A 71,859-nucleotide genomic window follows, 5' to 3' on the forward strand; every position below is an offset into this window, starting at 1 on the left:
CCCCCCTTCCCCTCAGAGCTCTCCCGCGCTGAGGGGCCGCTGCCGCTTCCCGCCCTTCGCGCCCGCCCTCAGCGGCCGCCGGGAGCCGGGGCCGCCCCGGCCGCCCATTTATCGGAGCCATGGAGAAGGAAAACCGCTTTAAATTGTTCATGCCGCCGCGCCTGAGCGCTGGGCAGGTGTCTGCGGGTAGATCCCAGGTGAGCGCTCGGCCGCGGGGCCGCTGAGGGCGGCCCATACCACCCCCCCGCCCCCCTGCCGCCCCCTCGGGCTGCGCTGCTCTGGAGGCCGCGGCTGAGGAGGGGACGGGGGGAAAGCGCAGGGGCCCTTCCCCGGGGACAGTGCTGGGCCCGGGGAGTGCCCCGGTAGAGCCCCGAGCTGGAGCACACACACACCTGCCCCTTGCCCCGGGCTGGAGCATACACACACCTGCCCCTTGCCCTGGCACAGCCCCGGGCTGGAGCACACACACACCTGCCCCTGCATGGGCCGTGACAGCTCCTGCACTGGACTAATTTCTGTGCATATGCCTAGAGTGGCGTATGTACAGACATATTCGGTTTGAATTTCAAAGACTTTTGTTGTTGTTTTCTGTCAGAACTGAAGGGAATCATCTTCTCGAGCATCCGCTCTGTGCTGTAAGTCCGTGTTTGATGTGGGTAATTCAGCCCAGAGAGCGAGCAGGGCTCTATCGCCAGCCGGGGTCTGTGTACAAATCACCAATGGGATGGAACTGCTGAGGAACTGCCTTGAGCTGTTTTATTTTCCAGCATCAGTCTCACTACATGGTTATAACAATGGGAAGATGCCAGCAGCTCACATCCCAGGCAGCAGACAAAGAACTTAATGTTACAACTTACTTTAAAAGTTTTTTGACCAATCACACAAAGCAAAAGCAGATTGATGGTAATTCTATCCAACCACTATAAGCACACGTACCTTTGGTTAAAACAATGCTTTCTTATTTTGAAAACAATACCTGCTTGTAAGCCCTAAAACACAATGCACAGAGCTCCATTATAAAGCTTAGAACTTCCTAATATCTCGCTAGATAAACTTTTCTGTAACTTAGGGTGTTATTAGTTATTCTAGCCAAGCGTTAATACACAGACCATTGTTCTATTTGTCCTTACTTTTCTACTTTTTACATAATTTTTCTGCTGACCAATCTCATGGCTGCTGCTTGGCTCTAATCACAGTTCTGCTGTCTCTGAGGCTGCCTTTTGCAGCTTTCCCAAACCCCTCTGATTTTATGGATTCCCACAGCTCCACTCAGATGCTCACACTGGTGTTGGTGTCTTGGTCTCACCAGATCAGGTGTGCAGTGAAAATGTTCTGTCCCCACACTGAATTATGGGAATTCAACAAGTTATTTTTTCATGTCGAAGCTCCTTATGAAATATGTTGAGATTCAAATGGGATATTCTGACAGCAGATGAGTTAGCTGTTTACAGGATGAACTTCTGTGACTTCAAAACCTTGTAAAAGGTTATTTTCATGCTGAAACATAATCAGATATGGTTTAGAAGTGCCCTTGGAAGTAAAGCAAAAAAGAAATATCAACTACTGGTCTTCAAAAAAGTAATTTGTCTCCTTGAGTCCTTTGCCATGCAGCAGTGCCCAGACAGGCAGGAGCTGCTGAGTTCCCTGCATTGAAAGCTCCCCTTTGGCCACAGTCTATAAATCAAACTGCAGGACACCAACAGTTTGATAAACCACTGGGAAGTAAGAAGTGAGTTCCAAAGCCATTACCAATACCTTGGGCTTTGAAAATTGTAGGCAGCTGTTTTATTAATGACAAATTCTATTTTCACATCAACTGTAGGGATTTTTTTTCCTGGATTTTATAATTCTTTCTTTGCAAATCTACCCATAAGAAACTAATTTTTAAATTTGTGCAGGGTTTTAAGAGATGCTCAGATGATGACTTTAAGCTGCCATTGGATGTGTCGAGCCGTGGCGAAATCACTGATTCAGGTATGATTGGAATATTTGCCACGCACCTTCTTTAGATTTTTATAGATGGTCAAGTTTTAGTTTTCATGAGCTGTCTCACAGTTTCATACCTGTAACTGTTAAATACAGTTTCACTGTTACTTTTTTTAGAAATACATTGATCAAAATCTCTTCATGTTTCAGATACAATTTCACAGCAAGTGAAACTTTGCTCTGAAGTAGATGAAGAGGTCAGCTAAGTATCAACTCTGCACATCTCATTCCTTGGGGTCTTTTGAATTTGTTCCCAAACAGTGCCTAAAGCATTATTCAGTAGATATTTCAGGCCTAAAGGAAGTAGTCAAAAGGGAATAATGTTTTCTGTCTCCTGTTGAAAGCTGAATCACTTAGAGGAGATTTTTGTGATTTAGTGAACATGCTTGGAAACAAATCTTTAAAAATTAGGGTGATAGCAATATTGTTGTTGTTTTTTCTTTATTTGAAGTGCCTGTGTAGTCTAAGAGCTTTAATTAGAATAAGATTTAAACATTTAAGTATCCTTGTGGAACTGCTTCTGAATATTCTGTTGAGGGGCAGAAGGGTTGAAGTCAGAGTATTCTTTGGAAAACTGAAGTAGATTATCCTAATTGCCTTGTCTGGCTTTATTTTATCTGTAAAACAATGAATTCAGTGGTTTCCTCAAGCACTGGATTCTTTTCACAATGTCTTTACCAGCAGATCTCTGCTTTGGCACAACTCAGTACAGCTCATTTTTTTTGCAATAGCTTCTATATTTTGCAGCTACAAAACACTGTTTGCTACCACAAAATAAAACACATTTCTTGTGCTCTCCCTGCTGATTTTCATATCCCTGACAATTTTTAGACTTTTTTAATCCTAAGCTATTAAAGTACCATCAGGACTGTAACAAAACTGTGGTGCAGCCAGAACAAGGATGGTGTTTGGGGCTGTTGTAAGTGAACCAAAGGGCCCTTGGGGCTTGTGTGTTGCTCTCCCTGCCTCGACCACTGGGCCAGCCCTGCTTGTAGGGCACTTTCAAGGTGTCCTAAGGGCACAAGGGTGGTAGTTTTCCTTCCTGCTCTGTGTGTGAGCAGAGAACTGCTGGGACACTTGGATATTTATAAATCCCTGGGTCCAGATGGGATCCATGCCAGGGTGATAAGGGAGCTGGCAGATGAGCTTGCCAAGCCTCTCTCCATCATTTATGAGGAGTTGTGGCTCACTGTGAGGTTCCAGGTGATTGGACACTGGCCAGTGTGACACCCATATACAAAAAAGGTAGGAAGGAGGATCCTGGTAATTCCAGGCCACTCAGCCTGGCCTCAGTAGCAGGTGAGATAATGGAGCAGTTCACACTGAGTGCTATCACACAGCACTCACAGCATGGCCAGGCTATCAGACCCAGCCAGCAGGGCTTTACCAAGGGTGGGTCATGTCTGACCAACCTGGGCTCCTTCTGTGAGCAGGTGACCACCTGGTGCATGCAGGAAAGGCTGTGGGTGTTGTGTGTCTGGGCTCCAGCAAGGCCTTTGGCACTGTCTCCCACAGCACACTCCTGGAGAAGCTGCAGCCATGGCTGGGACAGAAGCACTCTGTGCTGGGCTCAGAACTGGCTGGATGGGCCCAGAGAGTGATGGTGAACGGTGCCGCATCCAGCTGGCAGCCAGGCACCAGTGCTGTCCCTCAGGGCTGTACTGGGACCAGTTCTGTTTCATATTTTTATAGACGACATGGATGAGGGCATCGAGTCCTTCATCAGTAAATTTGCAGAGGACACTAAGCTAGGAGCTTGTGTTGACCTCTTGGAAGGAAGGAGGGCTCTGCAGAGAGACTTAGATCAGTTGGATGGATGGGCAGAGTCCAGCAGCATGAAGTTTAATCAGTCCAAGTGCTGAGTTCCATATTTGGGCCACAAAAATCCCCTACAACGTTCCAAGCTGGGGACAGTGTGTCTGGACAGTGCTCAGGCAGAAAGGGCCCTGGGGGTGCTGGTGACAGCCGGTTGAACATGAGCCAGCAGTGTGCCCTGGTGACCAAGAAGGCCAATGGCATCCTGGCCTGGATCAGGAATGGTGTGGCCAGCAGGAGCAGAGAGCTCATTCTGCCCCTGTACTGGGCACTGCTGGGGCTGCACCTTGAGTGCTGTGTCCAGCTCTGGCCCCTCAGTTTAGGAAGGACGTTGAGATGCTGGAGCACATCCAGAGGAGGGCAGCAAGGCTGCTGAGGGATTTGGAACACAAGCCCTGTGAGGAACGTTTGAAGGAGCTGGGGCTGTTTAGCCGGGAGAAGAGGAGGCTCAGGAGTGACCTTATTGCTCTCTACAGCTTCCTGCAGGGAGGTTGGAGCCAGGTGGGGTCGGTCTCTTCCACAGGACAGCACTGACAGAACCAGAGGACACAGTCTCAAGCTACATCAGGGGAGGGATAGGTTGGATATTAGGAAAAAAATTTTCACCAAAAGAATAATAAAGCACTGGAATGCTCTTCCCAGGGAGTTGGTAGAATCACCATCTCTGGATGTGTTTAAAAAAAGACTGGACATGGCACTTGGTGCTATAGCTGAGGTGTTAGGGCATAGGTTGGACTCGATGATCTGAGAGGTCTCTTCCAACCTCATTATTCTGTGATTCTGTGATTTGTGTGTGTTCATGGCAATATCACAGGTACTCCTGGGCAAAGTCTCTGAAGCTGCCTTTACTTAACTCAGCAGTGTCTGTCAGAAGGAGAGGACAGAAATGGGGTGAAGAACCTGCTAGAAGGAATTTTGTCTTCACTGATAATTCTGGCAAAACTTTTATTGATTTTGCTGGCCTGCAGTTATCCATGTCTTTAAGCCCATCTATTTGGTGATGTCTGAAGGGGGTTTGGGATATTTCATGTTATTTGTTTCTCCTATGTGCTCTGTAATGCCTTTTGCTACATACATAGAGGATGCAGAAAGATTTAAACTTGGGCTCCTGATCATATCTAAGATTATATCACCATCTGTGGAAAAAATATTACTCTTGTGATGTTTCTAAGAGATAAATATGTTAACTACAGCAGTCTTAATTAGATAGTATTTGAGATTAAATTGTGGAACCTGTTTTAATAGAATCCAGAAACAATGAATGAATTGTTCTCAAAACTCTACAAAGAGGCTGAGAAGATCAAGCAGTGGAAACTGACTGTGGAATCAGAACTAAACCAGAAAGAAAGAAAACTCCAAGAGAATAGAAAGATTATTGAAGCACAGAATAAAGCCATTCAAGAACTGCAGGCCAGTATTGTATAGTGTACATTGAATAGATGAAGTTCAGTGCTTCCTGATTCAGTCTGACACTATGTAAATATTAAAGACTGTTGCAGTTTGGTTTGTGCCTTGAGAAAATGATTATTTTGAGAAGTTGCAGGCACCTGTCCTGTGTGAGGGTGGATATGAAGAATATACCTGTAAGTGTCTCTTTTGCTGGTAAATTATTGTTCATTAATAATTACATCTTTCATGCAAAAGATGACTCAGCATGTAATACCAGATAAAACAGACTTCTGTCTACTGATGCCCCAAATTACTTTTTCATGAGGAATTTGAGAAGCCAAAGTGCATTTCTAATAGATTTTTCAATAACAGTGTCTCTTTGCATTTGTTCCCTATGAAATCAGTTTGAAAATGAAAAACTTCATTTGAAACTGGAAGATGAGATATGTGAAAATAAAGATCTCTTGAAAGAGTAAGTAATAGAACCAAGTATATATTTTTTGTGGTGGAAATAATCAGTTTCCATGTGGGCAGTTTTATGTAGCTGTTAAATTTTGAAGGTCATTTCCATTGTTGCTCCTTAGGTACACAAAACACTGTGCACTCCTGTGCAAACATGATATTTTACCCTCCCTTAGAGCTGCTGCTTTGAGGCATCTGTGTAATCTGCTCAAGGAAACTTGCACTCGCTTCACAGAGAAGACCAGCAAATGTAAATGCTTTTTTAGTTTTTATTTATCAGAGTAAAAGTGCTTCTGGCTTGCTCTAAATTCACAAACAGAAGAAAGAAGAAGAAATTTCTTGTGCTGTTCAGAGAAGTTCTCCAGTTGAGATCGACTGGATGTGGCTCTCAGAATGAGAAGTGAATTTTAAGTGGCTCACAAAATTGGAAGTGAAGCCCCAGGTCTAACAGACTTGTGGTTTGTAGTGCTAAATGGAGAGGGCTTTTGAAGGCAGTGAAATTGTTTGCTGCAAGGTTGCCAGCCTGGAGCTCTTTGGGTGCCCAAACAGTGCTCCAGGTTTGAGGCAGTGCCCACAGCCCCGACTGGCACTGGCAGCCACTGCAGAGCAGGGCAGGGCTCCTCAAGGCTGCTCAGCCCATTGAAGCTTTGCAGTCCCAGCCACACTCTGGGAATATATTCAGACATAAGAAGTGACACTTCATGCCTGGTTTTAGGCAGTAGAATCTACTCTAAATCCCCAGCACTCTGGAACAAATTTCCAGAGCTGACATTTCCTGTTTTCAGCCATCACACATTTGTGGGGGAAAAAAGTCTTAACCCCAAGGTATAATGAATAACTGGAATTCTTCTCATGAAACTGAACAAGCCAAGACAGCTGGATAACTTCATGAAGTTTAAAGCCTTGAGGTTTTAAAATATGTTCTTGATTGGAAATCCTACTTCATATGCAATTTAGAATCGTTATTATAATAATTAGAATTTTACTAACTTGATCCTGGATACTTAAGTGTCTGTTTCTTTTTAGCCTTAATTCTAGAAACACTTGTATATAGTTGTACTGTTCTTTTTTGATAGCTGTTTCTTTTACTGTTCTCTTTTTAATTGTTTTCTTAGGAAAAAATAGTATCAATTACAAAAGTGAAAGGAAAGAAGGAAAATATGGACATGGAGTGTTGCAATTTTATAATGACAGCTCTGTGGTTATAGGTATCTGCGGATAGGAAGAAATTCAGTGCTAAACCCTAGATTACAGTTTATAAATACTAACAGGTTTGATACATTATTATTCAACAGCATTGATACTATAATAAATAATATGGTCATATAAACTGATCCAGAATTACACTTGTCACAGAAAAAAAATATCTTAGGAAGGAAATTTAAAAGCTGAGCTTGCTTAATGTTTCAATGAAATACACATTTTCCCTAGATTCTGTAACTTTTGCACAATGTTTCATAATGACTTATTTAATAAGAATGGAGCTGATAATTCCTTTTTTAATTCATTATGCTGATTAAATACAATGACTTGGACAGCTGGCATTCTTGTTCAAAAGAAAAACTTTCTCATATGTTCTTGCTTTGATAGATGAACAGGAAAAGGAAGCAACAATACAATTGTATGAGGGACTTCACTGCAACATAGAAGTAAGTGACCAAGCTTGATGAAAGGAATGTGAGCTATGTGAGCTGAGCCGAGTTCCATGTTTTTGTTGGGATACTGTTTGTATCCATCATGTGTGGGTATCATGTCATGTGTGAGCAGGAAGTTGGGTTTTCAATCCCTTTTCAAGAATTATTTTTGTGTTCTATCAAACACATTCAATGGAGAAGGTGCAGCAGTGTGTGGGATGTAGATCCCTGTGATCTGTGTGATGTGTGCTTAGTGCTGGGTCACTGCCACAGCTTCTGGCTTCTCTTTGGGCTCTGTTTCACCTCCCTGCTGGTTCCTCAGAATGGCTGAGGCGGGCAGCAGCCCCTGGAGAAGTTCCAGGGTTTCCAGTATTGAACTTCAAATATTAAATTTTGTTTTTAGAGAATGACAGTGGCATTTGAAGAGCTTCGTGTGCAAGCAGAGAACGACAGATTGGAAATGAGTTTCAAATGTGAGAATTCTGTTTATTGAGTTTATGCAGCTGGCTCAGTTGCTCAGTTTAGTACTTCATAGCTTGTGTTACACAAGCAGTGTCAGGGCAGCAGGATGTGAAGTGCTGGAATGGTGAGCAGCTCACACTGAGACACTGGGACCCTTCTTTTACTCATGCTGCCTTTGGTCACTGCCTGGCCCCTTCTGTTGCTGTTCCACTGGGCCAAATCTGGAACTTTATTTTTCAAACAGTCACTCAAAATTGAAGTTTTGTCTGTGAAGTACATTCTAGAGATCAATACTTATTTCCCATAGTTTGTTGAATTAAATTATAATGCACTAGTGTATAGCTACAGAAACTTTAGCTAAATGCTCTCTCCCTGTGTGTATAGCCTGCTATGTTCCTGTTTCATTTTCACATGCTCTTTTCTGTTTGTATTTTGATTATAAAATCAAACATTGCCTCAACAATTACTCTTGGGAAACAAATGGTACAGCTGTACAATTCCAAGCAATCTTAAACTGGAAGTTGTATTGAACTTGGAGTATATTTCAGCTAGAATGTTAACTATGGATGTTACTGTATCTCCAAAGTAAAAGAAGAAGCAGAAAAACTGGACAAGTTTGAAAAAGAATGCAAACTGGAAGTCAGTCAAAAGGAAAAGCAGGTTTGCTCATTTTCCATCCAATATGTAGAGCTTTATTTGGAACTAAAGGGGCAATGCAAGAGCCAAGAAGTCTTTCTGGGTTTAGTGATGTTTCAGTACCTTTAGTCTACTGGAATTCATGGTTTGATTTTGAATTGAGAACTTTTTTGTTTAGAGTAATGTGACTTGATCAATATTTAGCTAAGATTATATCTAGCAAATATTTTCTATCTGTCTGTCTATCTATCTATATCTATCTATCTATCTATCTATCTATCTATCTAATTAACTTGAATGACAGCAAAATGTCTGCTTATCATACCTGGGTACAAATGAAAATTAATATCTGTCCCTTTTCCAGACTTCATGATGATATTTCTTGCATTTTTCTAGATTTCAGCTCTTACCATACAGAGAGATGAAAAAGATGATGTCATAAAAGACGTCAGGGCTCAGCTGCAGATGTCACAAAATAAGACTGCTGACTTAATGGAAGCAAAATGTAAGAGTTCTGCCTACTGTGTTTAAATGTAATTGTTTATTGAATTTATATGTAATTGTTTATGATTGTTTATTTATTATATGTAATTGTTTATAGAAGCATAGAAAACAGGGCCATGATAGTCTTATTCTGTTGCTGGCTGGCAGCAGAATTTTGGGGCCTTGAAGGCCTTATTTTTGTTTGGAACAGGAGCTGCTCATGTGGGAGCAGGACTGGCAGGGCAGTTTTTAGGGTGAGTCAAGCAGTGAGAGCTTTTGAAAATTGCAAGGGGAAAAAAGGGTTGCTTCAGTTTTGCAAATTTAGTCAGGCAGATGTCACTGAGGAAACTTACTTTTCAGAACTTGATTTTCAGCATTTTTAAGCCATCTGTATTCAAATTTTATGTATTATTTTATAGTATTTGATGTCAGTACTGTTGGTCTTTGTTAAATTCTTTAAATGTATGTAATTTTCCATTTTTGTCAGCATTTTTTAGTAAATATTCTATTTTTAAAATATAAACCTTTTTTTTTGTTTAGTACATAAGGAAGAAATGTTAAAGGAATCCCAGGGAAGTAAAGAACATTTGAGGGCAGAGCTGGAAGAGGCTCAAATTTCATTGCAAAAGGCAGAGGTACCTCTTGCTTATAGTTTTACAGTAGAAATAGACTAGATGAGTATTTGCATAAATAATTATGGATACTTTAGACATGAAACAGCTGTAGCTGTTTGTTGCAAAACATGTTTAGAAATGATATCATGTTTTGAAGGTTATTCAAAAGAACTTGGAAACTGAATTCCATACTACAGTGAAAACATTAATTCAGGTTACTGGAGAAAAGGAAGAGCAGGAGGAAGAATGTAAAAAAATGAAGGCTTTGCTTGCAGCCCTGACAGAGGAGTTTGAGACTTCTGTTGCCAATTTGAAAAGCTTGCTGCAAGAAGAGCAAAATAGGTAAATTAAAGAGTTTAAATTCCAAGAGTGATCTTACAGGTTGCAGTCTATGACAAAACCAAGAATAATTGGAAATGAAGCTGAAATTTGGAGGTTTTTTCCCCACAGTGGTCTAAATGCAGAGTATTTAATGTATTTTTTTTTGTTTGTGATAGTTGATGCTGTATAAAAAGTAAATGCCCCCTCCAACTTTCATAATTCTGTCTTAAAGAAATACAGATTTCTGTAGGTATATATTTGTTTACTTTTATGTCTGCTGTTCTGAGGTTTTAAAAGTGAAATTTGATATGTGTTGCAGGCAGATATCTCATCTGCCTGTTGAAAGGTAAATGTTCTTAAAGTGCTTGTGGTAAGACTTTGTCTTATTGTCCTGTAAGTTTCAAATGCAATGTTTTGTACTCCATATTTGGGATTTTTAATTTACCATTTTCTTAGATTAAAGAAATCTGAAGATGATTCAAAGCTGCTTACCTTGGAGCTCCAGAATAAATCTGCTGAACTGGGTAAGGCTTGTACAAAGGCAGAAAATGAGCTAGGCAGTAATAAAAATGTTTTCTGCTGTTGTCTGGAAATGGACTGTCTCTGGTAGTTGGGAAATGATTTTACAGTACCTGTACCTGTCAGGAATGCCTGGATTTATTTTTACTCAGCTGATCCCTTTTCTTTGGGGGTCATTGGTGCTGGCAGCAGCCAAAGGGCAGTGCTGTGCACAGCTCCAATAGTCAGACCATTCATGCATGAATTCCTCTGGAGCTAATTTTGGTTTGCAGCTCAGAGCAGCAGCACTGCAGGTGCCAGGAGTGACTTGTGCAGCAGAGATAAAACCCTCCCATGGAGGCTTCTGTGACCCTCCTCATGCTGGAAGTGGAATGATGCTGGCAGGGGTTGTCTTTAAATATCATCAATTTGATACCCTGTAGTTTCTAGGGATGTGCTCCTTAGTCCCCAGAGTAAGAGCTCTGCCTTGCTGTTGAGAACTTGCAAAAAATACCAGAATTGTGGATGTGCACATAGAAACCATCTGGAAGTTAGTAACAACTGGTTTCCTTTCTCAGCATATCCATCTGATACCTTCAGCAGTTCAGATTTTTTTTTCTGGAACAATGCAGGTGCATCAATACTTGGAGAATACTCCAGTCTTACAGTCCATGGTTTATTTGAAGTTATAATTGTGGACAACATAATAGGCTCTAAATTTTATTTAAGATAAATATTTAGTTTCTCTTCAGATATAGATTTGCTAATGTCTGAATCATTTTTTCAAGTCTACATTTAGATTAAGTCATAAATTAGCTTTTCAGTTTCTTAACTTAATCCAACAAGTTTTGAGAACTGGGTATTGCAAAAGGGGAAATGTTTTATACTGCCTGCTAAATATGAAAAATTATTCCTGTTCCATTAATTTTACATTCCATGTACTGTAGAAGAGATGACTAAAGTAAAATGTGATAAAGAGGTGCAACTTGAAGAGCTGTCAGAAACTCTGGTAAATATTCGTTTTGTTAATCTCATGGCATTTGCTCTTCATATGAAATTCCTCTTGCTTTGTATCTTAAATGCCATAAATAAACTCCATCTAGTCAACCTTAACATTTCTACTAAACTTTCTCACACACAATTTCAGTGTTTTCTTTGAAGAACTTCTTTATTGCCTCTGTTTTTTCTTGTCTCCTGTGCTTTTGGTTTTTCTTGTCTCCTGTGCTTTTGGTTTTCCTTCTCAAGGTTTTTGGTTATTTCCTTCTTTGTTCATGCCCATTCAAATGCCACTCCCTCTGGATATAAATGCCACTCCCTCTGTGAACCCTGCTGTGCTGTGACACAGGCCCATTTTCTGTCACAGAAATCTAAGCTATATGAAATACACTCTTAACAGAGGTTTATTTTCATTGTGATTTAAATTTACAAACCTAACAAGAATCCATATCAACTAAAGTTAAGAGAGTGTGAAATCAGGTGTGCATTTTACTGTGTCTGCTTGTTGTTATAATCTGTGCATTGAGTGTTCTGAACTGAGTTTCACTCATTTTCTAAAACGGGCAAATTGGAGGACTTTTACTGAAGAAGAATCTTGAGTCTGCTGTAGAAAATATGCAGAGAGAGAAAAATGTGGAGAGAGAAATGAAAATGCGCTCCAAATGAGAGAGGTCTGAAGCAAGGCAATAGTAACATGTTTTTAGAAATAGTGAAGTTACACATCATGACTTGGATACAAGTTTATACATAAGAAACAGCACCCAGAGCAGGGTCCCACCCTAATTTTGCAGCCCAGGTAATGAAACTCACAGCAGAGGACAGACATGAACAGCACTGGTGTCGCAGTTCACTATCTCACACCACTTCCAGATCCCAGCAGAGATTGGAAAGATCCAATCTGGATAATCCATGACATGGATGTTGTTTGGTTCTTCTGAAAGCCTTGTGCTCTTAGCTCACGTCTGATAACCTCCACCAGTTGGAGTTTGCACATGGATACTCAGAACTCTTCCTTTTCATTTTGCAGAAAGAATTCCAGGATTTGAAAGCACAGCTGACAAGTACAGCTGAGAAGGAACAAGATTATTTAAAGCAGCTTGTGACTCTGAAAACAGATCTTGAACAAGAGGGGTATGACCATTTTGAAAATATAATATTGAATTAGTTTTGGTGTAATATAGAAGTTGCTTTAATCCACAGTGAAATGAACTACGATTGTTTTCTAATGAAAGTTTTGAACCATATATGTGACATTAATTATATACTTACATTTCTAAATTCCACTTTCTCTATTTGTATGTATTCTATGGCATATGTAGTTGCTCCATGTCTCTCTGACTTATTTAACAGGAAGAGAAAGTTTTTGAATTCATTGTTAATCTTGCTTTGAACTACATCACCTTCACTAACCATTATATTTATATAAAAGTTGACTCTGATTCTCTTTCCTTCTTCTGTCACCTTTTTACATCTCTCTGACTCTGCTGCAAAGCTTATATTTGTAGATAAAGGCCTGGACTTCTTTCAGCATGGAATAACACTTGATAATGGGCATGTTTAATTTAAAAGGAAATTTCAAAATGCATCTTCTTATTCCTCTTGGCCATTTGTTTGAAATTAGGTTAAAGAATGAACAACTAACAGTGTATCTCAGTAAGCTTTCACTAGAGAAAGAACAAACAGCACAAGAGGAAAATGCGGTGGCTGCAGAACTCCAGAAGCTGCAAGAACAACAAGAGGCAAGTTGTAAACTTCCAGCTTCCTTCAAAGGACAATACTCAATTTGACAAATTACTCAGTTTTACAAATTAGACGATGAGCTGCAACATGATTTGGGTCTGTAGAGTACCTGAGCTATTTTTTGTGTGTGAGTTGGAAAGGAAGAGTATTTACACTTCGGAACAAGGCAGGTCAGTGTGCTTTGGATGTCTTTGAATTGTTTAAGAAGTCACTTTGAATTTTATTTCTTTGCTGACACATGGGTCTTTGTTTAGGATAGTAAGAAAAAAGAAGAAAACACAAAGCAGTTAGTTGAAATCCTAGAAGAGGCAAATAGCCAGCTAAGGCAAGCGAAAACAAATATTAATAACTTATATTGTTAAAGGAAGTAGACTGAAATAGTTGTGTTCAAATGCTGCTTTCTGGGATTTTTTGAATAATGTTTTTCTAGATTACATAGCTAAACAGAAACTATTCAGAATTTCTGTTGGACAAGTAGAAATTTTCTCAGATTAGAAATACCAATTGCTGCAGGAACAATGTTTGCCATCATTTTGTATTCCATAGTAGGAGCTGTCTTGTTTTGCATTAGACATCTCAGGTGTGAAGGAAATTCAAATGGAAGCTGAAGGTTATGGATTAAATGTGACAAGGCAAAACTGGATCAGAGTTACTCTCTGTATCCCCAGTTCAATAGACAGGCAGCTCCCATGTTTCACAGCTGCATTGCAATAGTCCAGGTCAGGATGTATCTTCCTTGGGTTCCTGGAACATCTTTTCCTACTTAAAAGAAGTATGGACAGTTCACATATTGACTTACTGGGCATGTGGCTGCATTTTAAGAACATTTTCATTGAGCAGCTTATGAAGTTCCCATCAACATTAGCAGCTCTTTTTAGAAAATAAAATATGGGTTTGTTAGAAGTACTGAAAATAAGTTAAAGACATTAAGTAAATATTTACTAATGCTTGTTAATTTGGCACTTAGAAATGAACTGGAGTCTTTGAAGGAGAAAATGGCAAAGAAAGGTGAAGAGATGAAAAGTACACTGGATGAAAGAGAAGAAAATGTATGTCATGTGTCATGAAAATATCTCACAGAACCTGTAGGACAGCATTCAATGTAAAATCTTTGTTGGGGTTTTTTCTGCAAGTCTCTGCCTGGGGGATGTGATCTCTGCCAGAGGTTTCTTCTTTCCCAGCTGCTGCCAGCTGTGCCATGGTGTGTCCACATGTGAGCCCTGGTATTTCAAAAGACAAGCACAGTCACTGGGATGTTCACTCTAAAAGAGTGAAACATCTTAAAGATTTGTTTGTTTTCAGACAAACAGAGAACCTGCTTTTCTGTTTTTTCATATACCCACTCAGTGATGGATGGGCTCTGGATTAGCTTATAATATGTAGTGTGAGTTTTAGCTTAAATATATTCAAGCATTTTTACTTTCTTTCTATTGGTTCAAAGCAACCTGGGATTTTTAGCTTTAGAATGGATTTCAGAATTTCATTGTAAAAGTCAAAGATCTACAATTGCAATTTCAGGTTAAGAGTATTGAAAATTAAATTTCAAGAAAGGAAAAGCCATTGAAGATTCTAGAAAATAACTGGGAAAATTCATTTTTTCATGGATGTAGGGAACTTCATACAAGTGCATTTTTTAAATTGTGAAGATCCTGGTTTTGTTTTTTTTTTCTTCTTCCTTCTTAACTCTATAACCACTAAGGAACTGGTTCACTGCTATAAATTAACGTCTTGTGGTACTTTATGGCTAAAACTCTGATTACTCTAACATGTCAGCTGGTGTTTCAGTCCCATTGGAACAAACCAGACTGGTGCAAGTGCAGGTTTGAGAACATTTTCAGGAATTGCTCACATAGGGAGTCATTTGTAGAACTTACTAATTCATGTCTGAAATATTTCTTTCAGATGAATAATTTAAAGAGACAGGTGGAAAATAAAACTAAATGCATTGAAGAGTTGCAGCAAGAGGTGTGTAGAGATTTTAATTTCACAAATACATAAACACATCATACTTTGGGTTGCCTTTTCAGCAGGTTTGTGTCTGCTGTGATGTCTTTAGATACACCTATGTAATTTAAAAATTCTCCTTTCTTATCCTAACCCTGAGCAAATTAGGGAGTCGTCTTAGGGATCACTTGATTTGTTAAATGAGCCTTAATTTGAAAAAAACAATTGCAAAAATAATATCTTTAATAAACTTCTACTCTTTTTCATTTAGTGCACAGAGTTATTTATGTACTTGTATGAGTATCTCAGTTCCACTAGGATAAAAAAATTCTGCACTGGCACAAACTGTAGTAACTTCACTGTAAAAATAAATAACTTGTATTTTTGGTCATGACATCTTCACACCTTCTGCCAGCAGCATCTTAGTTTTAATTCCCATTCTGCACCCCATTTGTTATTCCCTGCTGCTGCTCAGGAGGAGCCTTTCTTAAGGTCATGAAGAAACAGTAATTATCACAGAAATTAGCTGAACGTTCATTTGTTTTAAGAATTATTCTGGAACCTGAGCTGCACAACAGAGAGTTATTTGCCTGATGAAAGCTGGAATTTCTTGATGCAGTTAAACCATGACATAATTCTATGAACTTATTAAGGTACAGTGTTTGTTTTGTTTTATTTCAACAGAATAAGGTGCGGAAAAAGAAAATGACTGCAGAAAGCAAGAAAAGCAATACTTATGAAGGGAAGGTAGGTTTAAATAACATCATGTAGAAGATGAGGTGAGTGTTTTTAACTTCCAGTGTAAATAATGATAATACTTGTTAAATACATTCTGAACTGGTTTTTGGATCTGGAATACAGACTTTGCAGGAATGAGCTCATAGTTTTTAGAAGATGCTTCCATTTGTAATCATTGGGCACTGACTATTGGACATTTAAGAGATGGATTCACATTGCAATTAATGATGTTTCCAATCTGTTCCTTTTTTTTCTTTTGTTGATAGTGGACTGAACAGGGCTCAGCAACCTCATTGTAACAGAAAAGCATTTAAAAGAAATATATATATATATATATATATAAACATATTACTCTTTTTAGGCTGTTCTTTAAATGTGTTCTGCAGTGGCAATCCCTCTGATGGGAATATTGTGTCCAGCTTTGGGTAATGCACTTGAAGAAAAGTGGACTTTTTTGAGGATATTCATATGATAAACTTAAAAGGGAAAAACTGTAATCAAAATGCACAGCTGAGAGGAAAATGTACCATAAAACCTGTGAAAATCTGATACAGATTTACAAGAGAGGGAATAAAATCTCCATCTGTATTTGGTTTTTTTCCAAGGCATTCACAGCATTTAAGGTGACTGCTTAGGGTAGTCTTCCCCACTCTGCTGTTGCCATTGTTCCTTTGAGTATTTTCTAACTCACTTCAGGCAAAAGTTCAACTCTTTATTAAAAACAAAAGCTGAACTTTATATAGGAAACACTTGAATCATATACCTGAAAAGTAACAGTGTTTGTGCTCAAAAATAAGAGGTAAGAAAAAATCATTAACATAGTAATTCCTAAACAAATAACAGCAGCAATTCTGCTTTCTCCAAAGGTGAATAAATTGCAGTTAGAGATGGAAAATATGAACAAGCAACATAAGGAAGAAGTTGACATCTATCAAAAAGACATAGAAACAAGAAAAGTAAATGAAAATAAACTTTGTGAAGAGGTGAGAGGTGTTAATTTTTATGCAATTTATTTTTTTAAATTTAAAATGTTTTTATGAAGCTTTATTGGCAGGATCCTTGCTTATATTTCAGTCTTATCAACATAAATGGAACTTGTTGTGAATCCTTGTGAGCAAAGCTTTAGTACATTAGGTGCTGAAGTTGAAGTATTTGAATGTGTCTTTGAAAATAAGAACTCCATTAAAACTTCTTTCTTTCAAGATGTAGTTCAAAGAAATTCCACCTTTGGTATAAAGTCAGCACAGTTAAATTAGATTATAACTTCTCCCACATTAGAATTTTTCTGCCCACACTTTTTTTATGGCAATGCTAAGAAATGTTAGGACAGAGTGCTTGAAATGGCATTTTGGTTTGCAGTGAGCTTGCCTGCCATGGCTGTACCTTTGATCTTGCCCATTTTAACAATCTGCAGAAAAGATGAGGGATTTGAAAGGGATCTTAAAAGCAAATAAAGCCCAAGTGGGACTGCAAACTTTGCACCCACAGGGGGAAGAAGAAATTAAGATTTAAAAGAAATGTATTGTTATGTTGATGAATGAAATGCAATTCATTACTGACAGGTAGAAAATATGAGGTTGCTTTGTGATGAAACTGCAATGATACAGAGAGAAACTAATGCCAGATGTCAGCACAAGATAACTGAGATGATGGCACTGATGGAAAAGCACAAGGTCAGAGATTTTCCTGCTTGCTGTGGTTTGCAATGTGTGATACCATGTCAATACCATGTTTATAACTTGTGACACCACGTTAATGACCTTTCAAAAGCAGAAACAGGCCTGAGTCCGGGAAAAGGAAGCTGAACACATGCTGGACTTTGCATCATCTAAAATCACATTCATTTGAAGATTATGAACACATTCCTATGGGCAGATAAATTCCATTCATCTAAACTTCTGGGATTTTTAGATTTTTTTCAATTCAGGCTTCCTTTGATACCATGTGAATATTTTTCAGTATCAGTTTGGTTCTTTCTCTGAGATTACTTAGTGACTGTCAGCAGTTTAGCCTGACACATTTTAGTTTACCTTTCTATTCCTCTATTTTGCAATATCTTTAGCAGATACATTAATAAAGATTGCCCAGCTGGCTCTTAGTGCTGAGCACATATTGCTGCACAGAAATAAAGCACTCTCTGCCAGTCCACAAAATAATACTTGAATTGAGCATTTCCTGTTTTACAGTTTCTGCAGAAGCATCAATGAACCTTTTCTTTATGAATCTTAAGAGCCTGGTTTGAAAAATGATGTTTTAAGACTGGATAACTCTATAATTGTAACATTTAGTTACATGTTTTGAGTTTGTTGTTGGTTTGGTTTTTTTACCACAGAATGAATATGATAAAATGGTTGAAGAAAAAGATGCAGAGTTTAAAGTATATAAAATAAAACGGCAAAAGCAGTTCTCATCAGAATGAGCCCTGGTAAGGAGCACTTTCCAATGGTCAGTAATTCAGTGAAGGGGCTGATGTCCTTGTGTAGGGGTTTTATACTGGCTAAGTGCAGGCACACACAAAAAAAACATTCACTCATTTTTCTCTGCTGTAGTTGAGCAGAGGAGGGGAAAGAAAAATTCAAGTTGAGATAAAGATTAGGAGAAAAACACTTTGAGGGTAAAGCAGATTCAAACTTAAATGGTATCAAAAAATTATTACTAATAGAATTAAAAGTGAGTAATGAGAATTAAAATAAACCTTTAAAACACCTTTTTTCCCAATCCCTCCCTCTTGCCCACCCACAGCACAGAGAGACAAAAGATGTGATCTTCAGTCAGTTTGTGACTTCTCAAAATCTTTTTTCAGTTTGCTTAGAGAATTCCTTTTCCTGCTGTGCTCTGGGGTCTTTCCCACCAGAGACAGTTCTCTGGGAACTTTTCCAGTGTGGTTTGAATTTTTACCAGTAGCAGTCCCACCCAACCTGCTGCAACAGATCTTATTCTGGGCGCTAAAAACTCAAAATGTTTCTAAAAATAAATTGGAGTAGCAGAGTGCTTGTGTCTGCTCTTCCAGATAGTGTGTCATCGTCTGACTCCCCACTTTGAATAGGAAACTTTTGTTTTAAATATTTAGATTGTGCCCCCTCACCCCTCTTCTCCCAAGGGTTTTAAGGTATTACCTTGAACACTTCTGATCAAGTACCTGTTTCTTACAGTGCTTCAGTCTTTTTTAAACAAGCTAAAGCAAAGCTTCAAGTATAGGGCTGAAAAGCAAATAGAATTATCTTGTGTATCTAATGAGTGTCCCTGTTAATTACTGTCTCACTTGGGACTGTTTTCCTTTTTCTGGGCTGTGCATAGTTAACCCTGTTCTTTATTTAATGGTTGGTAGGAAGATGAGCTGTCATGTTTGAAAAGGGAACTGTCCTCCCTTAAGGAACAACTGAGAGCAGAAATGGAAGAAAAGGTGGAGTTTTTTATTCACTGAGCAGTGGGGGTGAGAGGTGTGGCCTGGGCTTTTGCTGTGGGAGGAGTTGGGTAAGAAATGAAACTGAACAGAAAAACAGTGACTTTGGAATGCTGGGGTTGTGCTAAATCTGGTCATAGATTTGTGTGAACTTTGTAACAGTCTGTGATTATAGATTATATATAAATAAACAAACAACAAAACAAAACTCTTCTTTATTTTAGTTAATTTTAACTAGTTAAGCAAAAAAGTTCCCTAAACTGTAGGATTTTTCAGTGACTTTTAAATGCTGAGGTTGTGCTAAATCTGGTCATATTTTTGTGTGAACTTTGTACAGTCTGTGATTATAGACTGTGCTCTGTAATCACACCAAGAAGATTTTTAACAACTGAATTCAAATCAATATTTCCTTGCTGTCACAAAACTCTTTTGTAGGAGAATCTTGTCAAAGAGCACTCTGGCAGTAAGATTCCTGAAAGTGAAAAGAAGCACAAGGTAACTTTAACTTTTTAATTGCTTTTAGAATTTGGTAGTGTTATATGTGTAGAATCAATTGAAGTGCCATGAGAATTTATTTGCATTCAGCAAAAGACATTGGAATGCTTTTGACTTAAAATTTTAAATTATAGAAAGTAAAAATTTATGTTCCTGGGATTCCTAAACCTTGTTTAGATCTATACAGTGAATCTATTCATGTAAAAAATAGAAGGTCTCCAAATTATATTCCTAACATTAAAAAAATAAAAATAATAATTAAAAATGCCTCCTTCAGTACAGGAAGCTCCTTGGGCAGTCCAACACTGATATTTTATAACTCCTAACCGTGAATTTTTCTTGTTGCATTTTTCTGCCTGTATTTCTTACTTCTCTGTAGATGATTTTTTTCCCCCCTGGGATAAGAAGGGATTTTAAAGGGTCACACCATTCCATGGAGATATTAGCCAGCAGTTTCTGGAAGGGCTCCCAGTGTGTAATTTTTCTTGCTCAGTTGTTGATTTTTTTCTGTCTCTAGAATTGTTTCACTTAGTCTTAAAAGTGTCCATTTGTAAAGGCACTTTTCCTCTATGGAAGAGAAAAAAGCTGATACAGCTGTAAGAATGGTCCAAGTATCAAAGTAGTCCTGACTGCAGAACTCACCCTTCTTCCCTGCCAGGAGTTCACTTGTGGTTTTCATATTGGAACAATGGAATCCAGCACCATTTTGATGTTATCTGTCAAAAAAAGGACTGCACTGGACCATTCAATGCTTCTCAGTTTAACTTCTAGTGAAAAGACTATTTTAAATAACACCAATCTTGATGTAGCTATCAATCTTTCTCTGAAAGCCTTTTCCTGCAGTTTTGTTTGTTCCCATTTTCTTTGATGTTTGATAGAGTCCAATGCAGTGGCTACAGTTCAGAATAGCCTGAATTTCTGCAGATAAGCATGGAGAACTTAAATACAATGTACCATGAAACTCAGCTCTTCCATAGCTTCCCCTTCATTCTCCTCATTTGGCAACAAAAATAATATAAAATATTATATTTCCACCCCTACCCACTTTGTTTGGGTCTTTGCTCCATGTTTGGATGGAAAGATCTGAGTTCCACCATTTCTGTCAGGTGAATTCTTGGGCACTCAGACTGTAAACTGGGTCCTGTGTTTGGCTTTAGATTCCACACTTAGCCCATAAAATATAATCTAAAACTAGAAACATTTTCTTTCCCAGACATATGTTATAAAGACTCCTCCAGTGGATAAAATGCAGAGTGGAAGAAGCACAAACCTGCCTGCAGGGCAGAGCAGCAGGAAAAAGCAGAAAGTGCTTGTGCAGCTGGACACTCAGTCAGACAGCTCTGAGCACACTGACCTCCTGGTAAGAGCCAGAGAACAAATCATGTGCTGAGCAGCTCTTTGTGCTCACTGCTGGGGCTGAGAATGGAAATAAAGAGTTTGGGCTTCCACATTCAAGCCAATATTTATCTGTATATTTTTAATTTATTGGTTCTTTCTGGAATTGTCATTGCATGTACATAATTAACATTCTTTTTATTGAACTGTTATAATGTTTGATTGAACTGCCTCATAATGACATCTTAATTTTTCTTTTTCAGAGTTTAATATCCTTAGGGGGAAAGAAAAAGTATTTTTAATATAGTGTGACTAAGTAACTTTTAATTTAACTTTTAACTTTTCATTTATTAGAGCATAGTCTCGGAAGAAGAAACGTTTAAAAATTTGTACAAGGATTATCCACATGCTTCACAATTACACTCCACAGCACCAAAAAAGGTATGTTAGCCTTTCCTAAGATTAAACCAAGCAGTTAATCAGATTGCTTACAGAAACTAAAGGATGGCTTTATTTTCCTTCCTAGAGCCCAGCTCCATGCAGTGTGAAATCTCCAGGCTCTGCTCTGAAACTCAAAACCATGAGGAGAATGCGCCAGGCGGGCTGGGCTACGCTCTCCAAAATGGACAGGAAAAGGAAAACTAAAGTTGCTGTAAAGCTCTTTGCTTAAAATGCAGAAATACCCAGTGCCCTGGCATTGCTTGCAGGGTTGTTTTTCTCTCAGAGTTAGTGCTTTGTTGCATTTTTCTGTCATACTCAGTGTGTTTAATACTTCAAAATGTTGTAACAAAAATTGGCCAAATATTAAATTTTGAAATAAATAGAACTACATAGAAAGTTGTTTCAAAGCTATTTCTGGCATTAGAAATTCTGGTTTTAAAGAACTTCTGTTCTTTTAAATTTGCTCTGTTTTTCTTAACACATAAATACTTAGTGGAAGCTGTTAAATGAATGTTCTTTTACCTGAAGTCCTCTTGCTTTTTCCTGCATTTTAATGGCTGTTAGACCGGTCTTTTTAGACTGTTTTGTTTTCTGTATGTTAAAATGGTTTCAAAATTTCTAAAATTTCAGTAGAATTTTTTGTATTTAAAAAATTTCAGCTTCACAAGGAGTAAAATATGCATGTTATAAGATTGTGTAAACAATGTTAGGATGCCATTAAATTGTTCACCTGAAATATCAAGTATGGGACTATTTATTGTTGCTTTAAATATTTGAACACAGACAGAAATCACCAACCAGCCTTCCTAGGGACCAGCAGAAGTGCAAGGATAGATTAGAACATCTATTTCAGTATTAATCCTTGATTAATCTTTGTCAGGATCTCTGGCTGGTCAGAGTGACCCTGAGAAAAGTTCCAAAGTCTCTTTTCCCAGCCTGGTGCTTGAAGAAGGAGTCAGGGCTCTTCATTTCTCAGTCTCAAGGATGTTTATTTTATCTTATCTATAAAATATATTCTCCTGCTTTGCCGAGGTCCCTCCAGCAGGACAGCCTGAGGCACTCTGTCTGCCCCCGGGGCGGTGTTATGTCTTTATACTAAAAACTACATATACAATGTTTACAATTACTTACCTATCACCTACATTAGACAGTGAGCTTCTACTCTAAACCAATCTGTAAGTGCCAACATCACAGCAGAAGATGGAGGCCAAGAAGAAGAAGGAGAAAGCTGGACACACCTAGTTCCCTCCATCTTGCCTCCTGAACCCCCATACCAAAAACCCTAAAATCTACTTTTCCATCCCATAATAACTTCACTAATATGCTACCTAAAATGTTGTGGCTTGCTGATCTTCATACCAGATTGGTAATTTGCTCCATGGGTCATAATCAAAACCACAGGGGCATTTTGGGCTCTGTGACAGGGTCTCTGAGCCCCCTGGCACGGGTCTTGGCTGCTCCAGACAGCCAGAGGGATGTCCTGGGTCCTGACAAATCTTGGTTTCACAACAATGACAAACCCTGCTTCAGAGCCTAGACATAACAAGAAAACTACAAGTACATCTTAATCCCCGAGCCCTGAGCCCCCTGCCCATCACTGGGGGCTCTGAGGGTTTCTCCCCCTGCCCCAGTGTAGGATTGATGGGGGTGGCACGGTCAGGACGGACGGAGATGAGAGATCACTGCAGCCAGGTCGTGGAACTTGGGGTTTAGTGCAAAGGGCCTGGGTGCAGGGCCCTGCTGGGATTTGGGGTTTATTGCAGAGGGCCTGGGTGCAGGGGCCCTGCTGGGATTTGGGGTTTATTGCAAAGGGCCCGGGTGCAGGGGTCCTGCTGGGATTTGGGGTTTATTGCAAAGGGCCTGGGTGCAGGGGTCCTGCTGGGATTTGGGGTTTATTGCAAAGGGCCTGGGTGCAGGGCCCTGCTTGGAGCTGCAGCCACAGCTCAGAGCAGGCCCAAGAGAAGAGAGGGGTAGAGAGGATGACAGGGTAAGAGAGTAAAAGCATAAGAGAGTAAAAGGGGTAAGAGCATCAAAGGCAAGAGCTGAGACAAGAGGTAAGAGCAAGAGTAAGAGAGGTAAGAGCTAAGAGAGCGAAGTTCCCGTTACAATACAATAAATCTTCTTCTGTGTTGAATATTCTGATTCTCACTTAAACAATCTAGTACAATATACAAATCCTATAGCATTTCCATACCGCCTATAAGAATCACTACATTACCATCCTGTGCTACATTTTAAACCCTAAAAACTCCTCTTTGGACCCCTACAGTAGGGGCTGCTCTGACCCTGGGACCTGCCTGCAAGCAGAAGGAATTGTTCCATCAAAAGGGGATTACTTTCAGTGGCCACACCGTTGTTTTCCCGTTGTTCAGTAACTAAGGGATCTCAAAGCTTGCTTTCATTTCAATCTCGCTTATAGTTTCCATATTCTCAAAATCTTTTGCCAGACAATCATATTTGTAAGGCTTTCCTGTTTCATCTCCCCCAACACCCCAGAGCCGGCGCTGCTGCGGCCGTGGGGCAGAGGGGGTGCGAAAGGGGGATCCGGCCTTGGAGCGGGAGGAAGGGGAGGGAGAGGGGAAGGGGAGGAGCAGGAACAGGAGCAGCACGGAGGGAGCAGCCCGAGGAGGAGCAGCAGCCGGGGAAGGAGCATTGCGGGGTTCCACGGCGAGCCCGCAGCTCGGCTGGGCCCGGCAGCATCGCATTGCCCCGCGTCCCGCAGGTGAGCGCCGAGGGGAAGCGGCAGCTCCGGGAGGGTTTTTGGGGGGGAGAGGGGGATTTTGCTGGGGTTTGGACCTTGCCGATTCCGGAGTTGTGAAAAGTGTATATTATATGGCTCTATGCAGATATTTACTGTGGGAATCCATAAAATCAGAGGGGTTTGGGAAAGCTGCAAGAGACAGCAGAACTGTGATTGGAGCTAAAGCAGCAGCCATGAGATTGGTCAGCAGAAAAATTATTTAAACTGTAGAAAAAGCAAAGGCAAATAGAACATTGGCCTGTGTATTAATGCTTGTCTGAATAGCTCTCTAAGCTGCAGAAAGTTTATCTAGCAAGATATTAGGAAGGTTAAAGCTTAAGAATGGAGCTCTGCATTGTGTTTTAAGGCTTACAAGCAGGTATTGTATTAGAAATAAACAAGGATTGTTTTAACCAAAGGTGCGTGTGCTTATGGTGTGTGAAAAACGCCAATCACTTGTTTTTAAAATTTTAAAAGTTTATAAGTAACAAAATGGTTCTTAAAATAGTAAGACATTTAGAGTAATAATAATTTGGACAATTTCAATTAGGACAATATGAGACAAGAAATACAAAGAGTTACGGATGTCCGGGTACCTTTTTCTGGGCAGCACGAGCCCAAAAAAGGACCCCGCTAACAGAGGATTAACCCTTAAAAACAATAGGCCATTGCATATTCATACACCTCATAGATGATGCATAAATTCCTTTCAAACACAGGATTCTGTCTGGTCATGGTCAACTTCTTCCTTCTAATCCTAACAGCCCCTTCGAGGCAGGAAGAAGTTCGTTTCTTCTGATAAGAAAGCAATAAATTCTCTTTCTCTGAAAAATTTAGGTGTCCTGTGGCTGCTATCCTGCTGCAAGCCCTTTCTTTAAAAAAGTATCCGACATAGCATTGTTTCTATTTTAACAATTTTTATAACCTAAAACTATATTTAACATGGTACTTAAGAGAATTAATACAGCATTACTTTCTAACACAACACATATAATATTCATTTGAATATTTGCGAAAAGCCAATCATAAAATGCATGCATTTTACACGTTTACCATATGTATTTTGATGTATTGATTAATAGTGCTGTATTAACATTTTAATAACAAATGTAGTCTTGTAATTAAAAGGTAACTCTTGTAGTTAAAATAAGAACTATGTTAGTGGGTTTTTTTTAAAGAAAGGAATGAGGCACTCGCACCAGATAGCAGCCACAGGACACCTAAATCTTTCAGAGAAAAGAATTTATTGCTCTCTTACCAGAAGAAATGGACTTCTCCCTGCCTCTAAGGCACTGTTAGGATTAGAAGGAAGAAGCTGACACTGACCAGCCAGAATCCTGCCTCGAAGGGGCTGTTAGGATTGGAAGGAAGAAGTTGATGGTGACCAGACAGAATCCTGTGTTTGAATGGAATTTATGCATCATGTATGAGGTGTATGAATATGCAACGTGCTATTGTTTTTAAGGGTTAATCCTTTGTTAGCGGGAGTCCTTTTCTGGGCTTGTGCTGCCCAGAAAAAGGTACCCGGATGTCCATAACTCTTTCTGCTTGTTGTATCGTATTGTCCTAATTCAAATTGTCCAAATTATTATTACTCAAGTTGTATTACTATTTTTATAATCATTTTATTACTATTAAACTTTTAAAATTTTAAAAAGAAGTGATTGGCGTTTTTCACAGGAGTCGAGTCCCAAATATGTTTCAGTGTCGCTGAGAGAGGTGTTTTTAATTCATTTGATGAGGGGATATTTTTGGATCTCTTAGGAGTGCAAAGGGGAGCAGGGGAAGCGCTGAGTGGCTGGAGTGGAGGGATGCTGGAGAAAGGGGACCCTGGAACACCTGATATAAAATTTCAATAGCCAATCCAAATTTTACTTCTATACCTTTTATTTTAATGCAAGCAAGCAGCGCTGGGTGGCCGGAGAGTCACTGCTCCACTCACAGCACACACAGTTTGGTAAAGTATATATACTGTTTTTAAGTATACAAAGCATTTTCCAATGTGCTTGGTTAGTCCAAATTAGCAAATATCAAAAAGCTGGGAGCACCAATTTCATAATCTTTCCAGGTGGTCATTGATTTCTATCCTTGTTGTGGTTGTCTGGAGGGAGGTCTTAGACTGATGTCTGCTACATGATTTTGTCAAGTGCATCAAGTTTCTTATTATACATAAGATTTTAATTGCTTTTTTGCAATATCTCTTTGCTTTACCCCAACTTCCTCTATTTTATTCTAAGCATCAGTTATCTTGCTACCTCATCTCTTTTGCTCTACTATACTTCTTTGATTTTGATGCTTTATTTGGCTATTTGGTCATAAAGTTTCAAAACTTTTCTTTGTGTCTCTTTTGGACACAGCGGATAGAAGGATTTGCTGATTCCATTGCCAATTGACATGAATCACAAAAACAATTTCCACAGAATCAGGGGAGGATGGGCTCTGAGACCTCCAAAACCCCCTCAGCATGCCTGAGCAGGACCTGGGAGAGGGGGGAATGCCCAAGACCCCCCAGAGCAGAGCTCTGAGAAGAGGGACCCACATAACCTCAAAGTCAGGACACTGGAAATGGGCAACTCCTAGAAGAGTGTTTTTGGAATTCCTGGTTTTTGGAGGTATTTCTGGCCACCAGACACCCGGTGACTTCTAGAGATGGACTTGGCCAGTGGGACCTTCAAAGCCAATGTCCTGGTTTAGGGCAGTTTTGGGAGAAAAACCTCTAAAGGTGTTTCCTGTAGAAGACCAAAGTCAAGCGGCCCCTCATCCAACTGATTCTGGAAAAGTATTTCCTTTGAGAGAAGTGGAAAAACCTGTTTATTTAACAGGCAAAGCACTCACCAACCCCAAAAATTAACAGTATTAAACAATAAAACTGCTTGCTGCTCCAAGAGATGACAAACTCACAAAGTCCCTCTGTGGGCTGTAGCTTGGCTTGCTCAGTCTCTTATCAGTCACTTATCAGTCTCTTATGAGTCTCTTATGAGTCTCTCTGGTGCTGGAAATGCCGTGGCCCAGCCCCGGTGGGGCACAGGTGTGAGCACCTGATGCTCTTCTGGGTGTTCAGTACAGAGCAGGTTTAGACAGGTCCAAAGAAAAGGAAAACCAAAAACCACAGTCCAGGGAACTTCTCTTCCTCTGCTAGCTAAAACTAACTAAAAGCAAAGGAGGGCTCTGTCCCGCTGTCTGTCCGTCCGCAGACAACAGAGGAGCCGGAATGTGGAGGAGTGAGAGAGGTTCTGAAAACAAACTCCATGCTTCTTCTTCCTCCATCTTTGTTCTCAGAACCAGCCTTAAAGGTGAAAAGCTTATTTCAGACAAATGGGGATATGAGCATCATAAATTTGCCCATTATCCCTGGGACCCACAGAAGACCCTCAGGCTGTGTAAGCAGGACCCAGGAGAGGGGGAATTCCCAGGACCCATGGGCCCCCCAGCAGCTCTGAGAATAGGGACCCCATAACCCCAAAGTGAGGACACTGGAAACAGGGAACTCCTGGGAGAGGTTTTTGGACTCCTTGATTTTGAAGATATTTCTGGCCATCCGGTGAATTCTAGAGATGGACTTGATCAGTGGGACCTTCGAAGGCAATGCACTCATATCTTGTTTTTTCCGCAAACCAGGATTTCCCATTCCCAAACCTTATCTGGATAGAGAAGAAGGCTGCGAGGAAGCCGAAGATGCCCCAGGACACCCAGGCAGGTGAGGAGGACATTGCTTCCCCTTTCCCCCTCTCTCCTGCTCCATCTCCCTGCCCAACATGGCCCCCGGCTGCAGGACTGATGCTGCTGATGGTGTCCAGCCAGGGATGCACTGGGGGGATCTCCTTCCCCTTCCCTGTGGCACAGATGCAAATCTCATCCTCTCCTTGTCCTTCCTCCCCCAGAGCAGGAGCTGAGGATGGAGACCAGGGAGGGCAAATCCCCATGGCAGAACATCGTGGCAGAGGCCACTTTGAGTGGCTACAGGGCACAGGAGTGCAATGGGGAGGAAAAGCCCTGGAGATCCCACAGGAGGAGGGGCTGCAAACCCAGCCCAGGATGCTCTGAGGAGGAAGGACCCAGCCTGTGCCAGGAAGGCAGGTGGAGCTCTGGCCAGAGCTCTGAGGTGGTGGTCTATGAGCAGCTTGATGATGGCAAGAAGCCCCACCAGTGCTTGGAATGTGGGAAGAGTTTCCCCACGAGCTACCACCTGATCATCCACTAGAGGATGCACACCGGGGAACGGCCCCATGAGTGTGGGGAATGTGGGAAGAGCTTCAGGTTCAGCTCCCACCTGATCATCCACCAGAGGATCCACACCAATGAACGGCCCTATCAGTGTGGGGAATGTGGGAAGAGCTTCAGGTTCAGCTCCCACCTGATCATCCACCAGAGGATTGAAGCCCCTAAACGGGTAGCCTTCAAGAAATAATGAGTTAAAACATGGCATGTGAAACATTTGAAGAAAGCTTAGCACTTAGGAAACATATAGGGCAATAAATCGGCTAAGGCATGGAACACCGTGACAGGAAAGAGAGATAGGGATAGGGGAACTGATGGGCTAAGCGTGTTCAGAGCCAACTAACCCTAATAACCTTGCCAAGCCATGGGACCAAGCCAAATACACCGGGAATTGGCCATATTTGGATAGGAGTTCAAAAGTTTAAGGAGGAAGACTCATCAGGTGACCCCTGTCCATGATGAAGGCAACCGGAACGACCACCGAAATGATCCTCAAAAGAGATGTTTCCGCCCACGCTCCGCCTACACCACGCCTCTTATGAATATGTATGCAAAAACATGATTATGCATGTGATATGATGTAACTTCATAATCAAAACTGTATAAAAGGCTTGCTTTTGTTACGAGATACTTAGAAATCCCTTTGTGATTTCTCCGACGCGTTGTAAAAAAATCCCTCCTGTCTATGCTGACTTAAATTGAGTCTCTTAGGCAGTTATTCTCGCCTTTTGGGGCAAAATTCGGCATCAGGATCCACACCAATGAACGGCCCTATCAATGTGGAGAATGTGGGAAAGGCGTCAGGAGGAGCTCCAGCCTGAAACTCCACCAGATGATCCACACTGGGGTACGACCCTTTGTGTGTGGAGAATGTGGGAAGGGCTTCCGTGACAGCTCTCGCCTGATCATCCACCAGACAGTGTACACTGGGGAATGCCCCTACACGTGCTCAGTGTGTGGGAAGAGCTTCATCGAGAACTCCAGCCTGATTATGCACCAGAGGATCCACACTGGGGAGAGGCCCTACAAGTGCAGGGAATGTGGGAAAAGCTTTAGGCAGAGCTGCCATCTGAATGCCCACCAGAGGATCCACACTGGGGAGAGGCCCTACAAGTGCAGGGAATGTGGGAAAAGCTTCAGAAGGAGCAGTGGGCTGATTCTGTACCAGAGGATCCACTCCAGGGAGAGGCCTTACAAGTGTGGAGAATGTGGGAAGAGCTTCGGCTAGAACTCCAGCCTGATTGCCCACCAGAGGATCTGCGCTGGGGACAGGCCCTATGAGTGTTCTGAGTGTGGGGAGAGGTTTTTCAGAGCCAATACTGTCTCCTCAAGCATCAGCAGATTCACACAGAATAGAGGCCCTTCTGCTGCCCTGACTGCAGGAAGGGCTTGAAGAAAAACTCCACCTTTGTCACCCACCAGCAGATCCACACTGGGGAGAGGCCCTGACAGTGTCCTAAGTGTGGGAAGAGCTTCTCCCAGAACTCTGCTGTGACCCAACACCAAGGGAGGCAGCAGTAAGGGATGCCCTACAAGTGCCCTGTGTGCAGGAAGAGTGTGGCCTTGATTTTTTATGATTTTCTAAGCCTTCTGATGTTTACATTCTTGTAGCAAACTTTCTCACACACTTTCTGTAAATAACTTATTGTTTTGCATTCTTTTTTGGAAGAAAAATTTGATGGACTGTTGGTTTGTCCAGTGTCATTGGAGAGGTGGCACTTTCACCCTCCAATCCAGTCACTTTTAGAAAACTCTAAATGTTGGAGTCAGAAAATAAACTTCCCTTTTCTCCCCCTTGAGAGCAGCAGTGTGTGCGCTCGTGTTGTTTTGTGTCCTACAGTGACAGGAAGAGCTTTGAGCGCTGCTTCAACTCCATCCCCCGTTGGGGACCCCCACTGGATGGTCCACAGTGACCCTCGCTGGGCAGAGACTTGGTCATCCATGGTCCTGGTGATCCATGTTGGGAAGACACCTGGCTGGTGGTCTCCACATCTTCCTGGCTTCCCTTGGGCACTTGGACACAGCCAGAGAAAAATCCATTGGGATGCAAACTGACATCAGAATTTCATAGGGGACAGGACATTTTTTTTACTTTTGACACCAAAAAGTCTGACCTTTGGCATCCAATCATTGCTTCGGGTGGCATCCAGGAATTCCAAATGGTGTTGGAGGTCTTTTCCAACCTGAATCATTCCATGATTCTAATTCTCTCTGGCCCACCAGCATCTTCCACAGCCAAATGGTGATGGACTGGGGCAAAAAACCAGGATTTTGGAGACAATGGAGTGGAAATCCCTCTTTTAAAACAGGTCATTTCTACCCACCCAAGCACATGGATCCTCGGCCAGCATGGACACATAAATGCTTTTATTTTGGCCTTTATTTTCTCTCATTTTTCTTTGCCCTTCACCCAACATTGGGGTAAATATAAAGACATTTAAATATCACACGGATGGTGACATTGTGGGACATGGGTGGGGACATGTTGGGGATGGGGATGGGGACAAGGACATGGGTGTGAACATGGCTGTGGATGGCGATATTGGGCATGGGGGGGTGTCACAGATAGAGATGGCGACATGGGGCTCTATGGCCATGGATGAGGACATGGGGGACATGGCCATGGATGGCGACACAAGTGGCCTAGGGGACAAGTCCATGGGTTGACATGTCCATGCCATGAGGTGTCCCATGGCCAAGGACAACATATCCCCACCACCACCATGATACTGTCCCTTTCATGCTACCATTTGTTCCCTGCTCTTCCCCTGGCTGTGACACCCGCCTTGTGGGATGTCCCCATGTCCTGGTGACCCGTGTCACTCAGGCCACTCCCGCCAGTGGCTCCAGCAGCAGCCAGAGCCCATCGTTGGCACGCAGGATCAGCTCGGGCTGGCGGCGCGGGGGTGACCTCACGTTGTCCCTCCGCAGCACCAACTGGGACGGTGTCAATGCCACTACCACCTTCATCTCAGCCATGGCAAAGCTCTGCCTGATGCAGTTCCTGCCACCACGTCCCCACTGTCACTGTCATCCCACTGTGAACCCAGCCAGGGACAGGGGTGGCACTTGGGGACACTCCTGTCCCCACTCCAGCACATACCTGGGGCCAGAAGAGAATGGGATGAAGGACGGCGGGGACTGTCCCTTACTGTTCTCCGGACAGCCTCAGAGGATTGAACACCTGGGGTGACACCGACACAGTCACACTGAGGGGACACAGCTGTCACCACTGTGGTGGCAGAGACACATGGAGGCCTTGAGAAAAGTTAATAACAAGTCAATAACAGGATGAGAAAAACAAGTATTAGTCTCAACAAGAAAACCACAGGTATTGGCAACAAAGAGGGGTTGGTGTGTAATCTACAACCAATGATGAGCTCGGGTTTTGTAATATGTATAAGCTTAATTAACACCACTATAAAAGAGTGTAAGCTAGATCAATAAATTGGAGTTCGATGCTGATCAATTAGGATGTGGTCGACTCCCTACGCTTCCTCAAATGGTGACACCCGATTGTGATACAGCAACGCACCACGGAGGAGTGAAGACACGCTCAGGTCCTGAGAAGCAGCCGGGACGGCAGAAAATGCGGAGAACGGAAAAAAAAAGCGGATAAAAAAGAAGCTGAGACGCCTTGTGCCTCGGGTGTCGTACAGGCGAGCCCGACTGATACGTGCTGCACGGACCTTGAAGAGGCTGCAACAGCGCTGACGATTTTAGGTATGAAAAGGCAAGCAGCATATGATTTATTTACTGCCTTTTTACAAAAAAGGCAGGTTAAGGGGATAGATTTGCAAAAGGATTTACCAGGGCTTTTGGCTTATGGCTACGATAGGGGAATTTTTATTAAGCCCCATACAGTTCACGAGTTAACGGAGTGGCGTAAATTCCGTGATTTATTATGGGAGGCTACTTTAGAGGGCGATAAAACTGCCAAGAAGTTAGGTAAATTATGGTGGGTCGTTCGCAATGAATTACTGCAGTTTCAGGCTGAGAAAGAGGCTGCCCAGCAGGCTAGCGCTGCTCATGGGTGTAATAAAGATTACGACCAGGACAGGGGATACGATCAGGATAGGGGATTACCAGTAGCCCCTGCAATGAGGACGGTCTTATTACCTGCTTCGCTGCCCTCTTCTGCTTTAAGCCAGGCTACACAGAGCGCTTCTGAGGCTTCCACACTCCCTGAACAACACGAACTATGGCCAAGATCACCCGATAATCTCCCAAAAATCAATGAGCTGATCCCTGGGGCGGAAAATGACCTAGCAGGGTCTATTGCAAGGGAGCGGAGATTGGCCTGGGCTGCGCTTGCCAGAGACGCTATTAAAAAGGGGGATGGGGAGCTTATCAGCGCTGCTACCCAGCTGGCTTGTCCTGTTGTATTCAATCCGCAAGAGGGAGGGGGCATGCAGGCTACTATTACAGCTCTTGAGTGGAAATTGCTGTCTCAGCTGAGGTCTACTGTTAGTCAGTTTGGAGTGAAAAGTGAGCCAGCCAAACAGATGTTAGATTATATTTTTGATGCCAGTCTTCTTCTTTTGGTGAATGATTGTCATGAGATAGATAAATTGATCTTTACTCAGCCTCAGCAATTGTTATTCAATGCTCATTGGCAAGGGCTTGTAAATGAATGCATAGCACAGTTAGGGCTAGGCTTACAAGAACAGGCAAAGACCTCTCAAAATCAGGTGTTAGCTGCTCTTGGACCTCTTCAAACGTCAGCAGCACTGCCTTCAACGCCTAGTTGGTGCCAGAACCGCAGTGACCACGCACCAACAGAAGTCGTCACTGCAGCGTCAGCACCCTCTCCTGTCTCCAACCCGACACCACAGGGAGCCTCGGCTTGGAACCGGCAGCCGCCGTAGAAGTTATGCTGATGACCCTGCACCCACGGAAGATCCCGACAGGGATTCACGGACCTATTGTTATACAGGGTCACGCGGTGGGTGCTTTGCTTTTCGGAAGATCATCTGCGTTGGGATTATTTGTTTTGCCTGGCGTCATTGATGTGGACTATATGTTATGGTGCATACTCTTTTCCCACCACTCCAAATTAACAAAGGACTGAGAATTGCTCAGCTGGTGCCACTTGAGCCAAATGACTAAGGGATTACAGACTATGAAAGGACAAGAGAGGGGGGAAAATGGTTTTGAATCCACCGGAGGACTTACCTTACTGGCTTTGAACCTTTCTGAGAGACCCAAGAAAAGGATGGAAGTGGAATTTCAAGGACAGAAAGGATCATTTTCAGGCTTGTTGGACACTGGAGTCGATTCCAGCATTATTAGCCCTAGCCGTTCGCCTCCTCTCTGGGTTCGCATGAATGAAAAACAGCTAACAGCTTTCCTTTTCAGTGGTCCAATTACCACCTACCGTGCAATGCCTGATAAGGAAGACATTATGGCTCAGTTGGGGGTGGTTTTAACCCTTTGGGGTAAAAGCCATTGCTTGGACCATGGCTGAGGAACCTTGTGACATATGCTGTAGAGATATTAGATGTGCTTTTAATGCTTCTGCTTATTTTACCTTTTATTTTTAATTATATTCAAAATATGGTCAGTAGAATGATAGAAAAAACCTGGCAGACTAACCTCCTTGTGCAAAAAAGAAAAACGGGGAATTTGTTGGAGAATTTTGCTCAGACGTGACTTGAAGGAAAAAAGGCCATGAACATATACAGCTGGTTAAAAAATAAAAGGCAGCTGTACGCAGCAAGTTCTCAGGCTTTTCCCTTAACAACAGTAAACACCATGTCCTTGAGGAAGTGATGAGAAAAAACATGGTGGAAAACATGGAGGCCTTGAGAACAGTTAATAACAAGTCAATAACAGGATGAGAAAAACAAGTATTAGTCTCAACAAGAAAACCACAGGTATTGGCAACAAAGAGGGGTTGGTGTGTAATCTGCAACCAATGATGAGCTCGGGTTTTGTAATATGTATAAGCTTAATTAACACCACTATAAAAGAGTGTAAGCTAGATCAATAAATCGGAGTTCGATGCCAATCAGTTAGGATGTGGTCGACTCCCTTTGCTTCCTTAAGGGACACCTCATAGGGTGGCCCTACCTCAGGCTCGGGCCAGAGGTCTGGGCTGTGGTGGGTCCCGTAGATGCTCATCAGGCAGATGACCCCTGGTGGGATGGGAATGGCCACTTTAGGGACAGCAGATGAGGGTGGCTGGTGACACTGGGGACACCCTGTCATACCCTTGGGGATGACATGGCCATCACGCTGGGGGATGTCCTCGGTGCAGTGCCAGGACACAGCAGTGACAGGATTGGCGTTTTTTACATCCTGTGACCTCCCTGTCCGTGGGATGTTGTGTCAGACACTGCGTGAAAAACGCCAATCACTTGTTTTTCAAAATTTTAGAAGTTTAATAGTAATAAAATGGTTATAAAAATAGCAATATTACTAGAGTAATAAAAATTTGGACAATTAGGATTTAAGACAATATGAGACAATAAAAACAAAGAGTTACAGACGGTCCGGGTACCTTTTTCTGGTACCCATTCAGCACCACAGCCAGATGTGCTTCCACAAACAAAGGCATTGCACAGTTTTTTCCACCAAGATGCTTGAGCTTTACAACAGCAATTTCAGCTGTCAAACACAGAGGTTTGTAATATTGTTAGCATCTGTGCTGTCAAGGTCACGCTGCACCATTGCAGATAAGAGTGAACCCTCATGGACTGTGTGCTTTGCAAATCTGGCAAATTGATGTCACACACATCCCTGATTTTGGCCGTTTAAAACACACCTGTGTCTCAATTGGCACCTTTTCCTCAGCAATATGGGCTACAGTACACACAGGGGAAAGGGGACTGGGTGCCATGGTACACTGGCAATCAGCTTTTGCAGCCTTGGGCAGTCCTCAAACCATCAAAACTGATAAAGGGCCTGCTACACTTCCCAGGAAACCAGGCAATTTCTACAGCTCTGGGGTGTATCACACCAAACCAGCATCCCTCATTTACCAGCTGGACAAGCAATAGTGGAAAGAGCACATGGTGCCTGAAAAGGTATAGTTAATAAACAAAAGGGAGGTATGTGGTGAGACCCCACAGAGTAGAATAGCTAAAGCTCTATACACATTAAATCACTTAACAGTCTTAGGAAAATCCCAGAACCCAGTTATGCTAAATCACTTCTTATCAATGCAATCGTGTGATGTTCAGCTGCCCAAATCCAAGGGAATGGCACGAGACCTCCTTACCAATACATGGGGGGGTCCCTGGGATCTCATTACCTGGGCTTGGGGACATTCATGTGTTCCAACAGACAGTGGGACACATTGGGTACCTGCCAGAAGCATCCAGCCTGCACTGCATCCTGACAGCACCTCCTGATAAACCCTCAGCAGACACAGAGCCGTGTGATCAGTGATTGGTGACAACCTCATGGAAATCTGGGACTGCAGTTCACATAAAGATTCATCTGTTTACAAATTATTCCCCTGTTTACAAACTGTTTTCCTTGTCTACAGATTGTTTCCTAGTTTTTGTGTTTGCTTTTCTTTCTTTAATAAGGGTTGAATGATTCTTGTTCTTACAGACTGTTTTATTTTCTTCAAGGCTTAAATGGTTTGTTTTTTTTACAAATAAGTTGCAATCTGTAACCTATAAGCCTAATGCCTGGGGCATATTTACCTGAGCTCTCCCCTAGCAGTTCCTGGACATAAATGCTGCAGCTATAATGCAAATCAAAATTTATAGAAAAGAAAGGGTGAGATGTTGGTGTCACCTTGCCAGCCCCTGGGCTCAGTGACAAGAGCTTTGGCCAATTTGATCTCTCATAAGCCTGCAGGCATCTCAGTGGCTCAGGACCCAAAGGGGTGCGGAGTTCAAACCAGTGACAGCATCCAGACCAGGCCTTTCAAATGCTCTATATAAAGGAGGGAGTGGAAAACAAAACCCTCTCTTGCCATACAAACATCAGGGTGAGTGGTGTCTGTCTCCTGTGCCCCTCACCCTCCACATGTCACCTAACACGGAGGCAGATCCAGCTCTGGATCACCTCCATGCAGGTGAATCCTGGTGTGTGATCCATGCTGGAATCTCATGGATCCTCTCATTCTGCAGAAACAGGCAGAGAAACCAATTGCGTGACCACAGGTACAGAGGGGAATCTGTGCGGGATTCCAGAAGGGATATAGGGCAGGATTCCAGACCAGGGCATGATTCCAGATCAGGATCAGGTAGAATTCTAAAGTGTATCTGGGCTGGATTCCAGAGCAGGATCAGGTGGGATGGATGGGGCAGCATTGGAGTGGGATTCCAGAACAGGATTGAGAGGATTCCAAAACAGATCAGGTGGTGTTGGTGGAGCAGGATTGGGGTACAAGGGATGCAGTAGGATCTGGTGGGATCCTTGCTCTCTGTGGGCTCTTCAGCCAGATCCAACCCATGGCGACAGAGACAGGGTGACACCAACTCTTACTCTCATCACCAGCTGAATGATCCATGGTGCAGGTCCAACCCCTTCCCTCTCCCTGCAGAAAGCCACAAATTGCTGGCAGAGCTCATCCTGCTGTTCCCACTCATCACACAGCAGCCCTTCCCAACAGACTGACTTCATGTTTTCCCATGTTTTAAACACAAGAATTACAGTTGCTCAAAATGTTTTATTTCTCATGTATAAATACCCTGGTTTGGGCAATAAATCTCAGTCCCATCCTCCAGTGCCCAGCACTTCCTCTCAGGGAATGAGGAATAGAAAAGGGGACATTGGGAACTGGGATAAAGACACTGGGGATGGGGACACTGGGAAAGGACTGGGGACACCAGGAGCTTGGAGTGAGCACAGCAGGAGTGAGATGAGGACGTGACACCCATGCCCAGATCCATTCCTTGGGATTGATTTCCCACCCTGTGCCCCATGTCCAGGAGCAGACATGGGGACCAGGGATCATGGGGACATGGTGGATACAGGGGATACACACACATCCAGGGAATGGGCAGACCTGGGGGACACAGTGGGGACATGGGGGACACAGGGAGTTGGGATCCTGAGGATGTGGGGAGAAGGGATTCACAGGACACTGTGACTGCGGACACCAGGAGCTGGCTGGTGACACAAACACCGGGAATGGGGACACTGGGGCTGATTCCCTTTTATTCCCTGCCAGATGCAGCCCCCTTCTCGCTGCCCATCCCGGGGCCCTTGGGCTGCCCGGTGCTGCCTCCTCCAAGGAGCAGGCGGCTGTAGGCGCCGCGGCGTTCCCGCAGCTCCGCTGGTGTTCCCGTCTCCATCACGGCCCCGCGCTCCAGCAGCACCAGGCAATTGGCCCCGTCCAGCACCCGCAGCTGGTGGGACACGACCAGCACGGTCTTGGCCAGCCCAGTGCGCACCCAGCACTGTGCCTGCAGCCAGAGAATGCTCTCATCCCAACCCGTCCAGCTCAGAGAACACTCATCCCAACCCATCCAGCTCATCCCAACCCATCCAGCTCAGAGAATGCTCATCCCAACCCATCCAGCTCAGAGAACGCTCATCCCAACCCATCCAGCTCATCCCAACCCATCCAGCTCATCCCAACCCATCCAGCTCAGAGAACTCCCATCCCAACCCATCCAGCTCAGAGAACCCTCATCTCAACCCATCCAGCTCAGAGAACACTCATCCCAACCCATCCAGCTCATCCCAACCCATCCAGCTCAGAGAACGCTCATCCCAACCCATCCAGCTCATCCCAACCCATCCAGCTCAGAGAACTCCCATCCCAACCCATCCAGCTCAGAGAACCCTCATCTCAACCCATCCAGCTAGGAGAACACTCATCCCAACCCATCCAGCTCAGAGAACGCTCATCCCAACCCATCCAGCTCAGAGAACACTCATCCCAAACCATCCAATCAGAGAACCCTCATGCCAGCCCATCCAACTCAGTCCTACCCTGTCCCACCTGATCCCACCCAGTCCTGACCAACCAATCCCACCCCACTCTCAGTCCCACCCTAATCCTATCATCCTGTTCTTACCATCCCATCTCCTTGTTCTCCATCCCATCCCCATGCCCACTATGCCATCCTGCCCACACTATCCCCATTCCCACCGTCCCATCCCATACTACTCCTACCACTCCAACCCTTCCCATTGCACTCCATCTCTGTCCTCATCCCAGCATTCCCATCCCCTTGATTCCCACCCCATCCCACCCCACCCTATCGTATCTCCTTGTCTTCATCCTTTGATTCTACTTTCCTGCCATCCTACCCCCCTGGTCTCTATCCCATCCTACTATCCTGTCCTATTTCTCCACTTCGTTGACCCACACCAGCCCATCCAATCCCTGTCTTCATCACATCATTCCCACTCCATGCCAATCATTATCCCTTATTGCCACCACCTCATCCCACCATCCCATTCCAGCCATCCCATCATACCCCATTTTCACCAACTGCACCCCTATCCACACCAACACCCTCCATCCCACCCCACTCACCGCTCCATCATCTCCATCATCCAGCGCCTCGTCGAGGATGAGCACGGCCGGACACTGGAGCAGAGCCCAGGCCAGGGCCACACGGTGCCGCTCCCCCGCCGCCAGCCACCCCCCGTGCTCCCCCACCTCTGTGGGAGCGACCACAGGGGATCAGTGGGGTGCAGCCCTGGAGTTCTCCCCTCTGCTCCCACCCCCCACACTCCCCCACCTCTGCGGGGGGACCCTGGGATCAGTGGGATCCCAGCACGAGAGGTTCCCCCCCTTTCCCCTACCCCCCACACTCCCTCACCACTGTGTGAGCAATCCCATGGGATCAGTGGGATCTGACCTGCGTGAGCAATCCCATGGGATCAGTGGGATGTGACCTCAGGGATCCCCCGCACACCCCACCATGTGCCACCCACTCCGCTCTCCCATCACTGCCAGAGGATCCTGGGATCAGGGGGATGTGCCCCAGGGGTGCCCCATCCATCCCCCTGGCTATCACCAGTGTCCCAGCCCCTGGATGAACTCCATGGCTCCAGCAGCAGTGGCGGCCTCCCGCAGCTCTGACTCTTTGCAGTGCTCCAGCCCCAGCAGGATGTTCTCACGGATCGTTCCAGAAAACAGGACGGGATCCTGCTCCACCAGCACCACCTGCCCCAGCCCCAAGCCCTATGACGCTGTCTTGGCTCCTGGTGTCCCCACTCCTGTTCCATGACCCCATCCCACCTTGGTGTCCCCATAGTGTCCATCCCTGATCCCATTCTCCCCATCTGTGTCCCCAGTGTCCCCACCCCTGACTTCCCACTTTTCCCATCCCCATTCCTGTCATCCCCATCCCATTTCCCAATGTTCCTATCCCATTTCTTGTTGTCCCCACCCTATTCCTGATGTCCCCATCCTCTTCCCAGTATCCCCATTTCTGCTCCCATGCTCCTGTGGTCCCAGTTCCATCTCATTGTTTGTTGCAGACATCTTTTATGGAAAATCCTTTCCTTAGGATTTTTCCTCCTGAGAAGCTGACAGGCCTCAGGAACAAAATGTAAACATTGATTATCTGCTACTGTGGAATGCAACAGGTGCATCTGTGATGGGCCCATGTTGGATGTTTGTAATTAATGGCAAATCACAACCCAGCTGGTGCAGACAGAGAGCCAACCCACAAGCCTTTGTTATCATTCTTTCCTATTCTATTCTTAGCTAGCCTTCTGATGAAATCCTTTCTTCTGTTCCTTTAGTATACTTTTAATGTAATATATATATCATAAAATAATAAATCAAGCCTTCTGAAGCATGGAGTCAAATCCTTGTCTCTTCCCTCATCCAAAAACCCCTGTGAACACCATCACAATTGTCCCCTGACCCCTGTCCCCATTTTCCCCATTCCATGCCCAGTGTTCCCAGTGTCTCTGCTGTCCCACCTTGCGGTTCAGGTACTGGTGTTCATACTCTGGCAGCGGGATCCCATCCAGCAGCACCGTCCCGCTGCCAGGATCCTGCAGCCGCTCCAGCAGCGCCACGGCCGTGCTCTTCCCGCTGCCATTGGGCCCCGTCAGCACCGTCACCTCCCCAGAGCGCACCTCGAAGCTCACGTCCTGTGGGATGGGGACAGGTGTGAGAGTCTGTCTGAAATATTCCTCATCTGCCTCACCATCATCATTGGGGGACCACTGAAGAGTCCCCACTGTCTAAAATCTCTGGTTCTGAAGGAGAAAGTCACATGCCAACAAGGCCCCGAGACCTGAGAGCATTGTTAAGCTGTTGTCCACAGGTGTATTTACTATATGCTACACTGAGCCCAATGAGAAGAAGAAGGGGGCACCTTGCCTTTTTGCAACAGTAGCCTTGGAAGCTGTCCCCTCTTTGCCTGGCTGGACTTCTCCTGAGTTTTGGGTGGTCCCCCACAAAAGACCCCTCACTCGTCTTACAACTGCCGTGACAGACGGACTGAGATGTAAGAAGCCTCTCCATCAAAGACCAAGACATGAAACCCCCATGTGAAAAGGCCCCCCACACTCTTTCCAAGGACTGGGACTGAGACCCCCAACCTGGGAGAGATGTGTAGGGGAGGCAAGCTAACCAAAGCAAGATGGATGTTGCAGGTGTGAGCAGTGGACCACGAAAACAATGGCTCACGCCCACTGCTGAACATGGACTGTGTGTACCCCTTTTCCAAACATTATTCTTTCCTCCCTGAAGATACAATAAACTACCTTTGACTCGGTTGCAAAATCCATTCCCCTTCCCCCATCAAAAAAGAGTATAATTGGGGTCCAGATGGACTGCAACCCTGAGATCTCCCCGACGTAACAGGCGGATCCTCGACTGGACTGGACCAAAGGATTTTGTCTCTGCATTTGGTAGCTATATCCCCCTCCTTCTCTCTCTCTCTTTTCTAGCTCTATCTTTTTCTCTCCCTTAATCCCTCTATTGCATTTTGTTGTGGTCATTCAATAAAGCTGCATTTGTTTTATTACTGCAAACCTCCTGTGCCGTATTGGTTTTTTTGCACCCTGAGATCAATCCATGAACTATCAAGAAACCCGTTCGTAAGGATGGATTGTGACAGCCGGTGATGCCAAAATTCCCACCCCTGGGAAACCCCACCTCCCCCCAGACCCACCTTCAGCACAGGGTGCTCTGGATTTCCAGGATATGTGAAGGAGACCTTCTGAAAAGTGACATGGCCCTGAAGCTCGGGGGGCTCCCGCGTCCCCCCGACATTCCCTGCGGGTTTCCAATCCAGGTATTCCCAGATCCTCTGTCCAGCAGCTGCGTTGGTCAGGAATTCATTGAAGCCGTAGAGCAGCACCTGGGGAGAAGGAAGGGGGTGGCACTGGGATGGACAGAAGCACAGTTGGATGGACAAACACGTGCATTCCATGGGATCACCTGGATATGGCTACCAACTCTGTCCTGGTACAGCAGGAAGGTGACGAGGACCCCAGGAGTGATGGATCCGTCACGGAGCTTCTGGTGGCTCCTGAAGAGCACCATGACCCGGATGGCCAGTTTGATCACCTGTAGGTGGGACAGGGATATTGCTGCCCACAATCCACTCCTGGCGTCCCCATTCCATCTGCCCCCAACCCACTCTTGGTGTCCCCATTCTGCCTGTCCCCATCCCACTCCTTTGTGTCTTTATCTCTGTTCCTGGTGGCCTCATCTCTGTTCCTGGTGTCCTCATTCCAGTTCTGGTGTCTCCATCTCACTCTTGATGTCCCTATTCCTGATCCTGATGTGTCACAGACATATTTTCTGAAAAATCTTTTCACCAGGATTTTTCTCCAGAGAAGCTGAGAGGCCTCAGAAACTAAATGTAAACAATAATGATCTGCTGCTGTGGAATGAAGCAGGTGCATCTTTGATTGGTCTCATGTGGTTGTTTTTATTTGATGATCAATCACAGGTCCAGCTGTGTCAGACTCTCTGGTGAGTCACAAGATTTTATTATTCATTCCTTTCTAGCTTTCTAATGTCTCCTTTCTCTTTCTTTAGTATATAATTTTCTTTTAATATAATATATATCATAAAATAATAAATCAGCTTTCTGAAACATGAAGTCAAGAATTTTGTCTCTTTTCTCATCCTGGGGACCTGCAAACACCACCACACTGATGTTCCCAACCTTTATCCCAGTGTCCCCATCCTGTTTCTAATGTCACCATTCCCATTCCTGCCATGCCTGTTCCTGAAGTCAATGTCCCTGTTCTGTTGTCCCCATTCCTGGTGTCCCCATTGTACTCTGAGTGGCCCCATCTCAGCCGCTGGTTTCCCATTCCCGGTCCCAGTGTTCTCATTCCCAGTGTCCTTATCCCTGACCCTGGCATCCCCCATTCTCTGCTGTTCCCATTCCCAGTTCCCCCTGACCCTGTAGACAAGGACGAAGATTGCCAGCTCCAGCTCTATCTGCTCCTTCAGCCTCAGCTCCTTGGCCAGGTTACATCTGTGCTGCTCCTCCTCCTCCTCCTCTGCTGAAAAGGTTCGGATGGTCTCGATGGCGGCAACAGATTCCTGCACCCCTGCGGCTGTGTGGGCGGATGCTTCCAGCATGGATCGCTGAAGGGCCTGTGGCAGCAACAGGGGATCTCCAACTTTCCCAGGTCACCTTCCTGGCCCACCATCCACATCCCATCCCACCACACCCACTGCATCCCCACTATTGCATTCCTGCCATCCCACGCCCTTCTCTCTCACCCTCACCATTCCCATCCATTCTCCTAATCCCACTATCCCCATCCCCACTGTCTCATCCCATACCCACCACCTTATCTCATCCTTCTCTTCTCATCCACACCAGTCCCATCTCGACCATTTTGTTCTATCCTCATGTCAGCACTCCCACCGTCTCACTCCCCTGGTCTTTATCCCCTTTCATCCCACCATTTATCGTCCTCCTTTCCATTCTCCATCCCATCCCCATTATCCCATTCCCCTCGTCATCATCCCCTTTCATCCCACCATTTCCACCTCCATCGTCCTCCTTTCCATTCTCCATCCCATCCCATCCCATCCCCACCATCCCATTCCCCTAGCCTCCATCCCAGCTCCACCATTCCCACCTTTCTTCAGTCCCCTCCCACTCTTTCCCTCCTACTCCTGACCTGTTTGCGGGTGCTCTGGATGCGGCGGGTGGCGATTCCAAGGGGCACCTCCAGCAGTGCCAGCAGTGCCAGCCCCGGTGCCAGCCCCACCATGAACCCCCCCACCACCAGGGCCATCACCAGGCTCCGCAGCAGCTGGTTGGCTCCACTCGGTGCTGCCCTGAACACCCATGGCACTTCCATGGAAAACTGAGCCAGGAGCTCAGCTGCAGGGTGGGAAAAGAGGTTGGGATCGTGGTGGGTGAGGCCATGATCCCATCATGGATGATCCCATTTGGGATGGGAATGATGTAATGGGGAGCAGTGGGATGGGATGATGGGAATGGCTGTGGAGATGGTCAGGGTGGAATGGGGCGGGACAGGGGAAATGGGATGGTGGGAAAGGAAATGGTGGGATGGGGTGATGGGATGGTGTGAGGCAGCTGGGGATACGCAACAGGGTGGAGGCACGGGAGTGAGAATAATGGGGATAGAACAGTGGCTAGAATGGGAAAGTGGGATGGGGACAGGATGGAACACTGGAGTAGAATGAAGCCAGGAAGATGGCATAGGATGGAATTGGATGGGATGGTGGGAATGGGAATGATGGGGATGGAGTCGTGGGATGGGATAACAGACAGATGGGATGGGATGGGATGGGATGGGATGGGATGGGATGGGATCAATGGGATGGGATCAATGGGATGGGATGGTGGGAATGGGATGGGATGGGATGGGATGGGATCAATGGGATGGGATCAATGGGATGGGATGGGATGGGATCAATGGGATGGGATGGTGGGAATGGGATGGGATGGAATCGATGGGATGGGATGGTGGGAATGGGATGGGATGGGATGGGATGGGATGGGATGGGGAGGGATGGGATGGGATGGAATCAATGGGATGGGATGGTGGGAATGGGATGGGATGGAATCAATGGGATGGGATGGGATCAATGGAATGGGATCAATGGAATGGGATCAATGGGATGGGATTAATGGGATGGGATGGGATGGGATGGGATGGGATGGGATCAATGGGATGGTGGGGATGGGACTGGGTTGACAGACTAGCTGGGATGGGATGGAACAGGTGGGATGGGTCAGGTGGGATTGGGCTGGGCCGTACCCCGTTACCTGCTGGTGTTTCCTGGAAGAAGTCCAGGTCTTGGTGCACCAGGTGGGAAAAAAGCCGCAGGCTCAGGCTCTGACGGAGACTCGCCATCAACAGCATGAAGAGAGACCCCCAGCAGCCAGAAAACAGCACACTGTGGGGACACAGGAACACGGTGACATCGGGGACGCTGGGGACACGGGGACAGGCCCTGGGAATGCTCCAACCCACCTTGTGGCTCCAGCAGCCGCCACCATCCCGACAGCTCCAGCGGTGACTCCATCCCCACTCCCGATGGCATCCGGCACCTTCCCGGTGGTGTACGGCCCCGCCATCTCCCCTGGGTGTCACCGAAGCTGCGTCACCACGGGTGAGACCACTGACACAGGGGGACCCTGATTTGTGGGGGGCAGGATCCGGTCTGGGGAGCGGGGATCTAATTTTGGAAAGGCGGGACACAATTTGGGCAGGAGACAATTTAGAGAAGTCAGGACCCAATTTGGGGGGTTTCGTGAAAAATTTAGGGATTTTACACCCAATTTAAAGTGTCAGTACCAATTCTGGGGGGGTTCAGCACACAATTTTATGGATCAGAACCTAAACATAGGAGATCAGGACCTTAAGATCCCAGGTCTTAGAGGTCAACATCCATAATTGGGCATCAGACCATTAGTTTGATGGTCAGCACCCAATTTTGGGGGACCAACAGTCAAGTTTGCAGGGTCAGAACCCATTTTGGAAAGTGAGCACCCCATTTTTTCAGGGTCAGCACCCAACTGAAGGGGTCAACTCACAATTTAGGAGGGTCATCACTCTATTTTAGGGTGGTCATCGCCTATTTAGGAGCTCAACACTCAATTTTAAGGCGCCAGCATCCAATTTGGTGGGGTATCCCAGATTGGGGGGTTCCCAATTTGGGGCTGCAGAGCCCAAATTGGGGGTGTCAACGCCTGTCACCACATGTCAACGTCCTAAGGTGACGTTAGGATGTTTGTATCCCCATCTGTGTGTTCTGTTTATGCTGGATATCATGTTCTGTGCCTTCAAGACTGGCTCTGAAGAGTGAAAGTTTTGCTTTGGTTTTGTTATCAGCCGCTCCCCCACGGCTGGCGGGACACAGACACGGGGCAGTACATGGTGCTGCTTTTGCTTTTTGCTTGGCTTTTTGCTTTTCTCTTGCTTCTGCTTTGCTCCTGCTTCGCTCTTGCTTTTGTTTCCGCTCATTATTTAGTTTAGCTAAGCAGTCTGAATTTTTCCCTCGACTGTTTCTCCTTTCCCTTTTTTCGACCTACTTGAGCCTGCTCCAGACCAGGACCTGGGAACACCGAGAGTTTGCACTTTGTGGCTGCAGCAGCTGCCCCAGGACCAGAGGGACTGAGAACAGAGTGACCACCCCCAAGAGAGACTTTGTGAATTTGTCATCTTTTTCAGAGTGGTGAAAGAGTGTTGTCATCTGGTATTGTTCATTTTGTGTGCTTTGTCTGTTAAATAAACAGGTTCTTTCCACTTCTCTCTGAGGAATCTTTCCTGAACTGGTTTGGGGACGGGCTGTGTGGGTTTGCTTTCTGGAGGGGCCCCTTTTGGAGGTTTTCTCCCAAATTTGCCCTAAACCAAGACAGTCACCCACCAACGACAGCCAGCACAAGGCAGAGGACAGCAGCTCCAAGGACGTTCCTCTGCTCCCAGGTCAGTGCCAGAGCGCGCCGGACGCTGCCAGGAGCCTTGGGGACGCCTCCGGGGGTCTCGGGGACGCTGTCGGGAGCCTTGGGGACGCCTCCGGGGGTCTCGGGGATGCTGCCAGGGGCCTTGGGGACGCCTCCGGGGGTCTCGGGGATGCTGCCGGGGGCCGGGGGCGCGGGCCAGGCCAGCACGGCCAGGGCGGCAGCGGCGTGGGTGACCCCGAGCCAGGCGGGCGCCGCGGCCACCAACAGCCCTGGGCTGGCCCCGGGCGGCCCCAGGAGGCTCTGGAAGGTTCCGAACACCGCGGGGGTGGCGGCGGCCGTGACGGCGGCCGCGGTGGCTCCGGAAGGACGGCGAGGGGCTGGCAGCCGGGTGGCCATGGCCAGGATGGGCAAGCGCAGGGCAGCCTCGAGCCACACGCCCAGCACGCCCAGCGGCGCCAGCAGCGGCACCAGCGGCACCAGTAACACCAGTGCCAGGGCGTCGGCCACCAGCAGCACGCCGGGCAGGAGAGTGGCAGGTGGCAGCGCCATGGTGGGACCGGTATGGACAGTGCTCTCTGTGGGGCTCACGAGGAATGAGCAACAGCCTGTGGAGACACCAGTTAAAACCAGTTAGGACTGGGGCGCTCTCCTGTGCACACCAGTGCTCTCAGTCTAGACTACAGTGCTCCCAGTCTGGCCCCCTGAGCTCAGCAGTCCACACCAGCGCTCCCAGTTCAGCCTGGGGCACTTCCCAGTCCAGCTTGGGGCACTCACCAGTCCACACCAGTGCTCCCAGTCCAGCCCTCTCATCTACCCAGGCCACACCAGTGTTCCCAGTCCAGCCTGGGGCGCTCTTGAGTCCAGCCTGGGGCGCTCCCCTGTCCACACCAGTTCTCCCAGTCCAGACTATGGTGCTACCAGTCTGGCCCCCTGAGCTCAGCAGTCCACACCAGTGCTCCCAGTTCAGACCCCTGAGCTCAGCAGTCCACACCAGTGCTCCAAATTCAGCCTGGGGCACTCTCCAGTCCACACCAGTGGTCCCAGTCCAGCTCGGGGCACTTGCCAGTCCACACCAGTGCTCCCAGTTCAGCCTGGAGCACTCTTCAGTCCAGACAAGGCACTCACCAGCCCACATCAGTGCTCCCAGCTCAGCCTGGGGCACTTCCTAGTCCAGCCTGGGGCATTCTCTAGTCCATATCAATGTTTCCAGTCCAGCTTAGGGCACTCACCAGTCCCCAGCAGTGCTCCCAGTCGAGCCTGGGGCTCTCCACAGTCCACACCAGTGCTCCCAGTCTAGACTACGGTGCTCCCAGTTCAGCCCTCTCAGCTCCCCAGTCCACATCAATGTCTCCAGTCCAGCTTGGGGCACTCACCAGTTCACACTAGGGCTCCCAGTCCAGCCTGGGGCACTCCCCAGTCCACACCAGGGCTCCCAGTTCAGCTCCCAAAAGCTCCGTTAAGGTTTCGCTTTCGAGCCCCCGCCCATCCCGCTCTGCCCCGCCCTCTCCCCGCCCCGCCCCGCCCCCATCCCCGCCCAGACCCCGCCCCCTCCGGGCACCATCTCCTTCGCCTCTCAACCCGCTCCAGCCCCCTCTGCCTGGCAACCGATGATGTCACCTCCGCTTTGACCAATCACAGAGGCTATTTCAGGCGTGGGCGTGTCAGGCCGGGATTCCCGCGCGCGCCTTCCGGGGAACGGCGGCGGCTGCGGGGAAGGGACTGTGGCGGCATCGGGACCACACCGGGACCGTCCGAGGGCGACACGGTCCGGACCGGGACACGCTGCGAGCAGCACCGGGGCCCGCACGGGCCCCCGGGACTGCCCGGAACCACCGGCGGGAAGAACCGGGAGCAGGACCGGGAGCCAGCAGGACAGACCGAGACCCACCGGCCACAGCAGAACCCACCGGTCCCCGTGTCCCCGATACTGTCTCCCCCCATTCGCCGGCTCCTGGCCCTGATGGACCCTGAGCGCGGGCGATGGACGCTGGTGGGGAGCTGATGTCGGCTTCTGCTCTTGGTACGGGGGGACCCCGACCGGGGGGGCAGGACCCCTTTGAGGGGCTTTGGGATCTGATTTGGAGGATTTGGACATAGCAGGACCCCTTTGAGGAGCTTTGGGATCTGATTTGGACATAACAGGACCCCTTTGAGAGGCTTTGGGATCTGATTTTGAGGCTTTTTGGACATAACTGGAGGGGGACAGGATGCCGTGGGGGGTTGCAAGGCCAATTTGAGGGGCCAGGACCTAATTTGGGGGAGGCAGAATCTGATTTGAGCGAGGTCAGAAACTAATTTGAGGGGTCAGGACCCAATTTAGAGGTTTTGAGCACCGGGTTTGGGGAATCAGGATCCAGTTTTGGGGCTCGACACGCAATTTTGGGAATGGTCAGGATCAATTTGAGGGGATTTGGGATCCAATGTGGAGGGTTTGGACATAACAGGACCCCTTTGAGGGGATTTGGGATCTGATTTGTGGGTTTGGACATGACTGGGGAGGGGGACAGGACCTGATGGGGGGTTGCAAGGCCAATTTGAGGCCAAAACCAATTTAGAAGTTTTGAGCACCCAGTCTGGGAAATCAGGATCTGACTTTGGGGTTCAACACACAATTTTCGCAGTGGTCAGGACACAATTTCCAGTCCTCTTCCCTCAATTCAGGGGTCACCACCCATCGTGATGACGCTGATGCTGTGTCCCCACCGGTGAGGTGGCCGCCCCCTACTTCACGGGCCATGTCACCCACCGGGTGGCACAGGAGGAGAACGCCTCAGGCACTGTGTGGCCCCTGGGGCTGGGTAGGTGGGTGACGCCGGGTGAAATAAACAGGGCAGGAGACTTTTTCTCCTTTTTAATGCCTTTATTAAAAGTGATCAGCTCAAGGTTGGGAAACTCGATGGGTCCGAAACTGCTCCCAGGGTGACTCGGAGGAGGAGGAAAGTGCAGCTTTGTCCACTAAAGGGCAGAGCTGGGCGTCCCACCTGTGACATTGTTCACAGGGGTTCTTGGATGAGGGAAGAGATGAGGATCTGACTCCATGTTTCAGAAGACTTGGTTTTTTATTTTATGATATATATTACATTAAAACTATACTGAAAGGATAGAAGACAATGTTTCATCACAAGGCTAGCTAGGAATAGAATAGGAAAGAATGAAAACAAGGGTTTGTGTCTCGGACAGAGTCTGAGCCAGCTGACTGTGATTGGCCATTAATTAGAAACAACCACATGAGACCAATCACAGATGCACCTGTTGCATCCCACAGCAACAGATAATCATTGTTTACATGTTGTTCCTGAGGCCTCTAAGCTTCTCAGGAGGAAAAATCCTGAGGAAAGGATTTTTCATGAAAAGATGCCTGCGACACTTCACCTTGGCAGCAACTGGTATAACTGGTTCACTCTGCAACCCTTTTTTGCCCAAAAAATTGGCAGATTGTTTATTTATAACACCCCTGACCCCTCTGTCCATCCCGGCTGTGCCATCACCCAGCTGGGCTGTGACAGCCTGGCAGCTGAGGTCCTTGCTCAGGGTGAGAGGCAGCAAAGGTTCTCAGCATCTCTGCAGGCTGGGTACTTTGTTCCTCACCTCCAGACATCACGCTGATCTCTTAATTCTGTATTGGCTCGTTGTTTTTGGGTTTTTTTTGGTAAGTTTGGTGGGGTTGCTTCCCATGGCATGCTGGTCCCGAGGTTATTTTGCATTTTCTCTGATGCCCTCCCCCCCATATTCTGTCCTCTCACTGTTTGGAGAGAAGGGCCATCAATTTAGCCTCAGGCAGGGCCATCCCGATACAAAAGGAGCGATTAACTAAAACGACTGGTGATTACAATAACAGACAGGTAGAACTTCACTGTGACTGTGCTCACAGGGGTTCTTGGATTGGGGAAGAGACGAACATCTGACTCCATGTTTCAGAAGGCTTGATTTATTATTTTATGATATATATTACATTAAAACTATACTAAAAGAACAGAAGAAAGGATTTCATCAGAAGGCTAGCTAAGAATAGAATAGGAAAGAATGATAACAAAGGTTTGTGGCTGGGACAGAGAGTCTGAGCCAGCTGACTGTGATTGGCCATTAATTAGAAACAACCACATGAGACCAATCACAGATCCACCTGTTGCATTCCACAGCAGCAAATAATGTCAATGTTTACATTTTGTTCCTGAGGCCTCTCAGCCTCTCAGGAGGAAAAATCCTAAGGAAAGGATTTTTCAGGAGAGATGTCTGTGACAGCCTGACTGCCTGTTCTGACAAAAGCCTGTGCTCTAAGAAACTGCTGCAGCCCAAGACAGAGATAAAGGGGGGGCCCTTGAACTCTGAAACAGAGAGAGAGGCTGCTGTGGAAAGCAGGGTCAAAATGACCCCAGGAATTCTTTCTGATAAAGAAAAATTCACAGGAAATGTAACAGGAAATCAGTAGAATGAATGTGTATGAACCTGTTGTGAAATTGCATGCAGATGTATTTGAGAGGGAGGTATGTGACTGTGTTCTCAGGGGTCCAAGGATGAGGGAAGAGATGAAAATCTGACTCCATGTTTCAGGAGGCTTGATTTATTATTTTATGACATATATTATATTAAAACTGAGCAGCCCAGCTTCTGTCCAGGCATTATTTCTTCTAAAGAGCCCATTATCGGTCCAGGGATTATTTATCCTGAGCTGCCCAGCTTCTGTCCAGGGATTATTGATCCCGAGCACCCCAATTTCTCTCCACAGATTATTGATCCCTTACCTGTAGGGTTCCTGCACACCTCAGTACTCCTCAGATGATTGAGCAGCCCAGCCTCTGTCCCAGGATTATTGATCCTGAGCTACCCAGCTCCTGTCCAGGATTATTGATCCTGAGCAGCCCAACTCCTGTTCAGGGATTATTGATCCTGAGTTACCCTGCTTCTGTCGAGGGATTATTTCTCCTGAGCAGCCCAGCTTCTGTCCAGGGATTATTGATCCCTTACTTGTAGGGTTCCTGCACACCCCAACACTCCTCAGGTGATTTAGCACCACAGTAGCCCCCGGATGCAGAGACATTTCTCCATCACATTTAAAAGAAAAGTTCAGGTGGGTTTTCCAATGAGCAATGTGGATTTCCCTGGAGTTCAGCAGGCAGGATCACATACCCCAGAACTAGAGCTTCTGTATCCCTATGGAAAGGTGATGGCACAGGGAATATCTGCTCTGCTGCTGACAAACAGCTGCAGCTGCTTTGGGTGCCTGAACATCTGCAGTGACAACTGCACCCAGCTGTTCCTGCTGCAGGGAGCGATTTTGGGAAAACATGGGCAGGATTGAGATGCTGTTCCCAGGTGCCTTCTAGAGCAGTATCAATAATCTTTCTGGAAGGAATGAGCTCCTGAGATTTGTTTTGCATTCTTTTATAGAAGAAAAGAAATTTATTAAACTGTTGGTTTCTCCAGTGTCATTGGAGAGGTGGCACTTTCAGCCTCCAATCCATGGTCACTTTTAAAAACCTATAAATGTTAGAGTCAGAAAATAAACTTCCTTTTCCTTCACCTTCAGAATCCCTGAAAAGAACTGCTGCACCTCACCTGCACCTGGGTGCTGGGCCCCAGCTCCTGAGGGCAGCATCATCTGCCTGCTCACCTGTGACACAGGTACCAGCTGGGGAGTGAAAGAGCTGGGGCTGGGTGATCCCAGCGACAAAATAAAGCTATGCCTGCTTTTAATGTACGAATTGGTGTTAAAAAGTGTGAAAAACGCTAATCACGTGTTTTTAAAATGTCAAAAAGTTGAATGATAATAAAATGGTTATAAAAATAGCAATATAATTAGAGTAATAATTGGACAATTTGGATTAGGACAATAAGAGACAATAGAAGCAGAGTTATGCATGTCCGGGTACCTTTTTCTGGGCAAAATAAGCCTGATAAAGGACACACGTTAACAAGGGATTAACCCTTAAAAAACAATAACCTGTTGCATATTCACACACCTCATGCATGATGCATAAATTCCATTCAAACACAGGATTCTGTCTGGTCAGTGTCAGTTTCTTCCTTTGAATCCTGACGGCTTCTTCCCGAGTGAGGCGGGAAGAAGTTCGTTTCTTCTGATAAGAGAGCAATAAATTCTATTTCTCTGAAAGATTTAGGTGTCCTGTGGCTGCTGACTGGTGTGAGTCCTTTCTTTAAAAAAAAAAAAAAGTATCTTACATAACATGGTTTCTATTTTAACATTTTGTTACAACCTACAACTAGATTTAACACACTACTTAAGAAAACTACTACAGCATCACTTTCTAACGTAACACATCAAGTATTCGTTTGAATATCTGCCAAAAGCCAATCAGAAACCGCACGTTATTCAAAATGCCCATTGCGGTGGGTGGAAGGCGCTGATTGGTGCCGGGGCAGGCGGAGGCGGCTGCGGGCGGGTCCCATTGCCAGCCCGGCCCTGCCCGTTCCGGCCGCGTGTCCCTGGCAGCGGAGCGGCGGCGGGTGCGTGGTGCGGGCCGGGCCCGGGGCTTGTGCAGGGCCGGGCAGATCCGCGGTGCCCGAGCGGGGCCGGGCATGGCTGGGCAGATCCGCGGTGCCCGAGCGGGGCCGAGCATGCCCGGGCAGATCCGCGGTGCCCGAGCGGGGCCGGGCGTGGCAGGGCAGATCCGCGGTGCCCCGAGCGGTCGCTGCCCCGAGCGCGGTGCCCCGAAGGGCGCTGAGGCCCAGGGCTCCGGGCCGGGCCCGGCGAGGCGGTGGAGGGCCGAGGGCGCTGAGGGCGATGGCGGCGGCGCCGAGCCGGGGCCGCGGAAAGAGCCGGGCCGGGGCGGCTCTGCCCGGGGCGGGGTTTGCTGCCAGCAGCGGCACCGGCTCCAGCGCCGGGCCAAGGGCTGCAGTGGCGGGGCCCGGCTGCAGCCACAGAGAGCGGCCCTGGGCGCTGGAAACGGCGGCTCCGGGCTGGGAGGGCCCCAGCAGCAGCAGCAGGAGGAGGAGGAGGCGGTGGCCGGGCCCGCGATGAGCGCTGGCATGTATTATCTGAGCGGCGCTGATGTCTCTCACGCTTTAGCTCTAGAATTACTCTGAGGCCCGGCCAGCCCCCGATCCCTCTGGCAGTGCAGCTTTTCCCACTGCTGGCGTCGAGTGCTTAGACCAGGCTGGGACCCAGCCTGGGGAGAGGGCTCTGAGGCAGAGGGGGAATTTTCCAGAGGAGAAATCCATTTGGATTGAGGTGAAATGTGCATCTGTGAGCTCAGTCTGCAGCTTGTTGTTTAGTCTGACTGTGACTGTGTTCACAGGGGTCCAAGGATGAGGGAAGAGACAAGGATCTGACTCCATGTTTCAGAAGGCTTGATTTATTATTTTATGACATATATTATATTAAAACTATACTAAAAGAACAGAAGAAAGGATTTAATCAGAAGGCTAGCTAAGAATAGCAAAAGAAGGAATGATAACAAAGGTTTGTGGCTCGGACTCTCTGTCCGAGCCAGCTGACTGTGATTGGCCATTAATTGGAAACAACCACATGAGACCAATCAGATCCACCTGTTGTGTTCCACAGCAGCAGATAAGCAATGTTTACATTTTGTTCCTGAGGCCTGTCAGCTTCTCAGGAGGAAAAATCCTAAGGAAAGGATTTTCCATAAAAGATGTCTGTGACACTTGTGCATAGTAAACTTTTTTTCCCAAAGAAAAAATATTCCAATATTTTCTTTTTTCCCAAAGAAAATATTCCAAGAGCTGTTTAGCATGGGTCCTCCTCAGTTCTACCTTTTTAGGGCATGTGTATTCCTTGGTTGTGGTTTTGGTCCTTTCTTATCATCTTCAGTTTTGGCCGCTGCCCACACTGCCTTCAGAGGATGGGTGCTGATAGCTGGCACATCTGTACCAGGTGTCTTCATCCCATGTTCATTGGATGTTATCCCATCCAAGCAGGCACTGTAACACAAGCACACTTATATCAACTACATCACTATTATGTCTAAGCTTATAATTAACAACAGAAATGAAAACTGTATCTTTATAACAAAGTTATTTTAACAGCACCCATCTAAAATCCATGTTAACATTTGCACGAAGCCAATATTGCAATCTGTATCTATAGCAGGCCAAGGGCCGGGCGCCCCTCGGTGGCTCTGGCCCGGCAGAATTTTGGGGGTCCTGGTGTTTGGTGCTGACAGAGCCCCGGCGCTGGGCCGGGGGTGCGAGGGACCCTCCCTGGGGGGGGTCGGGCTGCCCGGGGCAGGCGCTGCAGCGTCAGCCCGGAGCCACAGGGGGATGGCCCGGGCCCGGCAGGCTGGGGGCTGGCACAGCGGAGAGGGGGCCCCGGAGCTGGGGGAGCCTCTGCAGCCTGCGGTGTCAGACACCCCGATAAGGGGGAGCCCAGGAGCCCGGAGATGGTGGCACCATGGACAAGGGACACCCATGGTGTGAAGAATGCATATTTTATGATTGGCTCTTTGCAAATATTAAAACGAATGTTATGTGTTATGTTAGGATGTTATGCTGTATTGATTTTTTAATTGATTTTTTAAGTGTGTTAAATGTAGTTTAGGTTATAACATAATGTTAAAATAGAAACTGTGTATGTGAGGTATTTTTTAAAGAAAGGAATGAGGTACTCGCAGCAAGATGGCAGCCACAGGACACCTAAATCTTTCAGAGAAAGAGAATTTATTGCTCTCTTATCAGAGGAAACTAACTGCTTCCTGCCTCCCTCAGGCTTGAAGATGCCATCAGGATTCAGAGGAAGAAGCTGACACTGACCAGACACAATCCTGTGTTTGAATGGAATTTATGCATCAGGTATGAGGTGTGTGAATATGCAACAGGTTATTGTTTTTAAGGGTTAATCCTCGGTTAATGTGTGTCCTTTTTTGGGCTTATGCTGCCCAGAAAAAGGTACCTGTACGTCTGTTACTCTTTGTTTTTGTTGTCTCATGTTGTCCTAAATCCTAATTTTCCAAATTACTAATGCTCTAATTATATTACTATTTTTATAACCATTTTATTACTATTAAACTTTTAAAATTTTAAAAACAAGTGATTGGCGTTTTTCACCCTTGGGTACCCTGGGTGCTGAAACGGGGACCCCGCACAGGCAGCACCCCTGGGCCCCTCTGACTCACCTGGGGAGCCCAGGGAAGGAACCTCTGGGGTTGCCCCAGCAGCCCAGAGAGAGGGGACACCAATACACACTGGGGCTGCAGGAGCCCAGAGAGGAGGGAGCCCCTGAACTGCAAAGTAGGGAGACCAGAGAGGGGAACTCCTTGGTGGGTGTTTTTTTGCTGAATTTTGGAGGTTTGGGTTTTTTTGAGGGTGGCTGAATCCTGGTGGTCTGGAGGCTTTTATGGACATCAGACACCTGGTGAATTCTAGAGATGGACTCAGGCAAGAGGAACAGCCAGTCCCCAAAATGCCACTCTTGGCATCCCTCATACCCCTCTGCAGTCCTCCCTCTAACGTCTTTAAGCCTCTGGGAAGAGCCCAAAGGGATGGAAGTGCCTAAAATGCTGCTGAAGTGTCTGAGCTGCTCTCACCTGTGGATGTTCCTGTCCACAAACCTCTCCTGGTCAGTGCCACGGGGGGCTGGGAAGGAGTTTAGGGGATCCTGAGAGGATTGGAAGGGGTTTTGGTGGCTCTTGGCTCCATTTGTGGTGCTGGGAAGGGGTTAAGGGGGCTCTGGAGGGGTCTGTGGGAGAGTTTTTGGAGTTCTGGAAGGGCTGTGTGGCTTGGAGAGAACTTGGGTGGGTCTAGGGAGAGGTGGGAAAGAGTTTTGATGGATCTTGGGGCCATTTCTATTGCACAGAGTGGTTCGGGGTGTGGGGGACAGCAGGGATCTGTGGGGTGGTTTGATGGAGCTGGAGTGGCTGTGGGGCTGGGAGGGGGTTTTAGGGCAGTCATGACCCCCCAGACCCCCAGAGCTGCCCCCAGACCCTGCGCACAAGGTGCTGCTGGGGGACAGGGGCTCCATGGAGGGGTTTGTGTTCCTGGCACCCTGAGAGTGAGGGGGGATTCCCCAGGGCCCTGTGTGACCCCCCCATGCCAGTGTCACCCCCTTGTCCCTCCCCACAGCACTCCTGCCCCAGCTCTGCTGCCCCAGAGGGAATTTGGGGAGGGGGCAGAGGGAGTGAGCAGCCCCTGCTGGGTGATGGCCCTGGCCCAGCCCCTTTGTTCAGCACCGAGCTGGGCTGGGGCCGCAGGAGGAAGAGGCCGATGGGAAGCAGATCCTGCAGCTGGGACAGTGCTTGGGGTCAGGGCAAGGTCCTGCCCTGCACACCTGGCTCAGGTGTGACCCTGCCCCAGCAAGGGAGCGGGACATTCCCATCCCCACAGATCAGGGCTGGGAGCAGCACTTGGAGCACGGATGTGGAAATACTGGGAGCTCACTGAGAGGGTGAATTATCCCACCTTCCCCTTCTGAGGTCGTAGCCCAGGAGGGCAGCCAGGGAGATGCCCAGCAAGAGGCAGAAGTGCAGGAGCTGCAGCTGCCACGTGTCTGCCAATGCCAGGAGGAGGAAGTGGCTGATGGAGCTGCTGTTGGACATTTGCTGTGGCTGCACTTGGGCACCTGTTCATGGAGAAAGGGACAGTGAAGGATTAGAGGAGATACCTGTAACCAAAATCAAAGCAATTTCCCATACACCCTCCTTTGTAACACACAGAGACATGCTCTTGTGTTGAAGAGTTCTGATGTTTCCTTTTTAAGCTCTTTCCATGTACTTCCTGGTATTCTTGGATATCAGAAACCCTCAGCATTTCTGCTGCCCTCTGGTAGAACAGAGTGATTTCCCTGAGGCAAGATAATGAGTGGAGACTGGGGGCAGATGATCTGTCACTTCATTCTGTTTGCAGTTCCTCTGGGCTTTCACTTTTCTCAGGTGGAGGATATTCACAGTCCCACGTTTCTCTTAAAAACCCCCAGGCACGGCTGAGAGCAGATGGATCCATCACAGCCCAGCTCCACATTTGTAGCCAAGGACTCACATTGCTCATTTCACCAACCCAGCAGCATTTTCAGTGTCACAACACCTCTGCCTTTCCCCATGGATCTTATCACTCAGAGATGATGTAGGACAGGTTTGCATGCTGGGTTGAAGCTCCCGGCTTGGACTGAAATCTCAGAGGGACATCCAAGTGTCCTTATGCTGGCATTGGATGAAGGGAGATGCAGCTCCTTCCCTGGCTGCCCTGACAGCATTGCCCAGAGCCGGGTACTGGAGACAGCATCACCCTGAGCCAGCGGTGCCCCCTTCAGAGCCCCCAGGGCTGGGCAGCTGCTCCCAGCCCTGTGCTCTGCAGAGGGAACTGGGCCCGGGGCTGCAGAGCTGCCCCATGGCTCTGCTGCAGCTCTGCCTGCACAGGAGGGGCTGTGCACGCCTTGGAGCCTCGTCCCTGAGGCAGGGGCTTGGCTGGGGCACAGGAGGGAGGGGGCTTGTTCAGAGGGAGGGGCTGCACTGGAGGGGATCCTGTGGACATCTCTCAACTCTCCCTGCCAGAGCATTGCTGGGTTTTGTTTTCTCTCATTGCCTGATCTTCTCTCTGTTTGCTGGAGATTTTCCTTCTGCAGGTGTTTCCCTGAGCCTGATCTGTCCCTGCCAGCTCTCACAGACCCCAAATCTCTGCACTCTCCCTGGCCCTACAGAACCCTGCCTGTTTGCAGGGCACTGGCTAGGGGCAGATTCTGTTTGCAGCTTGGAGAAAGAACAGCTCAGACTCAGCCTGATGACTCCAGCAAGGGTGATGGTGCTGCTGACCATAGGCAGAGTGGCTGAAGGCACATCAGGGATCTCCTGTGAACCTATTGATCACTAAAAGGAACAGTTCAGATGTCTCAGGCACTTGTCAAAATTCATAATCGTCCTTTAATATTTATCCCTCCCTCCATGTCATTCTCCAGTATCAGGAATCTGAAGACAAAGTCTTAGGAAATGTCCTCATTTTTATCAAAATCCTTGTCTTGGAAATATTCTGTGACTGATCAGAAGCCCTCAGTACATCAGAGCTTCATGAGTATTTCACCTCCCTGCACCAGAAATACTCAGAGATGTACTCACAGAGTCTGTAGGCATTGGGATGTTCCAGCTGTAGGAAATCACTCCAGGAGCTGCTGCTGCATTTTCCTGCAGCCAGAGGTTCCTGTGCCAAGGCTGGCAGTGATTCTGCCCCAGGCACTTCTCAGCCCTTTCCCAGCCCTGCCTGATTGAAGCTCTCTGTGCCTCTGTGCTGTGCCTGGGGTGGCTGCAGGCAGTGCCCCAGCCCTGCTGGGCTGTGCACAGGAGCTGCTCCTGGGCAGAGCTGTCTCTCTGCAGTGCTGTCCTTGCCAGGAGCTGCCTCTGGGCCAGGAGCCCAGCCCAGCTCAGCAGCACAGACACAGCACAAAGACTATAATGAGCCTCTGGGGCTTTGTGCTGATGCCCTGAACATCAGTCCCTGAGAGGGAGCTGAAGAAACTTCTCCAGAACTCCAAGTCAGAATCCAACTCCAAAGTTTCTTTGAATTTAATGGCTCTCACTGAGGGACACGACTGAGAAAGTGTCCCCAGGCCCCAGGCAGAGCAGAGAACTGGAGGCACTGATGACAGCTGGGGACAAAGAGAAGCCAAGTCTTGCTGCCCACGGGCACAGCAGGGTCTGTGCCACCAAGGGCTGTGAGGAGACACCTTGTCCTGAGGCACTGGGGCCTCCTGGCACAGCCCCATCCAGGCTGGGCACTGTCAGCCCCTTGTCCTGCCCTCAGCATCCCCCCCTAGCTCACATCCCAGCGGCCTCAAGAATCTGCTGGAAGGAGTCCCTGGGGAGCCTTGCTCAGCAATGGCGCTGGGGGCTCCTGAATGCTCCCTGCAGGGACTGCAGGTTTTACAAAGGACTTTGGGTTTTGCTTTGGCCTTGCAGTCTCTGAGAGCTTTGTGCAATCACGGCCTCCAATTATCTGCTGTAATTAGTCCATGGAGAGGCTTTGTCAGTAACAACCCTCAGTGGCGCTCATTAACGCTTCAAGGTACTTCAGTTTTTTTAAGGTACTTGGTGTCTCCCTTTTGATAGAGACTGCGTGAGAGATTTGTGCAATCATGGCCTCAGTTATCTGCTTTAACGAGTCCCTTGAGAGCTTTGTATTGACACTCAGTGGAACTCATTAATACTTTGAGGTAATAATGGTTTTTAAGGTGCTTTGGAATTTCCTTTCCTCAGTGAGGCTTCTGAGAGGTTTTTGTGCCATCTAGCCTCCAATTCTCTCCTCCAAGGAGTCACGAGGACCATGTTTTCCGGATGGACCTCAGTGGGACTCATTCATGCTTTGAGACACTCTGGGGTTTTCTTCTGTCTTTGACTCCTCGAAAGGTTTGTGCAATCTCCTCTCAGGCCCTGAGATTCAAGGGCTCAGCTCCAAATGCACCATGGGGCTCATTAGAATCAAGCAAGTCCTGACAAACCATGGTTTTGCCTTGATTTCCCTCTACTGTAGTGCAGTTCACTAGGACGTTTTTTTTCTATTGTTATGGAGAAATATTTCAAAGAGCTTCTAATAAATCCACATTCCTGTTTTAAGGGTGTATGGTTCTATTTAGAGAAGAAATGTTAGCAGCCTTCTGTGACTGATATTGACCCAGGGACTTTGCTAAAGGAGCTCTGGCCTGCTCTGAGAAGCTGTGTCTTGAGATCTGACACAGTGTGGAGAGCCTTGCTCCACATTTCCAAACCCCATCCTGTCTCTCCTCACTCACCTGGCATCAGCTTAGCTTGGAGAACTGGCTGCTCTCAGGCAAAGAGGGGTTTTTTTTCTTATCTTTTAGCGTTCTAAAACTCCTAAGCTCCCTGTTGAAAACAGACACCCTCCTCAAGTGTGTGCCAAGCCCAAGCTGCCACCAAGACCCCTCCAGAGCTGCCCTGGGCCAGCTGTGAGGATGTGTGGAGGCCCAGAGGCATAGCATCACAGTCTCAATCCCCCAGACATGGAGGACTGGTTCTAGATAAGAGGAATAGGCTTTCAGGTTAGGGTGAGATGCTTTCTTCTCATATTGATCTTTGCAGACACATGCCGATTTATGTTACGTTAGGTTACCCCATTGGCCCATTGGCCTAATTACCCTAGTTCAACTCCTATTGCCCACATTTGTTTGGCCCTAGAATGTTCTCTCTGTCCCTCCACTTGCCCTAGTTTGCTGTATTCCTCAACCCTTGTTTCCTATTGGCTGACCTGAGATCTGACCCCTCCTCTGCACCATTTTCCCCCATATCCATTGGACCCTGACCCTCAGCTCCACCCTCACTACCCCATATAAGACCCTGATCCCTCAGCCTACACCCTGTCTTCATCCCTGGACCCTGTTCAGCTGTGTAGCCTGTTTCCTGTAAACCAATAAACCCAGTTTGCTGGAGATCATAGGAAGACCCATCCTGCTCATTCTGTCACCTTTCTAAGGCAGCAGTGAGGTTTGGGCTCATGAGTGCTGGACGTTCCAAGGGCCTCAGTAGGGCCATGATGCTACACATGGCGCCCGAAGAAGAACCAGATTCCTTGAGGTCCCTGTGAGTGTCTCCAGCAGTGATCCTACCAGCCAGATGTCACTGGAAGCTGTACCCCTGCGGGTCAGCCACAACACTGAAGTGAGACTCCAGTTTTATCGAATCTCGCTAAAGAAGAAGTTGACAATCCCCTCAATAGCCGTGGGACCAGCTTCTCTGACAGCCCCATAAGCCCCACTTTGGCTGGAGATTGTGCCTGTGAGACTGAGAGTGAGTGACTGAGTGGCAGAGAGCTCCAAGGGCTTTGGGCTTTTGATTTTCTGTTCCTGTGGGTGGGCATTCCCTCTTCCACTGGGGGCAGCTACGGGAAATACTCATTCCCAGGCTGAAAAGGATGCTTTTGTTAGGTTTTGGAGAGTTTTAAATTTAGAGGAGAGTTAATTTTCTGAAGGGAGTTTAAAAGGTATTGTTCATGGTTATTTGAGGAGCTTCCTGATATCTCTGTTGATTCTATCTATCACTTACCATTTTGGGATGCTGTTGCGGAAAATCTTTATATTTTATAAACACAAGGGGTTTTAAAAGTTGAGAAATTTTATCTGTTGTTTCATTCAATTTATAGGATCATTTAATGAGTTCATGGTTCCAACCCTTTGCCCTGGTTTATTCAACCCACCCTTCACGTTCCCGAACCCAGGTTCCCTGAGAACAGGATGGGAGATGGAGCCCGCCCTTTGGCACAGACAAGCCATCTGCTGTCTGCCATCTCCCCTCCTTTTCTGTCCTCTCCTCAGGGTGGCAGTGGCCATGCTGCCTTGAGATATTCCCTCACCCACATTCCTTCATTGCCTAGTTCTAATCCCCCTTCCTATAAATCACAAGATGGCAATACTCCTGTTAGAGAGACCGCCATTTTAGATCCCCTCCTGCCTTCATCCCCATTTCCCGCCTTTGCTCCAGGCGCCTCCTCTGTGACAGGTCCCACCTTAATGTTGAATTCTACCGCTGCATTGGGTCCCTCCCCTGTCATCAGAAAGCTCCTCCCTGATGCGGGCTCCACCTCTCCCCTTCCAGGCAGGCCCCTTCTCCAGTCCAGCCTCTTCCAGTTCCCACATCACTGGAACCGGACATGGGGCCAACTGGAAGGAAGCCATTTTGGCTACCAAAGGCCTTCAACGCCAGGCATTGCCGGTCGGCAGAAAGGCCTGCGCCTCTGCCAGCAGACCTGCCTCCTCTACAGAGGAAAAGAGTGATAGCTTATCTGAGAGTGAGGATGAGCCCAAGGATTCTTGGCAGAGGATGCGGAGAAAAGCTGCAAAGGAGGGGGACTGGGAGGTGGTATCCAAGATTCAGGTGGCACCTGTGCAGTATAAGCTGGGGCCAAAACCTAAATGGGAATCCATAGGGAATAGATTCCCATTTAGGTTTTGGCCCCTGGGAATCCATAGGGAATAGATTCCCATTTAGGTTTTGGCCCCTGGGAATCCATAGGGAATAGATTCCCATTTAGGTTTTGGCCCCTGCTTATACTGCACAGGTGCCACCTGAATCTTGGATTCCCTACCTCCACAGGGAAATGAAGGACTTAGTAAAGCTGCCAAGGATTATTGGAGGAGTTCTCCCTATTTTAACAATTTGCTGGACATGCCATTTGCTGCCCACATAATGGTGCCACAAAATTTAAAATGGTGTATGAAAATTATATTGTCACCTGATGAATTTATTTTCTGGAAAGGAGTTTGGATAAATAAAGTTCATGAGTTACCAAAAGGTTATGTTGAGGAAGAAGGGCGACAACACCTCACAATGGACCACATTACCAGGGAAGGAGACTATACTAGACTGCAGTATCAGGCTGAAGTCATTTCCCAGTCAATACTGGAAGATCTCAAAGGCGCTGCATGGTCCACCCTCCTCCAAACACCTGATGCTTCTACACCCCACACTGACTTCACTTACATTCACCAGGGCTTGGATGAGGGCTATATCCAGTTCATAAAGCACCTTATGAAAGCCCTGGAAAAACAGGTAGATGATCAAAAGGTCCAGGATTATCTTATTAGCAAATTAGCTTTCTGTAATGCCAGTATTGACTGCAGAAAGGTTCTTCACAGCCTCCCCCTTGACCCTGAGCCGACCATTGCTCAGATGGTTGATGCTTGCATTTGCCAGGCGATCTCAGACTGTGACTCCAGCCTAGCCAAGGCCACCAGCCAGGGTGCAATTGAAATGCTGGTTGCAGCAAATGTGCTTCCCCACAATACAGAATGTAATAAAGGCAGTGGAAACTGTTATAACTGCAGGAAAACTGGACATGTAGCAAAAGATCATAAATACAAGAATACTGTTCTGGTTTTTTACCCAGCCCTCAGTCCCACAGCCATTACCCAAACTGTTCTTGAAGCCAACAGCACTACCAGCCCTCAGGAAACTCCCAGCAGAGCATGAAATGACACCAAATATGAAGTTATTCTTTCTCACCCTTCCATTGGTGAGAGATGTCCTAGGTTACAATATAAAGATGTATTCTATTCCCATCCTCAAGAGCTGTTGAAACAGGAGGGGCATTGTTTTATTCCTTATCTCCTGTTAAATAAACCCATCAATGCCTTTCTGCATGACTCAGAGATAAGGCCCTCTAGGAGCCATTTCTGTTTAATGGACCACCTCATGACTCATAGAATGATATCAGCCCATTGTGAGATGCTCCACCCAGGGGGGAAGAGCTAAGCATGCCCCCCTGGATATTATCTGGGGTTTGGGACAAAACAAGCTGCCTTTCCACTGGATTCCCCAGAGCAACAGCTACCTTTTCCACTGGGTCTTCAGAGGTAGGCTACACCCTACTACAGGATCTCTGCTCCAACATTACCACATCTGCCACTCCAGGAGGACTGCAGCCACCATTCCAACTGGACTGCTACCAACACCCTGACCAACAGAGTGACAGGTTATATTCTGACTTTATCAGTGTTTTTTATTTTGTATTATTGCATGATTTTTTTTCCTAATAAATTGTATTTCTGACTTTGAGTCTCTCTCTGGTTTTGCGGGGTTTGCTGCCCCTCCACCAGGCCTGCCATACCAGCTGAGATCTCAGAAGCAGCGCCCGGCCCCTGTGAGATTCCAGCTCCTCTGTGCCATGCTGCTGCCCCTGTAGCCATCTCTGCCTGCAGTGGAACCACCTCTCTGTGCTTTACTGTGACTGAAAGCGCCCCTACAGTTGTGCCCAGCCAACTGGAAGACATCCTTACTGTGACTGTTCCTGATAAAAAAATCCACCTTGTCCTTGCTGTGGTACCCAGGTGAACTGTGTGTTGGGCTTGATTGAACATCTGAGGGTAACCCATGGGAAAAGGAGGGTTTGCTTTCAGTGTGCTCAATGTCAAAAAGAGTAGAGTAATTATCATAGTATTGTTTGTCACTTTCCTAAATGCAGGGGAACAGCAGAAATGGCTCCAGGCAGGGAGTGGGTATGTGAGGAATGCAGCAGGGACTTCAAGATGAAAATTGTTCTGGGACAACACAAAAGATTGGCACATTCATTGATTAGGCATCAGGAAAGGGTTGCTTTCCCACCCAAAAGAGACTTCCAACCAAGGAGCCCACAAAAGATGCTTGACTAAAGAGGAGGAAGAACTACTGATAAGATTGGAGGCTCAGTTTGAGGGGAACAAGAACATCAATAAACTCATTGCAAGACACTCATCACAAGCAAAACAGCTAAACAAAGCAACGACGAAACGAGATTGCTGCCCAAGAAACCAGCCGAGGATGTAGATAAAGAAACAGGGATGAGTCATCAAACCAGGAGACCACATGAGGGCCTGAGAACGGACTTGGACAAAGATCTTGGGAGGAGTCAGATGCTTGGGAGAGCAGCTGCTGGAAGGAAAACAGATCCCAACATGAGTCACTACCCCGATAAGGATAACAACAGCTGGGAAACAGCAAGTGACAGAGGGAGAGGCAGCTGCAGACCCATTATCTCAGAACCCTCAGTGAATGGTATCAGCTGGGACAATTAACACCTTCCCACAGGCATTCAAGCACTTCCTAGATGGCCAAGAGATGCAATCAACAGTCAATCAATCAGCACAGGAATGCTTCTGATGCTTTGAATCAATCAGCCAGATAAGAATAGCAACCAGAGATAAGGGAAAAATGAGGACCCAGGAAAAAGGAACAACAGGAGCTTTTCAAAAAAAAGAAGAGCAGTTGAGAAAGGTAATTTTCGTCCAGGACCTGTTCCATCTAGATAGGGGAAAAAATGCTAAAATGATCCTGAATGACACAGTGTTTGTCCTGTGAAATCATACCCATGGAACATTTTTCAGTTTTAAAAGCCATATGAGAACACTTGATAGCCTTGGGAACTTTCAAACTAATGGGAAAGCCGACAATGGTGCTTTCAGAGAATTAATTACAGCAAAAGAAATTGAAAAAAATGGGCAGGAGATGAGCAAAAACTCAGCTCCCAGTTTGGGATAACTCTAAGAGACATCAAGAAGATGGACCCAGAGAACTCCTGGACCACGGAGATCTTCAGCTTATGGTTAACATCAGGAAAAATCCCAGACATGGTGAGGGGTTGCAGGACTGTTTTGATTCCTAAGTCAACCAAGCCAGAGCGCCTAAAGGACATTAACAACTGGAGACCCATCCAGATCCGATCTTGCTAAGACTGTTCTCCAGCATTTTAACAGCCACACTGACCAAGGCTTGCCCCCTCAACCCAAGGCCAAGAGGCTTTATAAGAGCAGTGGGATGCTCTGAAAACCTGAAACTCCTGCAAATCATAATTCGGTTGACAGAAGAACACAAACCCCTGGGTATTGTATTTGTGGACATCACCAAGGCTTTTGACACTGTAAGCCAGCAGCACTATCTACATGCCCTACAGGAAAGGGAAGCATATCCCCACATCATCAATTTGGTGAGCAAATTGATGTGTGAGCATTAATTTGTGTGAGCAAATCCATGTGCCTGCTCCCATATTTTTGCCGGAGTGCCCCCTTAATATAAAATTTATAGTAATTCAGAGGGGTGGGGAGGGTTTACATTCTCCATTTCAGGGGAGGCTCCTGCCTTCCTTTGCAGACTCCTGTCTTTCCAAACCCAGACAGATTTTGGCGCCCAACGTGAGGTTCAAGGGCACAGCAACAAAAAACGGAATAACAGTTCTTGAGTAATCTAATTTTTGTGTGTGGCTATAGAAACTTCATTAAGTGACACCATGTGGTCCAGCTTGCCCTGGTTTGGGTGGCATGTGATCATGGTCTGATTTCTCCCATTTGTAGGCCCTTATCCAAACATGGGTCCTATAACCAAGGCTACTGTGTCTGTTATCCGGATTGTTTTATGGGTGAATAAGGTGAGGAATTAATGGATTTTTAACTTCCTCTGGAAAGCAGGCACATGGATTCACAGCTATCACACACTAAATGTATGTTTTTGGGGTTACTTTAATAATGGCACCTGCTGTAATGAAATGACACTGGGCGAAATCTTCTCCCAACCCTTTAGCCATTTCTTTGGGTCCTCCCCACCAGTTTTTGAAGGGTTCAGTTCCACTCTGAATATTAATTATATCATACAGTGGCTAGTGTTGCTGATAAGCCTGCTCTATTTAGCATTTAGAGAGAAGGGATGACTTACTTGGATAACCACCCTGACACCTACCCCAGAACCTAACATGCCACCAGAGTCTAGGGATGCTGCTGCCCCAGAGCCTGACCCTGCCCCACAGCCCACCCCAGATTGAACTACCCAGATTGGGTGGGGGGGTCTGGTGAAGGAGATACATGAGATGGGCCAGATGCCGAAGGAATACACTTCCCCAGCTGGTGAGGAAACCTCTCCCTGCCTTGAAGAGGGAGAGTCTAATAGTGCAGCAGCGGAACCCACAGATGTTACAACTGTCCAGGTTTCCAGCTGAATTGCAAAGGCAGACACAGCCAGCAGCAGTTGCCCCTGTAGAAATAAGGAGATCTAAGATGAAAGCAGAGCACCCAGATAGGGGAGGGCCCTCACAACCCACAGGGGAGCCAGAGGTTGCAATCATCACCGAGTCCCTGACGTACGAAAGTCTCTGTATCTGCACAAAGACATTGTACGACGGAGTTGTGAGATTTGTACAACCTGGCTACTTTTGGTCTGGGATCTTATGGGTACAGGCATGCATCTGGATAGTGGTGAGGCAAGGAATTTGGGGCCCTTGCCAGGACTCAGGTATCAATCAGATTTTTGTAAGGGAGCCAGGGTCCCTTTCCCTCTGGGAGTGGCTTTTACGAAGTGTCAGAAAGAGGTTTGTTCACAGAGAAAGAATGCAGGAGCAGCACCATAGAATGTGCTGGAAGACTCTTGAGGAAGGGATCCAACAGCTGAGAGAAGTGGCAGTATTGGAGGTGCTCTTTGGGAGGGATAGACAGCATGATAATAACCCCGACAAAGCCAGGTGCACAGGGAGAATGTTGTGGAGCCTGGCAAATCTGGGGCCATCTCAATATACCACCTTTATTGCAACAATTAATGCCGACACCAACTGAGACACAGTGGATTCTGTGGCCAACAATCTTAGGAATTATGGAAGTATGATCAATGGACTGATGCAGGCTCATGTCTCTGCTGTGATTAAGGACCTCAAAGAAAAGATGAGGGAGGTGGTGAGGGAAGAGGTGAGGAGGAACAGTTCCCACATGGCACCAGTACAATTCACAGGCGCCAGAGTCAGAGCCCAATGTTGCCCACCTAGAGAGAGGGGGGGGTACACCGCACGGGCTGAACTGTGGTTTTTTCTGCGTGACCATGGGGAAGACATGGGAAAGTGGGATGGAACATCCACTTCTGTCCTGGCAGCACAGGTGCATCAGCTCAAGGAGGGAAACACAAATCAAGGGAACTCCAGTAAAGTGAAGGTAGCCTCAACCTCCCATGACTGAGTTGCTGAGTATGATCTGTCAGATCCCCTGGAAGGTACCTCTACCATGTATACCCAGGGTTAGAAGGGCCCTGCCTCCAGCCAGGGAGAGGCACGGGAAAACCGGATTTTCTGGACGGTGTGGATCCAATGGCATGGCACATCAGAACCACAAAAGTACGATGCTTTAGTTGATACTGCTGTGCAGTGTACCCTAATACCATCAGGACATGTGCGGGCAGAACCTATTTCCATTGCTGGGCTGGCGGGGGGATCACAGCAATTGACCCTGTTAGAAGCCGAGATGAGCCTGACTGGGAAAGAGTGGAAAAAACATTCTATTGTGACTGGCCCAGAGGCCCCGTGTATTCTGGGGATAGATTTCCTCCTGAATGGTTATTACAAAGACTGAAAGGGACTCAGATGGGCTTTTGGCATAGCTGCTGTGGAGGCAGAAAACATCAAGTAGTTGAACACTTTGCCTGGACTATCAGAAAGCCCATCTGCAGTAGGACTCCTGAAGGTGGAAGAGCAAAGAGCACCAATTGCCACCTTGACAGTGCACCGCTGGCAGTATCGGATGAATCAAGATGCCATGATCCCCATCCACAAGATGATCCGTGAGCTGGAGAGCCAAGGGGTGGTCAGCAAGACCCACTCACCCTTCAACAGCTCCACTTGGCCTGTGCGCAAGTCTGGCAGAGAATGGAGATTGACTGTGGACTATCGTGCCTTGAATGAAGTGACTCCACCACTGAGCGCTGCTGTGCCGGACATGCTGGAACTCCAGTACAAGCTGGAGTCCAAGGCAGCAAAGTGGTACGCCACCATTGACATTGTTAACACATTTTTCTCCATTCCTCTGGCAGCAGAATGCAGGCCTCAGTTTGCTTTCACCTGGAGGGGAGTGCAGTATACCTGGAACTGACTGCCCCAGGGGTGAAAGCACAGCCCCACCATCTGCCATGGACTGATCCAGCCTGCACTGGAAAAGGGTGAGGTTCCAGAATACCTGCAATACATGAATGACATCATTGTGTGGGGGAACACGGCAATGGAAGTATTTGAGAAAGGATCATCAGGATTCTGCTAGAAGCCAGCTTTGCTATCAAGAAGAGCAAAGTCAAGGGACCTGCCTGAGAGATCCAGTTCCTGGGAGTGAAGTGGCAAGACAGACGGCGTCAGATTCCCACTGAGGTCATCAACAAAATCACCGCGATATCTCCACCAACTAGCAAGATGGAAACACAAGCTTTCCTGGGTGCCATAGGTTTTGGAGAATGCACATTCTCGAATACAGTCCAGGTTGTGAGCCCTCTTTACCTGCAAGAAGAAGGAGTTGCACTGGGGTCCTGAACAGCAACAAGCCTTTGCCTAGATCAAGCAGGAGATCGCTCATGTGGTTGCCCTTGGCCCAGTCAGGACAGGACCAGAGGGGAAGAACATGCTCTACTCTGCAGTCGGGAACCATGGCTTGTCCTGGAGTCTTTGGCAGAAGGTGCCTGGGGAGACTCGAGGCCGACCACTGGGATTTTGGAGTCGAAGCTACAGAGGGTCCGAAGCCAACTACACTCCCACAGAGAAGGAAATCTTGGCTGCCTGTGAAGGAGTCCAGGCTGCCTCAGAGGTGATTGGCATGAAAGCACAACTCCTCCTGGCACCTCGACTACCGGTGCTGGGGTGGATGTTCAAAGGCAAGGTTCCTTCCACCCACCACGCCACTGACGCTACCTGGAGTAAATGGATTGCTCTTATCACACAGCGCACCCGTGTTGGAAACGTGAATCGCCCTGGGATTCTGGAGATAATTACAAACTGGCCCGAAGGTGAGAACTTTGGTCTGACTGATGAAGAGGATCAAGAATCAGTGACACGTGCTGAAGAAGCTCCTCCATATAACCAACTGCCCCCAGAGGAAACACACTATGCTCTTTTCACTGATGGTTCCTGTCTCATCATAGGGATGAACCAGAAGTGGAAAGCAGCCATATGGAGCCCCACCCGACAGGTTGCACAAGATACCGAAGGAGAAGGTGGTTCAACTCAAAGCTGTTCAGCTGGCCCTGGACATTGCTGAGAGAGAGAAATGGCCAAAGCTCTACCTTTATACTAATTCATGGATAGTAGCCAATGCTCTTTGAGGCTGGCTGGAAAGGTGGAAAAAGGCCAACTGGCAGCGTAGGGGAAAACCGATCTGGGCTGCTGAGGAGTGGAAAGACATTGCCGCTCGGTTAGAGAAGCTACCTGTGAAAGTCCACCATATGGATGCTCATGTCCCCAAGAGTTGGGCTAATGAGGAACACCGAAACAACGAGCAGGTAGATCAGGCAGCAAAGATAGGTGTCAAAGATAGACTTAGATTGGAAACATAAGGGGGAGTTGTTCCTAGCTCAATGGGCCCATGATGCCTCAGGTCATCAGGGCAGAGATGCCACCTATAGGTGGGCACGAGGAGTGGATCTAACCATGGACGGTATATCACAGGTTATCCATGACTGAGACATGTGTTGCCATCAAGCAGGCCAAGTGAGTGAAGATGCTCTGGTAAGGTGGGCGGTGGTCCAAGTACCAGTATGGGGAGGCCTGGCAGATTGACTCCATCACGCTGCCCTAGACATGCCAGAACAAGCGCTACGTGCTGACCATGGTGGAAGGCACCACAGTCTGGTTGGAGACCTACCCTGGGCCTCACACCACTGCCCGGTACACCATCCTGGGCCTGGAATAGCAAATCCTGTGGAGACATGTCACCCCTGAGAGAACTGCGTCAGAAAATGAGACCCATTTCAAGAATGGCCTTATCAACGCCTGGGCCAGGGAACATGGTATTAAATGGATATATCATATCCCCTACCATGCACCAGCTGCCAGGAAAGTTGAACAGTGCAATGGACTACTTAAAACAACCCTGAAGGCACTCGGCGTGGGCGGGGGGGTGGGACTTTTAGAAATTGGGAAATGAACCTAGCAAAAGCCACCTGGATGGTCAACATCAGAGGGTCCATAAATCGAGCTGGTCCTGCCCAGTCTGAACCCCTGCGCACAGTGGGTGGAAATAAAGTCCCTGTTGTAAATGTGAAAGGTATTTTAGGAAGGCCTGTTTGGATTGATCCCACCTCAGGCAGAGACAAACCCATCCGTGGAATGGTTTTTGCTCAATGACTGTTTACACTTGGTGGGTAGTGCAGAAAGATGGAGAAAGCCGTTGTGTACAACAGGGAGACCCAGTCTTAAGTGAGAACTGTGTGTAAGGCTTTTTTTGGGTTTGTTTTTTTTTTTGTGGTGCAGATGGAAATAGAAAAAGGGGTGGATAATGTTGAAGATTGCATGCAAGATGTTTTCCATTACCATCTGTATGGCAGATTACCTTTGTCAAGTGGGCAGTTTGCCTTATCTCTCTCTTTGAGTGACCACATTCACACCTCCCTCTGGAGGGGACATCTGCTGATAACAGACTATTGAATGTCACTGCATGACTGATAACAACTATACCATCCCATTGTGAGATGCTCCGCCCAGAGGGAGGAGCCAAGCATTGCTACCCAGATATAATCCGAGATTCTGGAACACTAGCATGGCTTTCTCCACAGGATTCCCCAGAGGAACAGCGGCTGTCTCTACTCCTACTAGATCTTCAGAAGAAGAATACATCCTTCTCTACAGATCCCCCTCACTCCAACAGAACCACACCTGATACTTCAGGATGTCTGCAGCCACATTTCCAAGTGGACTGTCACCCACACCCTGACCCACAGGGTGTCAGGTTGGGATCATTTCTGTCAGTGTTGTTCTGGTGTACTGCATTGTTTTATTTCATCCTTTACATTTTTTTTCTTTTCCCCCTTAAAGAACTGTTATTTCTTACTCCCATATTTTTGCCTGAGAGCCCCTTAATTTAAAATTTACAGCAATTCAAAGGGGTGGGGAGGGTTTACATTCTCCATTTCAGGGGAGGCTCCTGCCTTCCTTAGCAGACTCCTGTCTTTCCAAGCCAAGACACCAATGAACTCCTACCAAATTCGGTGAAACAAATTCCTCGGTAAAGGCTGCGTGGCTTATTGCCTGAAACCTGGGCCCCCGGTTGCAGACAGGGGCAAAGAGCTCCGAAGTGGAGTGACCACCCACTCCGTTCTCACCTAAATAAATGTGCTCCTAATTCGATGGCTCAAAATCCGGATTTTGTCCTTTGGAGGGGGGGCGCTCTGGGGGCTGCCAGTACGCCTGTCCAGGGTATCGGTGGAAACTCAGATCCTAGCCTCCCACGAGACAGTGAACCGTTTGTGCTTGGTGAGGGAAGCGGCAAAGAGGTGAGTGAAGGCACACCAGAGGCATTGCCTCCAGTGCCTGGGGAACATGGAGGGCAGTCACC

At 46.8% G+C, this 71,859-nt stretch overlaps 1 protein-coding gene, 1 non-coding gene and 1 pseudogene across 2 annotated transcripts; 2 read left to right on the plus strand and 1 right to left on the minus strand.

Moving 5' to 3' along the window:
* Positions 1 to 24,004: 24,004 nt before the first annotated feature.
* Positions 24,005 to 28,343, plus strand: LOC128943428 (zinc finger protein 544-like). The gene is made up of 3 exons (XM_054286377.1): positions 24,005 to 24,114; positions 27,751 to 27,829; positions 28,014 to 28,343. The coding sequence occupies exons 2-3, from the start codon at positions 27,808 to 27,810 to the stop codon at positions 28,331 to 28,333; spliced, it is 342 nt and encodes a 113-aa protein (XP_054142352.1). The 5' UTR covers positions 24,005 to 24,114; positions 27,751 to 27,807; the 3' UTR covers positions 28,334 to 28,343.
* A 9,126-nt stretch (positions 28,344 to 37,469) lies between these two features.
* On the minus strand, positions 37,470 to 46,694 carry LOC128943505 (antigen peptide transporter 2-like; annotated as a pseudogene).
* A 6,418-nt stretch (positions 46,695 to 53,112) lies between these two features.
* On the plus strand, positions 53,113 to 53,195 carry LOC128943560 (small nucleolar RNA SNORD45). The gene has a single exon (XR_008483736.1). It is a non-coding gene; the product is annotated as a small nucleolar RNA SNORD45 (small nucleolar RNA).
* Positions 53,196 to 71,859: the final 18,664 nt, after the last annotated feature.

Source organism: Melozone crissalis, unplaced genomic scaffold (genome assembly GCF_028551555.1).
Source record: "Melozone crissalis strain CALT ecotype California unplaced genomic scaffold, PUWL_Pcris_2 ptg000046l_1, whole genome shotgun sequence".
Taxonomy (NCBI): Eukaryota; Metazoa; Chordata; class Aves; order Passeriformes; family Passerellidae; genus Melozone; species Melozone crissalis.

Excerpts from the sequence above, each read along its gene's own strand:
- LOC128943428 (XM_054286377.1), top strand. The coding sequence starts at position 27,808 with ATGCCCCAGGACACCCAGGCAG. Across the intron at positions 27,830-28,013 it reads GCCCCAGGACACCCAGGCAG|AGCAGGAGCTGAGGATGGAG; the intron begins GTGAGGAGGACA and ends TTCCTCCCCCAG.